Source organism: Siphateles boraxobius, unplaced genomic scaffold (genome assembly GCF_051911475.1).
Source record: "Siphateles boraxobius isolate OS27281-9 unplaced genomic scaffold, OSU_SipBor_1 6, whole genome shotgun sequence".
NCBI classification, from domain to species: Eukaryota; Metazoa; Chordata; class Actinopteri; order Cypriniformes; family Leuciscidae; genus Siphateles; species Siphateles boraxobius.
Genome location: NW_027509186.1, coordinates 20,834,526 through 20,906,614, shown reverse-complemented (window position 1 = coordinate 20,906,614; position 72,089 = coordinate 20,834,526). Strand labels below are relative to the sequence as shown.

Below are 72,089 nucleotides of genomic sequence, written 5' to 3'. Positions count from 1 at the left end.
TAATAATAATAATAATAATAATAATAAACTGTTTCAATAAGCTTGGCAGATATCCACACAAACAAAAAGTTATTTATGAAAAAAAAGTTATTTATAAAAAAACAAAAGAAAAAGTTTAGGTTCAAAACGTATTAAGTGTCAAACTGAAAACAGATTTTCTTTTTGATTTGAAATTCAGAAAAAAATAGAAAAATTGCTGGAATTGCTGGCATGTTTTTTTTTTTAGGTGAAAGCCAAATGAGCTGATCTTACATAAGATGGTGCAGATGGGTATGCAGGAAACTGGGGAGATAAAAAAGTGCATTAGTATCACTTCCTTTATACAAGACAAACAATAGGAACGCATATCTCACTGCTTGATCAAAATAACAGCACCTTAGTGAGCACTAACAACACGGAACATCGGAATTACTTAAAATAATGATATAAAATAAATAAAAACTATTAATTTTTATTATTCATTATTATCAGAATCACAAATAAGAGCACTGCAAACTCCAGATAAAATTTGACTCCAGATGATCTTTAAATGTGAACATAGCCAACTAATGGAAACACGTGAACTATTATTTGGCAGAGGTGATTTAGATTTAGATGATTACTCAGTTTATTGTCTTTCTAATATTTGTTTCGTTGAGAGTTTTCTTTCAACCTTTCATTGAGATTTCCCCCCCATAAATGTGGCCCCACAATCCAATTTTGACCGCACTTTAAGCGCATGTATGACAGGGTGAATATCGGCTACCTGAACTGGTGGAATACAATTTAAGTAATAAATCACAATTAACAAAATAACCTTACTTAAACAAAACTACTTTTTGCATTTTGAAAGATAAAACATTGCTTATTGGGAATGGGAGAATGGGAAACATTAAAAACGCTATTTTGAATAAATATAAAAAGAGGTTCAAATGTATTATGGATGGATATATAAGGCATATTTGTGTCCATTCATTATTACCAGAATCACAAATAAGAACACTGCAAACTCCAGATAAAACATGAAAATGATCTTTTAAATGCTAACATGGTCAACTAATGGAAACATGTGAATTGTGAAAGATCATTTGCAGTGGTCGTTTAAATATAATCTCTTTCTGGAGCCATAGTTTACAGATTTACCCCTCATGTTTTCTCATCAAGTTTATTGTCTTTCTATTAGTTTTTTTCAGTAGCAGTTTTCTTTCAACCTTTCATTTAGATTCTGTTGCAGGTCTTTTATTGGTTTTAGAATCCAGTAAAATGCACACAGATATAACGCCCAAAAGCAAGAAACTTTGAACTCTACTGATCACCATAAAGTTGTCACATGACATATTTCATGACCACTAACCCCACATCCTGGAGGCACAGCATACTGAGGCTGTAAATCAAGGGAAACATTGTTGTTGATAACAGGAAAAATAAAATTATTAAAAAAAAATGATTAACTGACTTTGCTGTTGTTTTAATATTTTCCTCCCACCTGAAATCCTGCATGTGGATGAACATAGCCCTGGAAAGATAATATGCAAAGTGTATTCAACAGTCAATGCAAAGCGATTATTACTTATATACAGAGCAGTAGCGCAGTTTTATCTACATTGAGACAATAAGCTGAGCTGATATGATCTTCTCTGCCTCACAGGTACAGGGTTATAGTACTCACTGGAAAAGCTGGTTGTGGAGGTAAATAGGGCTGCAAAGAAAAAAAAAAGTTTATTTGCCATATTTCTGTAACATGTAAATATGTTCTGTTTTAGTTTCATTTTCTCTCTGTTTGCCTGTTCATATTAGTTCCCTTGGTTAATCATTCACGCTCTAGTTTGTTGCCGTGTTTAATGAGTAATTATAAGATTATGTTTACCTATGTTCATGAAGTTTCCTTTGTTTGTTCCTTGTATTTAAGCCCTGAGTTTCCCTAGTTCACTTCTCTATTATTGTTGATGTATATGGTGTTGCATTTGAGTTATTCCAGTTATCTACAGCAATCTCCTGAGTGTTTATTTTGGATGAATTAAAGATTATCTTGATTTTCCATTCCTTCGTCGTGCGCGTTTTTCTCCAACACCTCATTTGAATATAAGTGGGCTTGAAAAGTATTTAAACCCTTGGCCGCGCTCACATTTTGAATATTGCTTGTGATATTGTATATTGTTTAGTTTATGAATGAATCAGCATTTTTGAATGAATCTGTTGTCACACGGATTTGTGAAAATTGTTTCATCATGCGTTTTACGTGTTCAGTCTATATGTGCATGCTGTTTCTTTACGAAGTGACGACTACTAACCAGGGATAAAACAGCATAATACAGCGTTTTTAGCTGTATTATGTATGAATTTTTAGTTTTACCTGTATGATATTACACTGTAGCCACTTGGATGGATGATTCAGCTGTCCAAAATCAAATACTTCCTAGTATGTGAAAAACAGTATGCCAAAAGTGTAGTATATCTGAATACATAGTTTTGAAAAACAGTAGGCGAAAACTTACGGCAGGATTCTGAAGTTGCATTCGATTGGGCACTTTACTATCCCATGAGGCCACAGTACAGGATTTATGAACGCCAGTGAAGAGACATAACTGACGCTGGTAGTTCACATGATATTGACAACATGGTGAATGTAATACGTCCAGATTACATTTATACTACATACATTCATACTATATAGAATACTTTTTTAAAGATCGCGAAGTAAGTTCAAATTCAAATGTAGTACCTACTCAGACAGTATGTGATTTTGGACACACCCATGGAAATTAATTCGGCATAACCCTCACAGTGCTTTATGGGTATTCTCTAGCCGTTGATCGGTTGTACGCTCATTATTGCGGTGCATTTTGGGATTGAATGAGTGCACTCGATAATGTCACCTATAGATTCAGACACCACTACAAATTGCTGTCCCCTCAAATAGTGCCCTATTTAAGTGTATCGGGATCGTTTTTGGATACAGACTTCTGTCTTCATCATTTCTTTGTCTTGTGTTAATGTTATGTTCTTTAGTGTAGTTGTGAGTTCTTTCCTTGTGTTCCTTGTGAGTTCTTGTTCCTAGTGTCTATTAAAGTTATATTATCATTCTTTATGCGTAACGCATTGTTTTTGGATTTCACTATACAAGCAACCCCTGACAAAACCATTATTTGATGCTCAAACATTTCTTGTAATTATCAGTTGAAAACAGTTGTGTTGATTTGATTACAAAGGTCAAAAGAACAGCATTTATTTGAAATGTAATAATCTTTTGTAACATTATTAATGCATCCTTGCTGTATAAAGGTACTAATTTCTTTAAAAAATAAATAATATCTGTGATGGCCTACACTTGTGGTCACTCTATTGCAAATCACAATGTTGTCAAACAGTAATTGCAAAAGTGGGCCAGAAAAGGGAAGTTAGTTCAGGGGAAGTTCAGCAGTGGCAGCATGTGTTTTTTGTTCTCACCGCAGGATTCTGGAATGCAATTGAATTCAACTCCACCATTCCCCCCACTGCGATAGTGTCCACCCGAGTAAAGGGAATACGGTGTTTATAGTCCACGAAGTGTCTCCCATTAGTAGATATCTAGAGAGAACCATCATAAAAGTCATAAAGGAAAGGAGGTGAAATGCCTCTCCAATAATTAATAATATATCATTCGGCTGATTAAAATAAAAAAAAGATGACATGAGGGCTAATGCTTTTCAGAAGTGCTTCAGAAACAGAAAATGTGAGAGTGAATGATCTTGTACCTTGTATGCGTCCTGGGCGACAAGGATCTGGAGGGTGAATGTTTGGCCTTGGGGGAAGGGAGATTCATACTTGCGTTCCTCTGAGCCCCAGTTCCTGTTTTGGTAGGTGTTTTGCACTACATACTCAGTGCTCTCATAGCGTGGGTTAAAGTGCAGAGCAACATCAGCCTCAGAATGAGAACCACACTGAAGGTTCACGTGAAATCTGCAGGACATCGAACAAAAATTAGGAATGAGAGAAATAACCGCTTTAACAAGGAAAGTGTGATTATAAATTGTTTGCAAAGACTTCATATCAGTTCTAAAATAGCTTCAAGGCTTCAAGGCACATGTGTTAAACTCTCCTCATGGAGGGCTAATGTCCTGTAGCTCCGACCAGCTCCAAAACACATGCCTGGAAGTAATCACGAAGACTTTGATTAGCTCCAGAAGTGTTTAATTATAGGGTTGGATCTAAACTCTGCAGGACAATGCTCCAGGAACTGAATTTGACAGCCCTTCTTCTTGGAAGTTTTTTTGAGCTTGCGTAACACTCTTTTATAATTTCCACACATCTTGTGAAATGTCTGTGGTTGCCTCTAAAAATGTAACTTAAATGACTATAGACCATATACTGCTGCACTATACAAAACAATAAAGAATTAAGGCAGATACAAAAGTTTTATGTATGTGAACTGACTTAAAAAATTAGTTGAAAAAAAGTTGAAAATTGCTTTACTTATTTTGATGAATGTAAAAACACATGTATTCATAACTTATTGGTCATATAATGTTTTATGGTGGGTCCTTGAAAACTACTATTAAACATCATTGCTCACCTGTTAGCCCCTGATAAAACCCGTCCACTTATGATAATACTCTTTCCGTCCTGCAAGCCTCCTTGGATAGGGCCACTGAATGGGATTCTCTGTGTGGATGTAAATAATAATAATAATAATAATAATAATAATAATAATAATAATAATAAATTCCACACGCAAGTATAGGCTCCCCTGTGTGAATATGCTCTGATGAACTATAATACTCAATAAAATGTCCAACACGTTTCATCTTTGGAAGTTTGTATCTGCTTAACGTTATTCTATTCATTAGTGTTAGAATCAATAAAGAAGAAACCACATATTCCGAAGGCCAATTTATTCCACCCATGAACTCAGCCAGCTGATTTCATTAATAATCTCTATCTCCTGGCTGAAAAACTGTGCTAATTAGCAAATCCAGATAATTGGAACAAAATACCGAGGATGACTTTTACTTTCTGAACCTGGACTTTACATTAGAAGCCACAATTGTATTAAATTAAGAAAATAAAGAACAGAAGAAAGAAACCCCACCCGTAGATTATAGTGTGACAACTTCGGCCTGCAAAGCTGAGTTTTAAGCAGCCAAAATGTTTTTGTGCATGCAAAATCAAATAGTAAAATAGATCAAAATCAAGTAGGCTAAATCCAAATAGTGTAATAACTCAAAAAAGGAGAAGGAAGTTTAAAAAGAGACAAATGCAAATTTGATTATTTTCCATAATAAAACTAACATCGTGTCACTTACCGGGTTATAAAACGGCTGTTGATTATAAAACGCCATCCTGCCAGCTCTTGCTTTCTTGCAATGTTAAGTGTGTCGTCAAGACCGACAGACAAAGAAAAAGTCTAGTCTACAGCAATGATATAGGCTAAGAACCACAGATGTCCGTTCTCTAGTGAAAAACACGTTAGGTTTCGGTTTCTCCAACCACCAGGAAACTTGGCTGATGTCTCAGTAGCGTGGTTAAGGGCACAATTCCTATTTCCTTATGATAAGTCTAACTAAATTTGATCAGTGTAAAAGTTTGTTCACATACCCAAAGTGTTATTAGAATGAAGAGGGGTATTTTACAACAGTAACGTTAGCTAAATAAGATAGATGCCTAGGAGAGGAGATGGGCATTTTGAGAGACAGGGTATTTAAAACAGATACGATGTCATGTGAAACAATAACGTGCTAAATATTTTTTTGTGTGAATAGTTTTTATTTCATGCTATTCCATCCTTTAAATGTTCTGTACCGTGATTGCGCAACATTTTCAGAAGCGTTCCCACGAGGCGGCTGATAGACCTACAGACAGGGACGTGCACAGGGGGGTTGCTCAGGTTGCCCGGGCAACTGCCCATATGCCCTTCTCGACTCAAGTTGCCCTTCCGAGAAAAAAAATAAAAAAATCGTACAATGGCTGCAGAATTTCACATAGGCCTAGATACATTTTTTATTAATTTTTTTTAAATCGCAAAGCCTCATTCACTTCCATTCGTTCACCGAAAGTGAAAGTCAGTAAGGGAAGGGCAAACTGTTTACGTGGCTGCAGCGCTGCACGCGACCGGTGCGTAAGACCCCACAAATTACTTAAGGCCCCGCCTCCATCTCGTGTCATAGCGTGTCAATTAATGTGTACAACATCCATGACAAAATGAAGCGAAACTATCCTTCTGGTCACGAAAAGAGGAAGAAGAAAAAACCCATGAGAGTGAATTGCGGGAACAACAATCAGGTAAACTTGTGTTCTCTCCTCTCTAAGTTTGATGTCAGCAAAGTTTGATGTTTTTCGGTCTTGCTAACCTAGCTGGGCAGGCAGTGCATCTCTTGCATCACTTTGTGCCTGACAAAAGTGAGAGTAAAATAAAAAAAGATATTACGTTTGTTTTTGATAAACGACAAAGTGCAACGGTGTTTGTTTACTGCAGCTCGGAAAACATAACCGCGTCGCGTGTGTTCCCTTTCGAGAGGTCTCTCCTATTGCGTAAGTAGCTTACGCTATGGGAAAACTCCTTTTCTCGAGAATATTGAAGTCTTTATGTAAAACGCATTGCAGCTGCACAGCTGACAGCAATGAACGAAGGCAGCTCGGTCATTGGCTGTGCTGCGGCAACTTGCTCGAACCAATGACGGGGCGACTCTGAATGCGCGACCAATGAGCGCGCTTCGCGCCCGCGCGCGTCAGAGCCCGCCAAGATGGGCGTGGCCAAGAGCTATATATTGGGCGCCCCGTCATGAGAGTTCTTTAGATTTAATCTCCTTCAGCGAACACCTTCTTCGCTGGATCCTCCGGATTATTGAAGCTTCGCCGTCGAAAAGCATACCAGCGGGATTTGCTACGAGGACGTCGGCACCTTCAGCCGCCTTCTAACGCGATCCTACTGAGCCATCCGGCGTACTGCTCACGCAAGTATTTACATCTGTTCGCTCTGCGACACTTGTAAAAGAGCAAATTTTCCAAGGCGTTGTTTCAAATGCCTTCCTGCGCGTCGTGCAGAGACCTTCTCCCGGACGGGGATCGTCACATCATCTGCGCCCGCTGCCTGGGCCGGGACCACGCAGAAGCTGCTTTGACCAAGGGCGGATGCCCCGAATGTGACGACCTGGGTCCCTCCGCACTGCGGGCTCGCCTCGCCGCTTTCGCCGTGAGCGAGCCCATCGCCGCCATCCCTCTGTTCGAGCCGCGCACTAAGAAAAAGCGCCGCTCACAGAGGCTTCCTGAACCTGAGCTCAGTGACGTCACGCCGAGCCAGTCTCCGCGTGCTTCACCGCCGCTCTTGCCTTCCCCACCGCCGGTTCAGTTCACCCAGCCGGACCCACACCCCTCTAGCAGAGCGGTGGGCCTTGTGACTTTCGGCGCGTCCGAGGACGACGGGGGAATGGATGACAGCTTGTCAATCGACGCTGCATCGGACGACTGGCCGGGCTCCACTCTCGACCCCGCCCCGTCGACGCTAGCTAGCGCGAGCGGGGGCTCCACCATGGATAGCGAGATTATCCGTGTTCTCTCTAAGGCCGTGGAAGACCTCGGGCTCGATTGGTCTTCTCCCGAAGAACCAACCCGGAGCCGACTGGATGAGTGGTTTCTGCAGGGGCGCCAGCAGGCCCCTCGGCAAAGGCCTTCTCCCTTCTTCCCGGAAGTTCACGACGAACTCACCAAGTCGTGGAAAGCCCCCCACTCTGCGCGCCTAAAGCCTTCTTTTTCTTCCTCGCTCTCCTCTGTGGATGGCGCGAAGGAAAGAGGCTACGAGGGAACACCGCCCCTCGAGGAGGCCGTGGCCAATCATCTCTGCCCGCCCTCCACCACCGGATGGAAAGCCAAAGCTTCCCACCCCTCGAAGCCCTGCCGCACTACTTCAGCTCTCGCCGGTCGCGCCTACGCCGCCGCCGGCCAAGCTGCATCAGCGCTTCACTCTATGGCGGTACTTCAAGTGTTCCAAGCCAAGCTTCTCCGCTCTATGGACGAGTCTGGCCCCGAACCCGAAGCCTTTAAGGACCTACGCAGCGCGACTGACATAGCCCTGCGAGCCACGAAGGCCACCGCCCAGTCTGTCGGCCGTGCCATGGCTAATTTGACTGTTCTCGAGCGCCATCTGTGGTTGACTCTGACTGAGATGAAGGACGCGGATAAGGCGCCATTTCTCGACGCGCCTATCTCCACCAGCGGGCTGTTTGGACCGGCGGTTAAGGGTTTCGCCGAACGCTTCACTGAGGCCCAGAATGCTTCACAAGCTATGCGGCATTTCCTGCCCAAGCGCTCCAGCTCATCGCAGAGCAGACAGAGGCCGCCGCAGCCGCAGCGGGCTAGAACAGCCCCCATCGCCTCTCAGCCCGCGCCTCAGGCTGACGCTCGACGCCGCTCGCGCTCTCACAACCGCAAGCCGCCTTCTGAGCGACGGGGTCCTCGGCCCAAGATTGTGCTGAACCCCGAGCCTCGAAAGCCGTCCTAGCCACAAGAATGAAAAGAGAGAGTGCGTGTCTCGCAAAAGCCGGACCACTCTCTCTGCAAAAGCTCAAGCATTACCCAGTCCCCTTACAGGCGGCTGGATATGTTCATACAGCAGTCAATGGGCCAGTCACAGAGCTCGCTCACCTGCAAACAAACGCCGTTTTTACGGCGACGCACAGAAAACACAAAAAGAGTCTTTTTCTGTCTGTGTCACTAAGGGTTCACATGTCCACAAAGTGTGCATTCCCAGATACTGTCAAAACAGTGCCAAATTCATTCCCAGCTCAAGCTGCGCACCCCATGAATGTAGATCACGTGCCTACGGTCATGTACGCACCACTACACACAAGCACTGTTCACACAGTTATAAATTCATCCCCAGTAAAAGCGGGAAACATTATAAAAGTGACGTGTGTGCCTACCACTGTTTATGCACCCCCACTTATAAACACTGTCCTTACAGTGTCAAACACAACCTCAGCCCAGGCTGCGAGTTTTACAGACACAGCTCGCGCTGCTGTAATCACACACGCGCCCATTCACTCAGCTGCTCAGCGCGCGCCCGCGCCTCTGAGAGCTATGAGCTCATGCGATTCGCTGGCCGGGTCCCTGCGTCACAGCGGCCCGCCCCTAGCCTGGATTCAGCCCATATCTGTACACGCAGCGGCATGGGAAAATATTCCAGATATGCCGAAATGGGTATTGAATACAGTAAAGCACGGATACTCGCTCCAGTTCGCTCGCAAATCACCACGTTTTACGACTGTGGTCGAGACGAAAGTGAGAAAAGAGTGCTCACATGTTCTACGCACCGAGGTGCGCAAACTAATAGAAAAGGGCGCTGTGGAAACTGTTCCCCCCTCTCTGAGCGAGGCAGGTTTTTACAGCCGCTATTTTCTCGTCCCGAAAAAGGATGGCGGTCTCCGCCCCATCCTAGATCTCAGACACCTGAACAAAGCACTAATGATTCGCTCGTTCAGAATGTTAACAACCAAGCATATCCTCGCGCAAGTACGCCCAGGAGATTGGTTTCTCTCAGTGGATCTGAAAGATGCTTACTTTCACATTCCAATAGCGCCTCATCACAGGCCGTTTCTGAGATTCGCTTTCGAGGGACAGTCGTACCAGTACACAGTACTTCCGTTCGGCCTGTCCCTGGCTCCCCGTACATTCACGAAATGTATGGATGCAGCACTTCCCCCCTAAGGCGAAGGGGAGTGCGAATACTGAATTATCTCGACGATTGGCTGATTCTAGCACAATCAGAGAGTCAGTTAATAACACACAGATCTTGGATTATCAGCCATTTAGAATGCCTGGGTCTAAGAATCAATTTTGCAAAAAGCATACTATCTCCCAGCCAGAGGATTTCTTTCCTGGGAATAGTTCTAGACTCGATGCAAATGACAGCGCGTCTCTCATCAGAGCGCGCGCTCACCATCCGGCGCCTTGCAACATCATTCAGGGCGGGCGCGCTCGCCCCCGTCAAGCGGTTTCAGAGGATGCTCGGTCTCATGGCCTCAGCATCGGCCGTACTCCAGCTAGGATTGTTGCATATGCGCCCTCTCCAACGCTGGCTCAAGAGCCGCGTCCCTACTCACGCGTGGCGTTCGGGCCACCTTTTAATCAGAGCGAACCACGGCTGTATAAAAGCCCTGACGCACTGGAAAGCCGCCGACTGGTACCAGTCAGGCGTGAGTCTGGGTGTGAACACAAGGAGAAAGATGATAACGACAGATGCCTCCAAAATAGGTTGGGGGGCCCTTTACGAGGGCAGGCCTGTCTCCGGCTTTTGGTCAAACCCGGAGAAGCGCCTACACATAAACTGTCTGGAAATGAAAGCGGTCGCTTTGGCTCTCAGAGCCCTGCACCCACAGCTGAGAAACGAACACGTCTTGGTCCGAACGGACAACATGACGGTAGTATCGTACATAAATCGCCAGGGTGGACTCAGGTCGAGCTCCATGCATTCAATGGCCAGGAGACTCATTTTATGGTCCCAGCACAACTTGCGCTCGCTGAGAGCAGCACATGTGCCAGGTGCCCTGAACCAGGGGGCGGACATGCTATCCAGAGACAAAATTCTCCCAGGAGAATGGGCTCTCAACCCGCTGACGATTCACTGGTTATGGAAAACCTTTGGCAAAGCGGAGATCGACCTCTTCGCCTCCAAGGAGAACGCGCACTGCCCTCTTTTCTTCACGAAAAGCATGGATGCGCTCGCCCAGAGCTGGCCGAGCCGTCCCTTATATGCCTTTCCCCCGATCGCGATGCTACCGCAGGTCATCAGTCGGGTCAGAGAGGAGAAAAACGCAGTGCTGCTGATAGCCCCACTCTGGAAGAACCAAACATGGTTTCCAGATCTGATGCAAATGCAATCTGCACCACGGCCGATTCCACTGAGGCCAGACCTCCTCAGTCAGGCCAACGGGATGATATTTCATCCCCGCCCCGATCTGTGGGCCCTTCATGCATGGCCCCTCAACGGGTTCCCAGGAACCTCACGAGCGGCGCACTAAAAACCATCGCTGAGGCGCGGGCACCCTCCACGAGACGCTTATATGCCCAGAAATGGAAAGTGTTCAGTGTCTGGTGTAATGCCAAGGGCCTGAACCCTGAAACATGCGAGATTACGAACGTACTCGCTTTTCTACAAGGGCTTCTGGAGGCGGGCCGCGCCCCCTCCACGCTCAAAGTATATGTGGCGGCCATCACAGCATCACACGACCCTGTAATGGAACGTCCATTGGGAAGAAACGACCTAATTATTCGTTTCCTAAGGGGAGCTAGGAGGATGAACCCTTCACGCCCCCCCTCAGTGCCGATCTGGGACCTAGCTACTGTCCTAGACGCTCTTAAAGGGCCTCCGTTCGAACCACTCCGAACCGAACCACTCCTTAAACAGCTCTCGCTCAAGACTGCCCTCTTGCTGGCACTCGCCTCGGTCAAGAGAGTGGGCGACCTGCACGCGCTTTCGACAAGCGCTGCCTGCCTAGAATTCGGACCTAACGACTGCAGGGTCGTCCTTAGACCGAAACATGGGTATATTCCTAAAGTGCTCACCACTCCCTTCAGAGCACAGGTTATCTCCCTAACTGCGCTATCGTCCCCAGCAGACGAACACGACGCTAATCTACTCTGCCCCGTTAGGGCTCTCAGAGTGTATTTGGAGCGTTCTGCCCTATTCAGACAGACAGAACAACTGTTTGTATGCTTTGGCGGCCGTACGAAAGGTTCCGCCGTTTCAAAGCAGAGAATCTCTCACTGGATAGTTGAAGCTATAGCGCTGGCTTATGAAGCTAAGGGACTTCAATGCCCCTGGGGAGTCAAAGCACACTCCACCAGGAGTGTGGCTTCTTCCTGGGCATGGTCGAGCGGGATACCGATCGAGGATATTTGCGCGGCGGCAGGCTGGGCCTCACCGTCCACATTTATCAGGTTCTACAACCTACAGGTCCCGACACTGCATTCCAATGTACTATCAGCATGATGCTAGTTGAACTACGAGTTCGTATCTAGATTATGTATGTGCTTGTGTCACACTGAGCGCCTTCTAGCCGCTCTGTATTCTTTCCCACATATAAAGCTCGCCTCTGCCGGCTAGTTGGATGATAACTTTGCTTTTTTAGCTCAGGCACCTGCCTCTGGCTATCATAAGGCGAAGTTCAGCACGCACGGCGTTTTGCATGGTGTTCCCATAGCGTAAGCTACTTACGCAATAGGAGAGACCTCTCGAAAGGGAACGACTCGGTTACTAACGTAACCTCGGTTCCCTGAGAGGAGGGAACGAGTATTGCGTAAGCCGCCGTGCTTGTGCTTGGTTAGTTCGCTTCAGTCGTTTTAACCTAAAGAACTCTCATGACGGGGCGCCCAATATATAGCTCTTGGCCACGCCCATCTTGGCGGGCTCTGACGCGCGCGGGCGCGAAGCGCGCTCATTGGTCGCGCATTCAGAGTCGCCCCGTCATTGGTTCGAGCAAGTTGCCGCAGCACAGCCAATGACCGAGCTGCCTTCGTTCATTGCTGTCAGCTGTGCAGCTGCAATGCGTTTTACATAAAGACTTCAATAGTCTCGAGAAAAGGAGTTTTCCCATAGCGTAAGCTACTTACGCAATACTCGTTCCCTCCTCTCAGGGAACCGAGGTTACGTTAGTAACCGAGTCGTTATCGTGCGTTCATATGAGCGTGCACGAAATGAAACTCGCATTTTTCAAGCAGAAATATGTGGAGACCAGACATACTGTACAATACATGCACGTGAATGATGGCACTCCCAATCAAAGTCACATTTATAAAACAAGAAACTGATTATCTAGTCTCAGTGTAGTTAAAAACTCTAAACAACTGCACTAATTATGCAAGATAGAAAGCAATGTATTGACAATTTGACATTGATTGAGTATTGATTTATAGGCTATATTGAATTTAAAATGTTGATTAGCTGGACATACTGGTCAATATGGATGCACATCCCTCGGTAAATAATAACCATAAATCAAGAATTGATTCAACATGCATAATAATAAATAAATAAAAATCATACTGATGCCGAAAATACCCAGGCTGTAGAGAGAACCAAAGTTAATCCCAAAAGCCAAAGCTGAGGGTTATAATTTATTATTTTCTTCTTATTTATGTTTACGTTAATATTCACTTGTTATGTTAACATTCTATATAAAATACTCTATTCAATAAATATTGTTTGTTTGAACCTCATTCTGTTCTATATTGTTGTACTTATTCTTTGACTGTTTTGTTTCAAGGAGGGAGGATTGTATTGGGAGCACTGAAGTGTCAGGTGTGATTGTGTGGCAATGGCAAATGGTTTACATAGCTCACGGCGTCACAGGTCAGGTAGAGGGCCCCTTTTGCTTAGGGCCCCAGGGGGAGTTCAGGATCGGCCCTGGGTTTAGCAGTCAATTCTGTTCCCTACCGGAATTCCTGTTCCCTTTACGCAATCATACCTCAACTCATGCGTAGTTGCCCGTAGCCTACCATCAGAACTGAATACGAGCAAGAAGCACAACTGAATGTACAGGAAGCCCTTTTTTCAGGTCAGAGCAACTGCCCCTCATAATTCCTGTGCACGTCCCTGCCTACAGATTAGGCTAAAACATTTTTTGTGTGTAGCCTTTCGTAAAGGTCCAAAATATATGGTTCTCTCAGAATAGTAGTCACAGCCTTTAAAAATATCATAAGCACAAACTCATTCAGCCTATATTTTCTATTTAAAATAGGCCTAATTACAGCCTTTTGTGACCTTGATAGCCTATTTAGTTTTTAGAAGCTATGCCTTTCAGTGAGAGATAAACTGTAATACAAGTCATTAGGCTTTTGTGCTGCAGAAATCATGGACATAAGTTACTCCTCCCACAATTTTTATAATAAATTTAACTTTAGTGGTGTACTTTCAGGAATTTTTTTGTTGCAAACATTTTTCCACTTACTAGAAGTTTTCTATAATTTTTGTACATTTCTGGAATAATAACCAGGGGCACGATGAATGCTGCAGCCTACAGAGGAAATGTTCAAAGCTACAGTAAAAAAAGGAGATTTCCTATTTCCTTTTCGTACAGAAAAACTTTTTCAAAACAAATTTTGGACTTTATCCGTAGCCACATGTGAATACAGATAACCTCTTAGTCCACAGATTATTTTTCTTTATTTCACTAATTTTAGGATGGTCTTCACACAAGGTGCCTCCTGTCTGATGATTGCTCCACCCTCAAATATGATTGGACATTTGATAGGTCATGTGATTTTGATCACATGACACCACAGCTTTGTCTAACGGTTAACCCATAGTTTCACCAAAGATTATAGAAGAACTTCTGTTCTTCTATACTCTTTGGTTTCACTGTCATTCATGTATTTATGGGGGACCTAAAAACACTAGACCTTAGGTGTCCCACATTAGGCAGTGTCCCACATTAGGGCAATTCACCCTATATATATATATATATATATATATATATATATATATATATATATATATATATATATATATATGGTCATACTCATGGTTTCATCTTTTGGTTGATGTCACTAATCTTGTTAAATATTATGACATGGCTTGTTTGAATTCTAATGAATGCTTCTAGGTATAACACCATTGCCATGAAAAACAGAGCGTTGCCATGGACACAGTTCTGTTCACTCTGCAGCAATACAATTCTTTTTAAATCAATAAACTCCTTTTTAAATCAATATTTTGTGTCAAATTATTGATTTATTTGGTAGGTACATTATCCCTTATCAATCAGACAATCACATGGCAGCAACTCAGTGCATTTAGACATGGTCAAGACGATCTGCTGAAGTTCAAACTGAGCCTCAGAATGGGAAGGAAAGGTGATTTAAGTGACTTTGAACATGACATGGTTGTGGGTGCCAGACGGGCTGGTCTGAGTATTTCAGAAACGGCTGATCTACTGGAATTTTCACGCACAACCATCTCTAGGGTTTACAGAGAATAGTCGGAAAAATGGAAAACACGTTGAACCTTGAAACCGATAGGCTACAGCAGAAGATCACACCAGTGCCACTCCTGTCAGCTCACAGTAAACAGGCTACAATTCACACAGGCTGTGCTGCTGGTGCAAGGGTGTGAGGGCTGTTTTCTTGGCACAGTTTGGACTTCATTTTACCAATTGAGGATAATTTAAACGCCACAGCTTACCCGAGTGTTGTTGCTGACCATGTCTATCTGTTTATGACCAGTCTTTCCATCTTCTGATGGCTACTTCCAGCAGGATAACATATGTCACAAAGCTCAAATCATCTCAAACTGGTTTCTTGAAAATGACAATGAGTTCACTAAACTCAAATGGCCTTCAGTCACCAGATCTCAATCCAATAGAGCAGCTTTGGGATGTGGTGGAACAGGAGATTCTCATCATGGATGTGCAGCCGTCAAATCAGCAGCAACTGAGTGATGCGATCACTTCAATATGGACAAAAATCTCTAATGTTTCCAGCACCTTGTTGGATCTCTGCCACGATGAATTAAAGCAGTTCAAGAGGGTCCAATCCACTACTAGCAAGTTGTACCTAATAAAGTGTCTAATATTTAATATCTATAACTGTAGATGAGTTATTCCCCCAGTGATAGATTTCCAACTTATATAATGTTAATGTATTATGCAACAGTCTCATTCTCTCTCATGAATCGGATAAATGATAAATAAATGTTTCGTTTGTTTATTATTTCTGCCAGGATAAAATTACATTGTGTTTACAGACAAGTGGCTAAAAGCTTTACAAAAATATTAATTCATAATTTCATAACATTAAAACCACAATTTCACTCTAGAAATGTACATTTTATGTCAGAGACACTTTGTATATAAAGAGCTGTACAACAGGAGTACCTTTTCAAAATATTGCGATGGAAACATATAAAATTTTGCACAAATAATATAAGAAATCTTAGCTGTACAATAAATAAAACAATAGTTCTCCATTGTCTGTTGTTATGGGAACAGTCACTGCAGTCTAAAAGAATCATCCTCTCAATGTTTATAACACCACAAATAAATCACCCAAAACTCTGCATGCACACGCTTACACACTCACTCTGACTGACACGCGCACACAAACACACGAGAGGTATTAGACATGAAAAGTTTCTGAACACCATCCTGCTGGGTCAAAATATCTTTCACACTTTAAGATATTACAAATACCTTGTCAGGACCCTTAACTTTTGAGGCTCTTTAACTGTCCTGGTAGGGCTCAGTAGGTCAGATTAGCATCCGGTAAAATATTATTCATTTAAATCTTAATTTTGACCAACAATGTGGAAAAAGGAAGTCACTTCCTAAGAAATACAGTAGACGGTTTGTGGATTGCGAAAGCATAAGGTCTTGACTACCAGAAGTGCAATGGAGATCACATTTCATTCATGTGACCGCATACAAGGGGAATTTGAAACATGGCCAGTTCTGCTAGCTCAATAAAAACAAGGGAGGACATCCTATCAGCATATTTTCCATGTAAAAAGTTGAGCTGAAATGGCTTTGCTCAGTATTAGAACAGGCAAAAGTTTAAAAGCTTAAGAGACTAAAACTACTGCTAAGGAAAAGCAAGACAAAGGTGAACAGTGTCAAGATTTGTAAAACACTCTGTTTATCAGAAGCATAGAAATCAATAAATCACACAGGAAATAAACGGAATAGAATCAGACATCTGAATCAGTTGCTTTCTTTGAATGCAGCAGCCAAGCTAATGTTAACGGCAGCCGTGGACAAATGGTCGTATTTGTACACATAGGGACAGCGAGAGCGGAGGCCCGGACTGCAGTGCTCGCGCAGACAGTGGTGATGCCATGCACTGAACAGAAGAAAGCAAAGTACAGAGGTGAAAATAAAGCGACGTGTTGGTGGTGATACAGGGAACATCGAGGAGACAGGAACAGCAGATGACAGAGATGTGATCACAGTAGTTCGGCCCATTCCGAGAATGAGAGACCCAAAAGAAAAAGGGCAGAAACAACATACAGAAACATTACTTTTTTCTTTTTTTTTCTCCATAAAAGGCTTTTCGGTTGTTTTTACTGATTAATAATAACAATATAATTACAAATATTGTCACTATTTTATTCATTATAAAAATAATGATCTGATTGTGCCCATTCCACCACAGACTAAACAATATTATTTAAATATAACAGGTGCATTACTGACCACAGGCCAGATATTTGGACATCTTCAAAGTGTAACAGGTATAATAAATGGGCACCTTCCCTCTGAACCAGAACAGTATCTGATTCTGAATTTTTATATGGTGAATAATAATTGATAAAATCAAAAGCTTCACACATATTAGCAAACCAGACCAGTCATTCATATAACAGTCAAAAACCTTTGTAGCAGAAAAACACTCGTTACACTTGTTTTTTCATCACTTATCCCGCACCATATGATATCAGGTTTGACCAAATATGACACAGCATTCATTCAGTTGATTTCATGCACAGCATCCACTCGCTACACTAAAAATCCAATAGTGTAAAATGAAGGCTCAGAATAAAAAACAAAACAAAACAATGCACAGGTCGGCTCCAAACGATCAGTTAGTTTCCATGCTCACTAAGCTACACCCTCCAAAAAAGGGGGCATGCCAGCGGTCCAGTCTAGGATACATACTCCTCAGACTTCCAGAAGTGTCCGGGGTGCGAGAGCCGGCGATTGAGCTTCGGCAGCTTCTCTAGTAAGTCTGTCAGCTGAGTGAAAGTAGGTCTGTCCTCAACTTTAAAGGACCAGCAGGCGGACAGGATCTCCTACAGTGGGAGTACAATGACCATATTATATTATGCATCATATAATCATATATATATATATATATATATATATATATATATATATATATATATATATTATATGGGCGTGCGGCCCATATAAGCCCGCGAATGCTCTGCATACCCAAGTCATTCATGGACTCTCTAATTAACATTAACACTATAAATTCCCTTGTTGGAGATGTATCCTAAAGCGTAGGCCTAGATGCTAAAATGTTGGCAATACTCTCCGTCATTTATTTATTTGCCGAACGATGGTAATTTTCTTCCAATCTGCCAGTAATGGAAGGTTACGGGTAATCCACAGCAGCTTTGGCGCGTTGTTAGTTATCGTCATCATTGTCCCGCATTCTCATTGGTTTGCTGTCATTTGGGGATTTCATGCGCAGAATCGCTCACAAAAGAGGAAAAATGTGCAGTTGCTGACAGATCTCGATCAATGAAAATAACATTGTGTTTGATATGAAGGTAATATGATGCCATAAAGAATCGCATGAAATTGTAAGATTTGTGAAAGAGTACATAAGATTGCAAGCGTAAATAAAATTTGTATGTGCAAGAGAAGATTTGTAAAGGTGTAAATCGCCTTTCAAGTGTAAGAAAAAAATATTTGCAGCATTTTACAGTTATTCGTAAGTGTAATGCATGTATTGTGAAAGTGCAGCTTCATGCTTACGCAAAATAAATATGATCTGTTTTCTTCTGACTTCCATTTTCCTGCACTTACACTTTTGGCACGTTTTATTCGCACAAATATGGGCAAGATCCAGGGGTGATTCTAGGATTTTCATTTTACAAAATGAGTGAATGATTAAAAAAAAATTAACACTTTAGGATCTAATTCTTATTAAGTTGCTTATTAACAGGCATATTACTAGGATATTGGTTGTTTATTAGTATAAACGCAGGGTTTTATAATCACTGAGGTCACAAATGTGGGCAGTTCCCCCTAACTGCCTTTGGCATTCGGGGGCTCCACTGAGAAAATTTAGATTTTTCTGATCTACATAGGTGCATTTTAAGATGTTTTGAAGGCCAAAAAATTGGACAACAATAGCTTTAAAACCATGTCAGAGGGCAGTAGATTATTTTCTCTCCTCATCTCCATCACTCTCTTTTTCTCTTGTTTTTCTCTTGCCCTGGTTCTTCCCTCCTAAAGCTGAGCTTTGACTGATATAGGCTTTTCATTTTTGTCTGTGTCAGAGAAGAAAGTAAACAGGGTCTCAGACACGTTAATTTACTGAAGGCTACCAGGAAAGGTTGGTTACTAAGTTTATCAAATTAATTCACAACATGTAAACATTAATTATTGATCTTATGCCTAATACAGGGCCGTAGGCAGGGCTTTATAATCACTGAGGTCCTAAATGTGATGTTAGGGGGTTAACATTTTTCTGATCAACATGTGCATTTCAAGACATTTGAAGGCCAAAAAGGATAAGAAATGGCTTTAAAACCATGTCAGCAGGCAGTAGATTATTTGTCAATACCTGCTCTCTCCTCCTCTCCATCACTCTTTCTTTTTCTCTAAGTATCCTTATCTTGGTCTGTCTCTTTTCCCTTCCTAAAGCTGGTCTTTTATAATTTACTGAAGGCTACAAAATTTACAAATTATATTATAATATTAATTCTCACTATGTACACATTCATATTAACCTTGTGCCTGATACGATGAAAACATCTTCGGTTAATGTTTTTGTCCCCTCCCCTCACAATGACAGTAAACTAATTATTACATTACATGAATCACGTTACATAAGCCTATTTTAAGTTAAAAATGGCAAAATTAGACTAAAGTTTATTAGTTTGCCTGATTATTTCTGTCAGTCTAACACTTATGACCTAAAACAGCTGTCAAATATGAAATGTTTAGTTTAGCTACTTACATCTTATCTCACACTTGAGCATGAACTACTGAAGGGTCGAGTCGCGATGCTAAAGTCCGCGCTCTGCAGCGTCTTTGAACATAAAGCCCGCCTACTTTGATTTGATTGGTCATCTTAAATATTCTGACATTGACGGGCAGTGTCAGATCAATGAGGCTCAGATGAACACACACACACCCTGTCCTCCGTTTCTGACGTGCGCTTGATGCGCAGCTCTGCTGCACAGCCCTGCTTCTGGCCGTTTCATGTTTTAAAGGGGACTGAAGCATTCACGAAGTTAATCACAATTTTTTAAGGGGGGCTAGGCAGAAGTTTAGGGGTGAAAAGGGCCTAGTGACTTTGTCCATGCCAAAACCCCTGCAAGCCTGTGAACAGCAATTTGCAACCGAAAACAACAGAATCAGGAACTGCAAAACAGATTGATTGCGTAAAATCAACCTTTGTGTAAAAAAATTAACTGTCGCAAATGTCTAAATGACTTGTATACAAAAAAAAATATTCCGAAATAACCCGATTTGTACAGTTGCGTCTTTCTATTAGCTGCGCTTACAGTTTTGAGTTTTGCAAGCGCCAAGAGGAGGGCGGGTCCACCTTCTTCATGTAGCCAATCAAATGAGCGTCTCGCTGACTCTCGATTTACTCTTATCTGATTGGTTCAATAAACACGCCAGTCAACAGAACACATCTTTATCTTCATAGAGTGCCGAAGTTATGACGTCACTTTGTAGGACAACTCGAAAGTTAGCGGCGCATGAGTTCCCTCGATCGAAAAGCTATGCATTTTCCCCATAGACTTTTGGAAAATCGCAAAAAATAAGATCTGTGTTCAACAAAGAGTTGTGACCCTTACACGTTTTGTCTATCAAGATAATCTTTACAAATTAATTCAAAATTTATACATTTTTAAGGCCTATAAAGTTTTAAAAAACCTCAAGCAGACACAATAAAGTTTAAAAAACCACAAGCAGCTGGTATAACTGGTGTGTTTTATGTCATAGATCAAAACGTGAAAATATTTAGAAGCTTTGTTAACCACAGACCTTATTTCAGGCGATTTAGCAAAAACCCATTAAAAAAACCCATAGACTCTAGGGCGAGGGAACCGGAGGTGCTAAAATGCTAACTCACTTCCGCGTTTTGGCCTACAAAGTGACGTCATAACTTCGGCACTCTATTTGGCTTAGCATTGATCTCGTTGCCGAAATTGTACTTTTAATGCACACATAGGCCTACATGTTAAATAAATAATTATTGCTTAATAAGCTGTGCACCATTAGGCTGACTATATGAGTTAATACTGAATTAATAATATATAACAATAATAATATATAATTTTAAATGTACTGGGGCTGGACTCACCGTAACCTCCTTGCCCAGGCTTGTACCCTTCTGGGCCAGTAACGTTCTGAGGCCTTCTCCACTTCCCAGCTGATAGATCAAAACTTCAGTTGGTTGGTTGATGATAGGCCAGTCTTTGGCCTGGAGTTCATACCAGATAGTGCTAAGACAGACATATTCACAGTCAACTGATCAACTCCATTGTTGGCATGAAATATATTGTTTTTAAAATGCATTTAAAGATCAATCAGAAAAAGCCTTGTGAGAAAAAAGTAAGCAGAAATGAAACTAACACCCAAACCAAGTATTTGCATTTTAGGCACATTAGATGAGATGCAGATCTAAAAACAAAGATGTGGCTTTTACCCAAAGGCGTAAACATCAGCAGCTTTTGAAAAGGGCAAACAATCTTCTTGGTTTCCTGGACCCATCTTTTGCACGATCTCTGGAGCTAGGTAAAAGATCCACCCCCGTGGCAGCTTCAGTTCATTTTCCCGCCTACTCACAGACACACACATGCGTTAATGAAGCTCTGAACAAAGCATATTGTATGATAAGATTATTAATTTATTATAATACTGCAGTCATGACATGAACCCTTACCTTCCCTCTTGGACCACTCCAGACATCCCAAACAGGCCAAAATCTGTGATTACTACTTTGTTTGAATCGTAAAACACATTCTTGGACTTTAAATCTTTGTGCACAATTGCCTTTGCATGAAGGTAACCCATTCCCTGTAGAATGTAAAAACACAACAACAACAACAACAACAAAAAACTGTTAAAGCAAAGACAGTATAAGTGTATAACCATTTCACTCAATATGGCGGCAATAGAAATTTAAATCCCTTCTTTCATTTTCTTTGGATAATAACATGCATTGATGAATCATTTAAAATAAAACTAAGAACATGTATTGCATGTTATGCTTCATACCTTTACAATTTCCTGAGCGATTTGTCTTATTTTATTGATGTCAAGTTTAGAGTCCCTGACAACAGAGTATAGCGTCCGTCCTTTACAGAAGCTATGGATAGATAAATAGATCAATCAAAATCCAAACACACATATGCTCTCATATTCAACATTCAAAACACATACACTAGCGTGTCTGAAAACATATTCACTGTCAAATGATCCTTCAGAAATCATTCTAAATATGCTGATTTGGTGCTCAAAGAAACTTCTTGAAAACAATTTTTACACAATATTCTTTTGGAAAACATTTTTTCAGGATTATTTGATGAATATAAAGTTCAAAACAGCAATATTTGAGACAGAAATCTTTTGTAACATATGTCTTTACAGTAACTTTTTGTCAATTTAAAGGTGGAATCAGTAGTTTTTGAAATATGCTGTTTGCAAGTTAGTCGGCCGACACAACAACAAACGTGTAGCCAATCAGCATTAGGGGCGTATGACGGTGGAGGAGAGAGAATGAGCAAGAGGGAGATTTGAAGAAAGACTGCAGAAATAGAGATGAGACACACTACAAAAGAGAAAAGCTCAGAAGAAATCACTGGAAAATAAAGGGTTATGTCTGGGAAAGAGCTTTAAGACCCGTGTTAATATTAGAAACGCTGTCCAGTGATGGAGAGAGTGAATTGGGAAGGCCTGAAAACAGACGCGGAGGTTGCTTTGATTCGGGTCCACACGTGAGCAACACTGGGTTTGATTGTCATTGTGTGTCTGGAGCTGCTGTACCTACTGTTGGCAACTAACAACCAACTCTTATTTGTAATTACTATTGTGTAGTGAACGTTTTGTTTTTTGATCTTCCTTGTCATTCGGTCATCATCTGCACTTTATTTTTCGTGAAGGATTATTCTGTTGCGCTTCTGCTATGATAATCAAACATCCTCTCTTAGATTGCATGCGTAACGGAGGCCAGTTAGGCCAGAGTCACACTGACGACTGCTGCTAGTGAATGCGGTGTTTAGCGTCATTGTTAGTCCACTCGACTCGCTTGTAGGGGGATCGGGGTTCGAGACCGACTCGAAGCAGGGCTGTTGGATTGGATTGTATGTTTTGGAGGCGGAGCAATGAAGAAGGGGTGTGTTTGTTTGGGTTGATTTCGAATATCAACATTGGCCAACAGCATATTTCAAAAACAACTTACCCCACCTTTAATTTCTTCTTCAGAAAAAAAACAAAAACAAACACTTTTGAATGTCAGTGTACATGAACAACACAACATTGGGAGAGCAGAAAGAGATGAACCTGGTGATAATGGCCAGATGGGGCGGGTTCATGCAAGCCCCCATGAACAGCACGACATTCTCGTGTCGCGTTTGCCGGTAGTTCATCACCTCCTTCTTGAACAGCTTCAGGTGCTCCTGATTGTTACCGTCAATCTCCAACAGTCGAACGGCCACCTCTCCGTGCCAGCGGCCCCTGCACACCTTCCCCCATCGGCCTTTACCGATCAGCTCTCCCAGCTCCAGCTGCTCAAACGGCACATCCCACTCCCGCAGGTCAACGCTAGTCTGGCTGGCCTTACGGCTTATGTGGTCCTTCCAGTAGCCCTTGCATTTGGGCAGGTCATCCACTTCATCATCTTCACTTTCATCGTCCGATCCCTCCTTATCCTGACCGTCATCCGCTTGCTGTCCCTCACCCTGAATAAGAAGAATAGGTTTTGAGTTTACACAATTCAAAATGCAGATGTAAGCTAAAAAGTTTAAGTACTGTCTCTTTAGAGGCCAGGGTCACTACACATACACCACTGAGCGGAAAAAAAGCATGTGACCACCAATATAAACTGGAAATTGTGCCCACAAATGCTTTCAATTCCTGATAGCTCTGTGGAAGGTGTTTCTTGCGGAACTCACCACAGCTTCCTTCTGGCCTGTTGATGTCTGCTTAACATTACCGTCCAACTGGTCTGTTTCTCTGCATGGGAGAGAAGACACGCCAGACTCAACACATTAAAACATTTAGCAGTATATAAATACTATGTATGATCTCGATCATTTACAAGGGATAGTTCACCTGAAAATATAAATTCTGTTATTTACTCACGTTTTTCTGAACCCATGTGACTTTCTAATGTGGTTCACAAATAAAGGAAAAATTGATGTCAACTGTTTTCATGTAAAACATTTGAAATAAATTATATTTGAGACCGTATTATTTTAGTAGTATCATACTATTAAATATTTTGAATGAGCTTTTATTTTTATATTTTCAGTTTGAATTTTTAGTAATTTTATGTGCTTTTGTCATTTTTATTAGCTTTTTTATATTTCTATGTAACTTTAATGTCTTTAAAGTTTTTACAGTAACATTTTTACATTGTGTTATTTCAGCTTCATTTCAATTATAGTGCTGCTACATTGGTTCTGTGTGAACTTCGTGAACTTGATTAATTCATGATGAAGGAATAACCAAAAAGTGTATTCAGTCACTGATATACACTCACCTAAAGGATTATTGGGAACCATACTAATACTGTGTTTGATCCCCTTTCGCCTTCAGAACTGCCTTAATTCTAAGTGGCATTGATTCAACAAGGTGCTGAAAGCATTCTTTAGAAATGTTGGCCCATATTGATAGGATAGCATCTTGCAGTTGATGGAGATTTGTGGGATGCACATCCAGGGCACGAAGCTCCCCTTCCACCACATCCCAAAGATGCTCTATTGGGTTGAGATCTGGTGACTGTGGGGGCCATTTAGTACAGTGAACTCATTTTCATGTTCAAAAAAACAATTTGAAATGATTCAAGCTTTGTGACATGGTGCATTATCCTGCTGGAAGTAGCCATTAGAGGATCCCTCCCATTCTGACATTCAGTTTGGAGCACAGGAGATTGTCTTGAACAGGACCACACCCCTAAATGCATTGAAGCAACTGCCATGTGATTGGTTGATTAGATAATTGCATTAATGAGAAAATGAACAGGTGTTCCTGATAATTCTTTAGGTGAGTGTAGTTCAGGAATATGGACAGAAATTAAAATGAGGAACTGTTAGAAGTTAAGTGTAACTATCTAAAGTCTCAGCATAGCACAGTATAAAATGTGTAAGTCTATAACACAAAAGATTCCTTTGTCTTGAGATAATGTACACCAACATCTGTTATTCATTAATTTAGGTCTCTGTAATCGGATGGGGGAAGGGTCCTCCTCCCTTCTTCTTCTCTCTATGTTATATGATGAGGGCCTTTCTGGACCCTAGGGCTGGGTACCGAGTTCGGTACTTTTTAGGTACCGACCGAATTGCCTCGATACTACCGAGTATCGAAACATGTCTTGTTTTTCGGTACCAAATTTTGGTACCTCAGTGGTTAATCTCCTCAACGTCAGTGAAACAATAAACATGCAGCATGATTGGCTGTGGCGGAAAAACACTAGTTTACGCGGCTGCCCAGAGACGTGCCTCATCGGATCGCACCGCGGCTGTAGTGTGTGTGTGTGTGTGTGTGTGTAAGCGTCCCAACCCAGATAGATAGAAAATATGTGGAAATGATCAAAAGTGTACCTATGTACCAGACTCGATGCCAGAAGCACGCGATGCAATATTTTCGGCAAGATAATTGCTGCCAAGACCGGCAACACGGTAAATCTGATAAGGCACTTAAAAGCGCACAGAATACACTTGGGAGTAGAAAGTTTATCCGTCTTCGACAGCAAGAACTGGAGCGCATCACAAATGAACCGAAACTCAGCGAATAGGATACTTGCCTCACAGACATGAGAAATAGTCCTATATACGGTCAAAATATGTCTACTTTTTAAACTAAACAATTAGAAATAAATAGTTTGATTACTTAATCCATATAGTCGCGCGTGCGTTCACTACTGCAGGAATGAGTCAGCATCGCAATAATCATCTTTGCAGCCAACACACTTGAACAAGTAAAACACTTGTTCATTAATAAACAATTAAAATATCTCCTTGCTATTGTTTCCCGACACATCCATAATCATTACTGTACGTTCACACCTCCGCCGACTTGAGCGACAAATAAGCTCTGGCCGCCAGGCCAAGGACGCTTGTCAAAAAGTACGGGGAAGCTTGTTGACGCTTTGGCCACTCTGGCGTAGCAGGGAGAAGAGAATAAGTGTCACAACATTAAATGTAATAAACAGAAAAAACAAGCAATATATTGAAGAAACATTTTATAATGACAGCATTTTTATAACTGTTTTGGTCACATTAGATCGGGGGAAAAAAATAATAAGCTATTATGATTATTATTTGCATTATTATTTGCATTAGTGCAATTGGTCAAATCGGTGTTACAGTGAGCAAATGAATTGTATTCCCGCTTGAAACGAGCGTTCGTAAATATTTCAAATAAAAGTTGCGCTCATTCTCAAACGTGTATCACTGGATCATGGATAATCGCGAAGTTGTTGTGTTTGGTGCTGCTGTATTGTATTTGCGGAGAAGATGTCGGACTCAGAGATTTTGGGTTCATGACACCCTCCAGGACCATTATCTATATGCAAACAACGTGATATCATAAATGATAGGAAACCCAGCAACAGTGTTGGTTAGCTTTTCCTCCATTTTCTCGGAACTAATGTTTTGGTAGGAACTAAAGTTTACATGGTATGTTTCTCTGGAATCAGCCAGCGCGGGGGACGTTTATATTCCGATTGGTTGCTGGCTTTTGTCGCTGCTTGCCGCTGAACCGCGTCAGAGCTCATTACCCTAAAGTTGAGCTACTTTTAACTTTCTGATGGACGCTGAAAACGCCCAAAACACGACGCCGATGGATTTGACGCTCCTTGCAGCTGAGAGAGGCCAGCTTCCATTGAAAATGAATGACTTCCGGTAGCTTTGGAAGCTCAAGTTGGCGGTGTGAACGTACAGTTAGGCTACTTTCGCCAGTGCTTTGTGGCAAGCTTCATGTGTGCTGAGAGAGTGAGGCATAGCTATATCCCACACCCCAGTAGCCTATATTTTATTCAATTCACATTTATTTGTATAGCATTTTTCACAATACATATCGTTTCAAAGCAGCTTTACAGAAAATGCATGAGTCTAAATTACAATTTAGAGTGATTTGTTATCAGAGGTGACTGTGTGTAATGCATTTCAATTCATTTTCATTCATTTTCATTGTTAAACAATGCATTAAGTTAAGGCAGAAACAATGAGCTAATTGAAGTAAAGAATACATGTTGTTAAATGATTAGGAAACATAGAAAAGTTTAGCATTGGTGCTTTTTTACAGATTCAAAATATAAGTGTTAAAAAGTCAACAAACTGAAAAAATTTAAGTTTTTTTTTAGGTAATGTTATATTGTTAAAACTGGTTTCATAAAATTGGTATCGAAAAAAGTATCGTTCAGGAACCGGTATTGAAATCAAGGTATCGGTATCAAAAAATTTAGTTTACGATACCCAGCCCTACTGGACCTTAGGGTCTGTTGGATAACTCGCCGGAAACTGACCAATTATAGACTTGTTATATAACGTATAGATGATATGATATGATGTAATGTATGGTTCTATTGGTTATATCTGTATTACTCCCCTTAAACTTTTCCTAAATATTCTATAACCCAGATATTAGAAGCAGAGCTTTTGTCTCCCCAGTGCTGAAGATTGTTCATTCATATGCCTGAATAAAAGACTAAGATTTGGCACTTTCGTTTGACATTTCATTTCTAACAGGAACCAAAACCAATGACACTTGCATTTAACTGGTCCGGGGTCAAAACAATTTTAGAAATACTGTAATAACAGTAATTGAGGAGTCTTGCCTTACCCAGTGTTGTAACTGCCATCTTGATGCGTGGAACTGGATACGTCTGTGAGGAAAAAAAGGGATTCTGAGTGTGTGATTTCATGGGGCGTCAGACAGGGTAATAGTAGAACTGAGTAACAGGGGCCCTCGAGAAATGGGGGGGCCCACAAAGATATATTGATATATATTGTGGTGTTGTGAGGGGCCTACCCCTTGGTACTGTGACCTGGGCCCAACATTTGGTGCTACGCCCCTGAGTGTAAGTGTACTTCAGAGTGCAGAAGTTCACCTTCAACATTATACACCAATATTGCTATTAAACGTTCAGAAATCTTTTGTAATTTTATAAATGTCTTTGCTGTCACTTTTGATCCATTTAATGTGTCCTTTTTTAATAAAAGTATTGAGCTCTTACAAAAAAACACACACACATGTCCAGTGTATGTGCCAAAGCTAAGTATTCAAGGTTAGGGATTTGAGCAATAGCAATAGTTTTGCGTGTTAAGAACTTTAATATAAATGTAAACTATACAGTAGAATAATATGCGTTTCAGATTCTCCATACATGTACACAGACACAGACAGCTGAAAATGCAAAATACTGCAAAAAGTAAAACAATTCCCATAGATAACCACTAGGAGGGAGCACATCACAGTCTAAACACTGATAGCAACACTGGCCCTGTCCCAAATGGCACACTTCACTTGCGATTTTGTGGACTTACAAAGGACACAAGACGGTAGGGTGTCCCATTTGTCAAATTAGGTTTCAGAAGGGTGAACATGAGCACCGCCCTCGTGGACAATATGCGCCTTCCATGCACACTTTTGCTGAGCCGCCAAGCAGCATGCATCACATGAAATCGGAGGAAGATCTCAAGGGCTTAGAGTTCTATTGGGGATAAGGCTTAATCTCAGTACAGTTTAAGTTCACTACAGAGTTCACTGCAGGTTAAGCTCTCAAGATTGGGAGAGCACAGTTGAGTTGTGGCGGATATTGTAAATGAAATGGTCACAGATAATAGTTTTGATGTATTTTGCCTTACTGAAACCTGGCTTAAACCAAATGATTATTTCGGTCTAAATGAGTCTACTCCACCAGGATACTGTTATAAGCATGAGCCCCGTCTGATCGGTCGTGGTGGCGGTGTTGCAACAATCTATAGAGATTTTCTAAATGTTACTCAGAAAACAGGTCACAGGTTTAATTCGTTTGAAGTACTTGTGCTAAATGTTACGTTCTTAGATGTAAGAAAGAAATCCCTATTATCTCTAGCCTTGGCTACTGTATATAGACCTCCAGGGCCCTATGCTGATTTCCTAAAAGAGTTTGCAGACTTTCTCTCAGATCTATTGGTCAATGTCGATAAAGCAATAATTGTTGGAGATTTTAACATACACGTAGATATCACAAATAATGCGTTAGGGACTGCGTTTACAGATTTATTAAACTCCTTTGGGGTCAAGCAAAACGTCAGTGGTCCCACTCATCGTCTAAATCATACACTAGATTTAATTATATCATATGGGACCAATCCAACCGATATAGATATTGTACCGCAAAGTGATGATGTCACTGATCATTACATGATAACTTGCATAATACGTACTGCTGAAATTTGTCATGTTGCGCCACGTTTTCGACCAGGCAGAACAATCCTTCCAACCACTATAGATAGATTCTCAAATAGCTTACCTGATCTATCTCAGCTGCTCAGTGAACCCAAACAAACAGATGAACTAGAGGAAATGACTAGCAGTTTGAGCACCATTTTCTCTAGTACACTAGAAATTGTTGCACCAATTAGATTAACAAAGGTTAGAGAGAAAACTAAAGCACCATGGTACAACAGTCCTACGCATGTTATCAAGAGAGAAACTCGTAACTTAGAGCGTAAATGGAAACAAACTAATTTAGTGGTCTTTAGAATCGCGTGGAAAGACAGTATGTCACGTTATAAAAAGGCTCTAAAAGCAGCCAGGGCTGAGCATCTCCACAAACTAATAGAAAATAACCAAAATAATCCAAGGTTTTTATTCAACACTGTAGCTAGACTAACAAATAAACAGACATCACCAGAGCAAAATATTCCGTTACAGTATAGTAGTAATGATTTTATGGATTTCTTCAATGAGAAAATAGAAAGCATCAGAAACAGAATTGTAAATATACAATCCTTTATGGTCTCTAATGATTCAGCCTCAATTATCATCCCTCAAGAACAACTACACCACTTTACAACTAAAGGACAGGAAGAGCTAAATAAACTTATCATTGCATCTAAACCAACATGTTTATTAGATCCAATACCCACTAAACTACTGAAAGAAGTGTTACCTGTAGTGGAAGAGCCTCTTCTCAATATTATTAACTCGTATTTATCTTTAGGTCATGTTCCAAGAATATTCAAGCTGGCAGTAATACAACCTCTCATTAAGAAACCGCAATTAGATCCAAATAACCTAGCAAATTACAGACCCATTTCAAATCTTCCATTTATGTCTAAAATACTAGAAAAAGTTGTGTCCGCTCAATTGTGCTCTTTCTTGCAAGAAAATGATATCTATGAAAAATTCCAGTCGGGATTCAGACCGCATCATAGCACAGAAACTGCGCTAGTTAAAATTACAAATGATTTACTTTTAGCTTCTGACCAAGGCTGTATCTCAATACTAGTTCTACTCGATCTTAGCGCTGCGTTCGACACTATAGATCATAAAATACGCTTGGATCTAGGGCTGCAACTAACGATTATTTTGATAATCGATTAATCGGACGATTATTTTTTAGATTAATCGATTAATCGGATAGAAATTAAATTAGATTTTTTTTTTATTATAACTAAATAAAACCGTAAATCAGGGTATTTATGTGTAAAAGTGTACTTTAAAAAGTGCAAAAGCCACACATTGAGTTTTACTAATATCAATATTTGCATTGTTTTTAATGATAATTGCTGATGGCAAGTTGACAAACATGATTATTGTTAAAAAAATGATATCCAACATATTATGTTTTAACACAATTTTTGTTAAAACAAATTTACACAGACATGTTGTTCAGATGTGAATATCTGAACTAAAAACAAACTAAAAACATCTAAAATATATAATTCATTTAATTTTATTTAAAATTAATTATATATAAGGAATATAAGGATAAAGAATATAATATATATTATATATATAATATATAAAAGAATATAATATAAGGATAAATTGATTAAATAAATATAGAAAGACTGAAAACAATTGTGTGAATGTAGAGCCGCAGTAGATCGCGTTTGAAAAACAATTAAAACTTAGTAGACAAATGCTATAAAAAGAGAACGGAATGGAGGTAACGTTACCCAGCAAGCTAACAGGCTTGAGTAAAGGACAGGAGAAATTATGCATTAGTGCACAAGCATTCGCTGAAAACCACTGAGTACAGTGACTAAAAAACAATATTTTACTGCTGCTGTTATTAACTGCCTTTGTATTTAATGCTTCACTTTGTAAACACCGTTTTAATTTAACCTATTTCTGCGGTAGCGCTATTTTAATCCATCACTTACGTTGCGAGCGAACTGATTGCACAACCTGATGCTCGAGACAAAATACAGACATCCCGGAAGTCCCGGGAGTCTCACGCATATTGATTGCGGCTCCCTGATGCCCGCGAATTAGTTCAAACTCCCGAAATCTAGAGCGCGCAAGCAAGACCGCGCATGCGAGACAGAAGAGACTGCTCCAAACCGTGTAGCGCGCGCGCTCGGCAGAGCGCCTGAGGGAGAGAGACCTTGTGTGTGTGTGCGTACCAGTAAACGCTCCCCGTGACGTAAGCAGACCAACTAATCGATAATGACATTCGTTGACAACGATTTTCATAATCGATTATAATCGATTTTATCGATTAGTTGTTGCAGCCCTACTTGGATCGACTACAAAACTACACTGGTGTTCAGGGACAGGCATTAAGCTGGTTTAGATCGTACTTATCAGACCGTTATCATTTTGTCTGTTTAAATGGGGAAAAATCAAAGATAACGTCAGTAGACTATGGAGTGCCACAAGGATCGGTGTTAGGCCCTCTGCTATTCTCAATATATATGCTGTCACTTGGTAACATTATAAGAAAACATGGAATTAATTTCCACTGTTATGCTGATGACACTCAATTATATATTTCATCACGACCAGATGAAAACACTAACTTATCTAAATTGACAGAGTGTCTCAAAGATATAAAATGCTGGATGACGTGTAATTTCCTGCTATTAAATTCAGATAAAACGGAGGTATTACTTATTGGTCCAAAAAACTACCCAAAAAACGTTGTACAATACAACTTTAATTTAGAAGGATGTCCTGTTACTTTATCTACTACAGTAAAAGAACTGGGTGTTATACTAGACGGCAACTTGTCTTTCGAAAATCATATTTCATATGTTACAAGAACAGCCTTTTTCCACCTTAGAAACATTGCTAAGCTACGTAACATGCTATCTGTTTCTGATGCAGAAAAGTTAGTTCATGCATTGATGACCTCGAGACTAGATTACTGTAATGCTTTATTAGCTGGCTGTCCTGCATCCTCAATAAACAAGCTACAGTTAGTGCAAAATGCAGCTGCTAGAGTTCTTGCTAGGTCAAGAAAATATGATCATATAACACCAATTTTATCATCTCTACACTGGTTACATATTAAGTTCCGTATCAATTACAAAGTATTATTACTGACCTATAAAGCCCTAAATGGTCTAGCTCCTGTGTATTTAATGGACCTTCTATCGCCCTACAATCCATCGCGCTCTTTAAGATCACTAAATTCGAGGCTTCAGGTCATTCCTAGGATATCTAAGTCCACTAAAGGAGGGAGGGCATTCTCGCATTTAGCTCCTAAACTCTGGAATAGCCTTCCTGATATTGTTCGAGACTCAGACTCGCTGTCCCAGTTTAAAACTAGATTAAAGACGCATCTCGTTAGCCAAGCATTCACATAATGCTTACCTTTTATACCACTGTTGAATCAGATCGAATGCATTAATATTATGAACAGCAGCTATGCTAATTATCTCCTATCTGCTCTTCTGGTGTTATCTCGGGACGCTAGTCCCGAGGTAAATAGCGTTCGTCAGCTCCAGTTTGTATCCAGCCTCTCACGGAGACTTCAGATGCCCCAACACCTGCGATGAGATGACTAAACGCCTGTGAAGAGACGACTCGACGCCTGTGAAGAGACGACTCGACGCCGGCAATATGTTATGCCCTAAATTACTACATGATTAACTAACTGTATTTTTTCTATGTACATTTCTGAAATGCACTTTCTGTAAAGCTGCTTTGAAACAACATGTATTGTGAAAAGCGCTATAGAAATAAATTTGAATTGAATTGAATTGTATTGTCTCAAAAAGTGATAACTCAACAAGGAACTCAGACATCACACCTAAAGGGTAAATAACAGAGTTCTATGATGATGATTGTTAACTCACCAGGGAAGACAAACTGCGGTCTATGCTGAAAGTAGCAGGCAGCTAATGAATGGGACAAACAGACAGATGTCCGCAAGGAAAAGAGAAAGACCCAGTTAAACAACTAGCGTGTTATGCATCAGAAAGAATTCCTTGCTAATGAAACAATATAGAAATGCTTTAGCAATGCACAGTGGGACATTAAGGGCAGATATTAGCAGGTTAGTATACATTCATCCAAGATGTTAATTCTGAGCACTGGAGGACAGACAGACAATGAAGAAGTGCCTGCTGTGCTTCGAAAAGAAAGACCTTCTTGTGTCGAATTCTAAAAGGTTTTAGACGCAGAGGGTAAATGAGATTCTGTCATTCTGTGTAAACGAGACTGACCTGGGAAGTGAAAGCGACTGTCAACGTGACCCTTAGGGGAGGGGTTGGGTGGCGGGGTGACACCCAGGGGGTTGCTCTGACTGGATGGGGCAGGTGAGGAGGGGGTGGAGGAGGTGGTGGAGGAGGGGTTACTACTGGAGTCCAGGTGACTCGGGGATGGAGGGTGGTCCTGAAGGGTAAAATGCAAATCTTAGAAAACATTCTCCAAAAACAAGGTGTAAAAATGGATGTTTAAAACAGTTATGACATATGAAATAGAAGTCGCATGCTAGTCACTAGCATGAGCAATTTAAATTGAAAAATTTAAATAAATAAATAAAAAGGTCTTTTTAAAAAATCATTACATTTATTTACTTATTACTAATTCTTATTTAAGTATTTAAAAAAATGACACTTCAACTTTAAGAGACTTATAACACCACTGAGTCAGCACATACAAGGAGTTAGCATAATGAGAATCTCAACTTCCTGGTTTGTGTGGTTTGCTACATGCCTTTTTGTTTATTGCCTTTGGTAATGTTCCGTACTGCTGCGACTCTGCCGGTCGCTCCACCTGGTTGTTGATACCTGATGGTACTGATTCTGTTCTTCTGATCTTGTTTGGAACTGAAAGAACAGGACATGACTTTAGATCATCTGCAGCACCAATCTGTCTGAATATATATTACAACTTGTTCAAAATCTTACGTTGTGCAAATGAAATCCTGCACTTAGGGGCCTCTTTGGTACATTTGTTGTGGCACTTCACCCTAAAAGAGATGGAATCAATCATTAGCAGGGAGAAAGTTAGATGTGGTTTTCCTAAACGTTTCTTGTCTTCACGTTCACGTACTTGCAATGTTTGCATTTAACACCAAACATCATGTTCTTCTTGCACACCTGGCACGTCTGAGACAACCAGGACTTAGTGGAAAACCTGAGGAGGCACAATAAGAAAGCCAATTTCAGTTGTGCTGGAAGTTGAAAGACAAACTCGTACATGAGAGTGAAAACAGGAAAAAGTTCAGTGGTCATTACCTGTGAGTGACATCCAGACCAATATCCTTCCTCATGATTAACGGAGAGCTTCCATGGGTTGCAACGTTATCTAGATGATGATAAAGAAACACGGATTGGACACAAAATTAATTAAAACTAAGTTTAGTGTTAGCATGTTGCTAAGCTATTGTTGTGATACTCAAATAAGCATATATACACTACAAATCTCAAAAGGAAGCATAGCATTACAGTCTTTGGATCAGCCTTCATGATGGAAGCACATTTGTGATTCCTTAAAATGCTGTTTAGGTACACAGCTAGTCTTTTACTAGGGCTAAATGAGAAAACTTACTTCTTAAAGCCACAGGATCACCAAGGTGACTGGGTGTATTTGGTAGGATGCTGGGGGAGCGGGCAGACAGCAGTGGTGACCGTGAGGGTGAGTCTTCCCAGCCATTTCCTCCACCGTTTATCTGCACATTCAGAAGAGGCTTGTTTTTCTTCCCACTCCTGCAGGGTGAGGGACACAAAACTACATTTAGTATCTTGGTAGTTGACATCAAAAGTAACTGTTTTGCTATTTTAAAGGCTCCTCCTACATGCATCCAAGGTCAAAAAACCCTTTAATTTTATCATAATATACACTGCAGCATCACCTCTTTTTTCACAATGACTGAAATGGTTCAATCAAGGATTCGGTCATTTTTTTAGATTAAATTCGGGCGGGTGGCGGGCGGTTTCTAGTCTCGCGGCTGTCATCAGCAGCGCCTTGTATCAGCGTATGGCGGGCGGGTGCGGTTTTGAAAATTGGTCAAAACCGTTGGTGCGGATGGATGGCGGATGGATGATGAGTTTTGTGATGCGGTTGAAATAATAGCCCATCCGCGCATCTCTACTTGATACACAGTGATACATACGGACAATAACAATGGTGCCGGTTTTACTGACTCTTCACTTCTTTATCCTTTTGAAATACATGCAAAGTGAATTGGCTTTGGCAGCACAGAAAACAGCATCTTCTCGACATGTCGACAATTCGACCCAAACTCTTCCAGGCCTCAGCTACAACTACAGTGTTTGAGAGCGGGTCAAATTAAACTTTGTTCACCGGCAGCCAGTGAAGACCATAGGCTGGCATTATGCAAATTTGTTTCAAACCTATGTAGGTTAGTGCAGGAAGTAAGGCTGGAATTACAGACAGTTCAGAATCGATTATTTCTTTTGAGAGATTGTGGAATACACCTGTTGGGTGCTTTCATCGATTACCCTTAGGGTAGTCTAAGGGTAATCCTGGCCTTGAATGACAACCTTGCCCAAGTGGCTACATTGTCCAGGGTTGGAACATTTGAACACAAAAAAATGATTTGTTACATTGCAGAAACATTTAAATGAACTATTGTGACAATTTACAATTTAACCTGAAATCATCAAAGGGCACCTATTATGAAAAATTCACTTTTACTTAATAAATAATACATAAATGTGTGTTGGCAGTGTGTGTACACAACAACCATCCTTTAATGATAAAAATCCACCCAGTGCTTTTTTTTTTAATCCCCATAAAACGTAAGCACTGTCTCAGAAAAAAAACGTTCTCAGATTCGGGGCAATGTGACATAGTTTTGCAAAAGCTACTCCCACAACTGTTGACACTGCAGTTTTAGCGTAGACCCGCCCTGAGTGAACTAAACACAGTCCAACATTGTTTCGACGCTGGAGCAGCTGTAGACAAGAATGTCTCCTTAGCGATTGAGGTGTTTTGTTATAAGATGTAAAAATGAACATAGCAGTCGTCATTTACTCTCGTTGTTACACGGGGATGGGTCTGTACCAACTTATTAATTAGCTACTAGTATTTATTCAATAGATACTAGTACCCATTTATAAGATACTGGTATTTATTCCAAATGTTACTAGTAAGATGTTTTATTTTACTGTTGAGATTTTTTATTGAACTCTACAGTGGCAGTTATGACTAGTCATAACATAAGACGCGTAAAAAAAGCAGTTGTGGCAAAATAAGAATAGTTACTACTAAAAATTACAAAAGATACTAGTGTCTAATAAATAGGTACTAGTATGTATTGAATAAGTACTAGTAGCTAATTAATAAGTACTAATATCTTATTATTAAGTACTAGTATCTAATAAGTACTAGTATCTAATAAGTACTAGTATCTAATAAGTACTAGTATCTATTGAATATGTAGTAGTAGCTAATGAATAAATACTAGTATCTAATGAATAAGTACTAGTATCTATTGAATATGTAGCAGTAGCTAATGAATAAGTACTAGTATCTATTGAATATGTAGTAGTAGCTAATGAATAAGTACTAGTATCTATTGAATATGTAGCAGTAGCTAATGAATAAGTACTAGTATCTATTGAATATGTAGCAGTAGCTAATGAATAAGTACTAGTAGCTATTGAATATGTAGCAGTAGCTAATGAATAAGTACTAGTAGCTATTGAATATGTAGTAGTATCTAATGAATAAGTACTAGTATCTATTGAATATGTAGCAGTAGCTAATGAATAAGTACTAGTATCTATTGAATATGTAGTAGTAGCTAATGAATAAGTACTAGTATCTATTGAATATGTAGCAGTAGCTAATGATTAAGTACTAGTATCTATTGAATATGTTGTAGTATCTAATGAATAAGTACTAGTATCTATTGAATATGTAGCAGTAGCTAATGAATAAGTACTAGTATCTATTGAATATGTAGCAGTAGCTAATGAATAAGTACTAGTATCTATTGAATATGTAGCAGTAGCTAATGAATAAGTACTAGTATCTATTGAATATGTTGTAGTATCTAATGAATAAGTACTAGTATCTATTGAATATGTAGTAGTATCTAATGAATAAGTACTAGTATCTATTGAATATGTAGCAGTAGCTAATGAATAAGTACTTGTATCTATTGAATATGTAGTAGTAGCTAATGAATAAGTACTAGTATCTAATGAATATGTAGTAGTAGCTAATGAATAAGTACTAGTATCTATTGAATATGTAGCAGTAGCTAATGAATAAGTACTAGTTGAATATGTAGTAGTAGCTAATGAATAAGTACTAGTATCTAATGAATATGTAGTAGTAGCTAATGAATAAGTACTAGTATCTATTTAATAGGTACTAGTATCTCATGACTTAATACTATTAATTATTGAATAAAAACTAGTATCTAATATATATGTACTAGTCACAATTGGAATACATACTAGTCAGAACTGAATAGTTGATATGTCAATGACAGATCCCCATAGAAGTCAATGGCAAAAAAAACAAACATTGTTACTGCTGTAAAAATTATCTGTTGGATATTTTGAACTAAAACATACCATACACACTCTGGGGACATATTTTACACCTTGTGAAAAGGGGTGTAATAGGTGCTCTTTAAGACTGATCTGTTTCCCAGAAAGCTTAATGACTCACTCTGTACCTCCTCCCAGCAAGAAATCTTTCTATAGAACTTTAAACAAAAACACAACTTGGCCACCACAAATATTAGAAAAATGTTGTACAAATGCAGGCGTGAAGCTTCACATGCAGGGAGTTGCGGTGGACTTCAGTTCACACACAGATTCTGAGGAGGAGCTCCAAAAGCAGACATTTATTGGCTCAGAGAGAGAGGAGAGGAGCGGGAATGATCATGCGCAGGACGCCAGCGAGTCTGAGAAGGGTTCTGACCTCGGCCTTGTGCTAATGGGAAATGGGGCTACGTAATGGGGGAGAAGGAGGGGGGGTGTTGAACTATTCCGCCCCGTCCTAAACCTGCCTGGACCTCGGCCATCAGTGATCTCAGATGACACAGGAGTCCGCTCCCACAGACCAAACACACACGGGGCAGGGCGACATTGCATGGTACACATATGAAAAGCATGAACTAAAATAATAAGAAGAAAATTTTTTCTAAGAAGGATTTCTACATTTATGCTGCAGGGCAAAATATTCCAAATTTTTGCTGAGTTAGGCAACATGTTATGTGAATCAAATGTTGTGCAACATATAACTGAAAGTCCTCTGGATTTTTTAAAGAGATATATATGCAATGTAACAAAGATTTTTGTCCTTTTGGGGAATAGAAATGGTAAATTTTTTAGAATTTATCCAGGCAACTTGAAAACGTCAAAAGTCCAATATAGAACCATAAAAATATCATAAAAGTGGTCCATATGACTTTATGTTAAGATATGTTTCAAGCTTTCTAAACTCTATTAAGATAGCTTCATGCAAACCATCATTTAAAGTTGTTATTCACTGGCAATTTGGACAGACCTCACCAATTCAATTAATGAGTCACAGCCCAGTGAATGTAATTTATAAATCTCGTTCTGTTCCTTTATGGATTTATCATATGGCTTTAGAAGACTAGGAATAATGTGCACAAATCATGCGTATATGATATTTGATGGTGCTTTTGCATCATTTTCTAAGATCGAAAGCTCCAGTGCCCAAGTGCATGAAAAAGGGCAACCAGCACTGAGGAAACGAAGTCAGACAGGTTTTAGCAACATGAGGGTGACCAAACAACAATGACAGAATATTCCTTATGTGTGGAATGGAGCCTGTAAATTCAGTTACATCAACATTAAAAGTTAACTCGTCAGCATATATTTCTGTGTAGTTTCATGTTACTGTTAGCCCTGTGACTAATTTTATGGTTTGAAGAGGCTTTTATGCTTTAGACTTATCTTTAAATAGTCACACCCTTCAGATGAACATATTCCATTCCCATCACCTCCTCAGTGCATTACTTCAGGACTGTACAATGAGATAAGTGTTTCTGACATCACTATAGAATGACATTATAGAATTAGGCTGAATCAGAAAGGGGAAAAAAATCAATAGATGATGCAGGCTAATGTCCAAATGGATGCATTTTTGTTACAGACAGCAGTGAAAGTGCCATCAAATGTATGTAAATGGATCTACACTACCATCCAAAAGTTTGCAGCCAGCAAGATTTTTCTTGAATCGCTTTTATTCAGCAAGGATGCATTCATTTGATCAAAAGTGACAGTAGAGACATTTTATAAGGTTTAAAAAGATTTCTATTTTATTTTTCTAACTTTAAATTAATCAAATAATCCTGAAAAAATTGACTTTATGGTTTCTTTTCATTTTTTAAAAATAAATTACATTTACAATATATTAAAACAAAAAAAATAATGAATTTGAATTGTAATATTTCACAATATAACTGTTTTTACTGTATTTTTGATCAAATAAATACACCGTTAGTGATCATAAGGGCCGTTACATAGTCAACGCGAGCAACACGATCAAGCAACGAGAGCGACGCGCTCCCTTTCATAGTCTAAACTGTGGACGCAAGCATCACGGGCGATGCGTAACATGCAATACACCCTGAACCTCACGCAACAGGGGGAAGTAGAGTCGGGTGATATTCAGATCAAAATGACACCTGAAGAAGAGTGCATATTGCTGATTTTACACTTTCTTTTACTGTCTATGGTTTTACATCGGCGGCAACAAAGGCAGCGCAGAGATAGGCGGTGGTATGTTCCATGGTATGTTCGCCCTTTAAACCGAAGAAGAGATCAGTATGGAGTTTGTGTCTCTGGTGCTTCCCATGGGAAGCCTGGACGAGGAGAGACATTTTATTTGAGTGTAATTGCGTTGAACTGTCATATAAATGCGGATGTATACATAAGCTCGCATAATTTTCCTCTTCGCCTGCCTTTTTATTCAAACCACCTTCTGTAAACATAATATCCTTGAATTAATGTACAATACTTTCAATGTCGCCCCCACCGACAACGCATAGTATTGTGTGCATTGGTGCGTCGCGTATCAAAAACTAGGGGTGCTTCTCATTTCTTATTTGTGCATCCTTGTTTCCTTTCCTCGCTTCCCTTCCTAGCGTCTCAGCTCCACCCCCTGTAGGTTGTGAGGGAAGGACGCAAGGAATGAAAATGAGGACTGAGGAATCGAATGAAAGCTTTTTTTATACATTGGAATACTTGATCACTCGAGCGTCACTTCATAGCGTCATCAGCAGCGCTCAAAGAATCTGCCCTTATGTTGTTGAAGTTTGTTTATTTAAGAAATTCATAATGAATAATAATAAATCAAGATACCCTGTTGAAATATGTGAGATGTGTGGTTTATATAAACTGCAGGGGTAAAGTATAAATTAAAATTATTGTGACCGATGTGAAGGGGGAGGAGAATTTATATGTGCGCCACGTTTAGTCGATAAAACACTTCCGCATAGGATACACCTGTGTATCCTCGCTCATGACTCCTCAGGAAGCTCCTCACTCCTCGATCCTCGACTCCTCGCGGTGCAATTAGAGAATTGAGATGTCCTTCAAGATGGCTGTGCTTGATTGGTTTCCGGGTCATAGGATGGAGGACAGAGGAGAGAGGAAACGAGGAGGGATATTGAGAAGCACCCTTACACGACACATTTGGCTACGCGTCCACCCATAATGGCGGCCAAAACGTAGTGATGCGTAGCCTTTCAGACATGTATGCGTACCGATGCGTTGACTATGTAACGGCCCTAAGAGACTTCTTTCAAAAAAGTTTACAGACCCCAAAACTTTGAATAGTAGTGTATTTGAAAAATGCATTGTGATTGGTCTTTTTTTGCATGCGTTTAATCATTTATAGCCATACACATAGTGATTGTGTGATTTCTGTGTGTAGCTGACTGACAACAGGAAAGCAGGTCTATTACACAGAACCAGTGCCAGCACTTGGATTTCCTTATGCAATTTCTAGTTTGCAAATCCTTAGCTGTCATACTTAATACTTTACCACTTATTTATCCAAATTTTGAGAAGAGATCCTCATGCCATGGAGCAGTACATTGATAAATTGGGGTGGTGATGGCGCAGTGGATAAGACACATGCCTTTGGTGTGAGAGAACCGGGTTCGAATCCACTGCAAGACACCAATGTGTCCCTGAGCAAGACACTTAACCCCTAGTTGCTCCAGAGGCGTGCGACCCCTGACATATAGCAATTGTAAGTCGCTTTGGATAAAAGCGTCAGCTAAATGAATAAATGTAAATGTAAAAATGTAAATTGGTCATCATATATATACTAATTGTGAATACACAATCCAGGTGGATGCTGTACAGTGGTTGAGGAGATTCCCCCTTTTATGTAAAGCGCTTTGAGTGCCAAGAAAAGCGCTATATGAATGTAATGAATTACTATTATTATTAAATGAAATATCTTTCAGTGTTGAACTTACTTGTTGGGTGTAGGGTCATCTATCCGGTTGGCCAGCTGGCTCTGGCTCTTGCTGCGTGTGAGGTTGATGCTGGGAAGGAGGTTTAGCAGCTTGCGGGAGGGGGTTGGTGGAGTTCGTGGGGGCCTCAGGTTGCCGGACTTTTTGGTTGGTGGGGTGGCTGGAGGGGTGGACAGCAGCCGGGAGGTGCTGTGGTTCAGCTGCGGGGAGGACGAGAAGGGGTCCGTCAGCACATCACAGCGAGTGTGGACAATTGTAGGGAAGTCCGTTGAGGGTAGGGCAGACACGGAGACGCAGGAACGAGGGGCAGGCAAAGCAGAAGAAGGGGGCCATATGATTGGGTTGGGATTGTAAGACTGAGGTGCACGCATAGAACAAGACAGCGGGTCAGCAGAGGTACTGTCACGTTGAGTGGGTTCTGTTATCCACGGGATGCCCTCTTTCTTGAGAAGTCCTCCTGTTAAAACACAAAAGCAAGAGACTTTAGGACTATTCAGTAACAGGTGGATGATCAATGCAGGGCTCCAGACCTTGACTAAAAGTAGTATTTTAGTATTATTTATAAACAATAATAGTATTTATTAATAATTTGAATCAGCTTTTATTTTTTATATTTTGAGATTCAATTTAAGTTAAAATTTTAGTAATTGTGTTATGTGCTTTTGTCATTATTATTACTAAACATTTAGCTTTCATTTAAATGTAATATATTTTTATTTCAGTTTTTAGTCATTTTAGTTAGTACTTCAATTTAAGTTTTTCCATGTAATATTTATATGATATTTTACTTCAGCTTTATTTCAATTGACAAAGAAATAAATAAATATTTGATTTTAGTTAATAATAACAACACTCATAAATGTAAAGTTTTGCTTCCAATCTTGCTGCCATTGGCGAAAGTACGAAAATTTGTGTTCTTCCATATGAGATTTTGTCAAATATCATCTCAACATAAGTATCATCATCTATTTGAATATATTTTAAAAAGTAATTTATTCCTGTGATGCAAAGCTGAATTTTCAGCATCATAACTCCAGTCTTCAGCGTCACGTGATCCGTCGCAAATCATTCTATTATACTGATTTGCTGCTCAAGAAACATTCCTTATTATTGTCAATTTTAAAAACAGTTGTAGTGCTGCTTCATTTTTTTTTTGAAAGCAGTGATATTTTTTTGTCAGGATACTTTGATGAATATAAAGTTTAATTATTAATGTCAATGTCACAAAAAACTAATTTACCCTGACCCTAAACCTTTGAACAGTAGTGGCACAAAAACAACCAACCAATTTGGAGCAAATGTACACTTAATATAGCTAGAATTAAAGTCAGGTAAAAAGCCTAGAGCAGGGGCCACATGAAGAGTGGAAAGAGGAAGGAGTCAGCAGTGACCTGTGTCAGTAGCGCTCTTGAGACAGGAGAGGGCAGCGGTGATGCGGGAACACTCCTCAGTGCTAGAGCCCAGTCTTTTCATGGTGTCTTCCACCTGGGCACTGGACATTTGCAGCAGAGCATCCAGGGACAGCTTCGCAGGGACTGCCTGGAAGACAGAATAAAACGATAATCATTGCATATAGTCAGAAATGGACACAGAAAATGAACTACACATTCTTCTTGTAAACTGATATTTATTCAGTAAACAGCACCAGATATTACTTCTTGACTCAATATTGTCTTTATTGACCAGATTTCTGTGGCAACTGATGTGGCTCTAGTAAACAGACAGAATGGAGTCTATATAGTAATTAGAGAAAGATTAGGTGATAAAGCCACCTACAATCGCCTCGCTGCCACTAAGACTGCTGGCATCTCATGGCACCACACTAAGCCAATGTCCAGATACCCTGCACAGTCCAGTTTTCTCTCACTGTCCACCATCTCTGTTACATTCCTCCACCCTACAACATTCCTGCGCTCTTTGGCGTCTCCCTGCCGTATTTCAATTCTCACCCAAAACACACACACACGCTTACTCAAACGCATGACTGAGAAGCTGCCCAGCAACAGTTGTCGCTGTGGTCAGTGTGGTCTCCTTGGTAAATTAATAGATAACAGGACGTATGAGACTAGAAAAATATGGATTTCTCAAATTTAATTGATACTCTTTTTAAAGAGCTGAAATCGATTCTTAATTTTAGTTGATGAATAAAAGAAGCTTCGTAGCATACCTCCCCTCCCATCCAATAAAATGTGTTACTACCTCTGATATGAAATCAAAACTCAGCTTTCAATTTGTCAATTTTATTTTACAAAATTCAAGCAATAAATAAAGATACAGAAATCCACATCATGTCTCATGTAACCGCTCAACCCCTGAAAGATGTTAATAAAACAGCTTGTAAAGAATGTCACCTAATATTACATTTACCTTAGAAAAGCCATTAAAAACTTATTGGTCAGCTAGAAAAGTTAGCCCTAGAGAGGAGCATTTTGCTAAATGTATGCACTATATTGCAAATTCATTGTATTTTCACTTAACCTGTTCTTCAATATTTAATATATTTTTGAATAAATCAGTCATGTTTTTTTATGACAGCCATGTTAATATTCAAAAAAATAGAATTGAGTAGAAACATGAATATTTCATTAAAAATGTAATATATCGTTGTTATTATAAAAACGTTTTGCAATTTAAATGCAAGTAGCCTAAAAATACAGTGCCTTGAGAAAGTATTCAAATGCCTTAATTTTTTCCCATTTTATGTTGCTGCCTTCTTCAACTACTTTAAATTAGTTTTTTTTCCCCACATTAATCTACACACCATACATTATGACAAACAAAAACAGTTGTGTGATAACTTTGCAAATTTATTCAAAATAAAAAAATGAAATAAAGCATTGCATAAGTATTCATTCCCTTTTCTGGGTCTGGGACACTTGAAATTTAGCTCAGGAGCAATCCAAATTCACTTGTGGATGTCACTACACTTCGAGTTGAGTTAACCTGGGGCAAATTCAATTGAATGGGTATGATTTGGAAAGGCACACACCTCTCAATAAAAGTTCTGACAGCTGAAAATGCATATCAGAGCAAAAAACAAGACATGATGTCAAAGGAACTGCCTATAGAGCTCAGATACAAGATTGTGTTAAGACACAGACCTGGGGAAGACTACAAAAAAATGATTCTGCATTGAAGGTTCACAGAAGCATGTAGCCTCCATAATCCTTAATGGAAGATGTTTGGAAAAAACAGGACTCTTCTTAGAGCAGGCCTTGTAGCCAAACTGAGCAATCGATAAAGAAGGGCCTAGGTTAGAGTGATAGCCAAGAAGCTGATGGTCACTTTGATTACGCTCCATATGGAGATAACTTGGAGAAACTTACAGAAGGACAAACATCACTGGATCACTCAACCGATCTGGGCTAAGAAATTATAGTCTAAAGATCCAGCTTTCACTCCAAGATGCGTATTAATATGCTCCTTCCCTAAAAAGAGCTTAGTTATCATAGAGACTATTCCTCCCGATCTCAGTAATGGTTAAATATTACCACTGGAGTGATACTATATCATTTATAGCGTGGGAGTGGCAATCAAGAACCATCCTGTGTTAAAAAGGATGCATGAATATGACTATCAGGGATTTCAAACAATTGTATCACCTGAACATTTGGGTGTTCCCATCTGAAAGAATATCAAAAATGTGGGAATGGAAGGCTATCACATTCATTGTTATCCTCAATTTACATTTAAGACAAAGCTTCATGTATATGATAAGCTGGAATACGAATGTAATACAGTATAAAATGTTTGAGCAGAGAGATTATTCGGGATTCATTATTGGACTCTGTTGAACCCAAGGTACTTTGTGTACACTTTGTCACTGCTATGCAGCAATAAACTTCTTCATTGAAATATTTAACATCCACATAGTTTTTTCTTACAACTGCTATACAAAAATTTTTTTAAAAAAATTAGAATTGAGCACAGTAAGGCTTGCAGCGTGAATGTAGTCTCGGAGATCGCACTGCGCACACAGAAACATTCAGGAGCACAGAAACTTATCAATACTGCACAGCGACTTTGTAGTAGCTTCACTACTGAATTGCTAAATTATATTTCTTAGCGACAAGGTGGTGACATCACTGGTATTGAAGTAATTAAACTCACAGCAAACTTGTTCATTGAGAGATCCTGAAGAGACAGGTAATCTCTCATCTCTCTTTCTCTCTCTCTCTCTCTCTCCCTCTATAGTTAATTCAAATAAATGCTATAATTCATTAATTCAAATAAATGTAATACTATGCACTACTTTATCTCTGAGTCTGATTCAAAGCTGGCAGAATGCTAGATCTAATGAGCTGTAACTGACAAAAATAACTGTCATTTTTTACCCTTTCGGTCAAATATTGCGCTGCAAACATCAGTAACAACTTTAAGTTGACAATTCCATGGTATAACCGGGATAATCAACAACTAGCTGTGCATTAAAACGAGTCGGGTGGTTCTTTGCCTCCATGTCGTGCATTAAAATCGTTTAATGCACAGCTGGCCGTGGATTATCCCTTACATAAACTATACTAAAAATAAATACACCAATTATATATTGATAAATATATATATTGTTTTTTAAAATACAAACATTTTCTAAATATGTAGAGTTAAAAATAATAACAATTAAATGTAAAATAAAAGTGGTATTTCCTCCTTTACACATATAATTGTGTTTGTATTACAGCACAACATAAACAAGTGAAACTGCCTTCTAAATGGCATGCAGGGCACTCTGGGGAATGGGAATCTTCCAGCATCCTTATGGAGACTTCCTTTCTGAACAACAGCCAGAGATCAGAATTAAGAGCACAGATCTCTTCTCAACAAATACTATCCACACATTTACCTTACAGCTGGAAGAACAAGAGACCAATATTAACTAAAGCGGAGCCTAAATCAAACCAATAAGTCTAATCTTTCCCTAAACATAAATAAAAATGAATCTAATGGACATATTATTGTTTATTTCTCTATTCTCACCACCGGAACATCTACATAATGAGAGTGTAAAATCTTGGTTGATCTATACGACTTGTATACATCTGAGTTAATAAGTACGTGAATTACTGTGTTAAAAACAGACAAGCCGGGGCAGAGAGCAGGTGAAATGACACATACCGATACCGAGGGGATGTCTGAACATGCCTTTTACCTGAGTTTATGAGCTGACGTAACACAGGGAGTGATGCTTAAACATAAAAGCAAGACGCAGCATTTTATGCGAGTTTCCGTCCAAACAAACACACACAAACTCCAACCCAACACAATTCAAATCATCCAGGTAAGCTCCCCTAACAAATAATTATTCCAAATTAGCTGTTGACAGTGATGGTTACTGCTGGTCTATTTGTAGAGTGAAACTACAATCAATCAGAAAAAGTGCCAAAATGTGTCCTCACAAACAAAATAAATGGATAAAAATCCCCAAGTCTCCCACAAAAAGCCCTTCCAGTGGAATTTCAACTTGATAAGTATCTCAAACAAATAGCAAATGAGGAACTTCCTCACAAGCTTGTGAGTTTGCAAGCCTCTTGACATAAGCCTGATGTGTTCAAACATAAAGTTACATCTCGCCATTGCTAATTTCGTTTGCAGACTTTCTATGACCACAGAGGCTCTTGATACTCCACTTGCATGCAGGCAGGAAACCGACAAACATCAAAAACAAAACACAGTCATAAAATGATACTCCAAAACATGAAGTAGTCAAGAATACTATACCACGAGAGATTCTCCACTTAAGTTGTCCTTTCCTAAATCTCATATCACAGAAACACCAAATCAAAGTCTCTCCTCAGAAGTCAGTCACGCTGTGAGAGCTGCTCCCTTCCACCCCAAACTTCCCCTCCTACTTGCCCCGTCCCTCCTCCCTTTCCCCAACGTCCCTCCCCTCTATCCTTCCTGTGAACATGCCTGGGAAGTTTCTCCACAGCTCTGGACACTCCTCCTAAAAACACATGTTCACCAACTGAGCCGTTCAGTTTCCTGTGTGCAGATTCTGGGTTGCAGTGGTCAACTAGTCGGCTCAGGGGCACTATGCAGCTAACTAACTAATTTATTTATTTATTTGGAAGGGGTATAGTGGTAGTCCAGAAAAAATACAACCAAAAACAATTTTTGACAACTTTTGTGTATGACAAATTTGTATTATTTTTTCTCCATGTAGTATTAATAAATAAATGCAACTAAATATGACAGGTTTGACATATCGTTTTCCATGGGGTAAAAGTGGTCAATTGAGCCACAGTGCCATACTTTAAAAATCAAAAGACAAATTTCTCCCAGAAATAAAATAGTCCTGAAGAAAACCTACGACCAAAGATATGAAAGACACAAATACAACTTGTATGACAAATTTGTATATTTTTTAATCAATCAATCAATCAATCAATCACGTTTCTAATATAAATAGGACTAAATAAAATTTCAACTAAACTTGATAGCCATGCAACCATCCATGCAATTTTAGCTTTGAAATTTAGTTTTCCACAGGAAAAGGTGGTCATTTCTGCCACAATGGCACAACTTAATTATCAAAAGATCCATTTCTACCAGAAATAAAAAAAAAAAGATACTGAAGACAACACCATACGCATGAAAAAAATCACTTATTAACAACTTTTATGTGACAATAACATAGCAAATAAATTGCAAAATAAACTGCAAATAAACTTGATAGCCAGAGTACCATGGACTTTCAGTTTTGACATTTTGTTTTCCACAGGCAAAAGTGGAAAACTAATTATCAAAAGATACATTTCTCTTTTAAAAAATAATAAATTTAATAAAATAAAATGCCATGCTGTGAATAGTTTTGCATTTCTAAAATGCCACTTCAGGTTCAGAATAGTTCAAATGTTCAAGACTCTGCATTCTGATCCATTCTTTTTTCTCATGAGTAAAGGCCCCCTTAGAAACGCTTCTGACTAGGGTAAGGTGGACTTGAAACCAGCCTAATTATACAAAGTTTATCTGACTAGTTGTTCAGGGAACCCACTGACTAGTTGATTTTAAAAAATATGCACTTTTGAGCTTCCTTATTGTCATCACCACAACCGCTAACTGAGCCGACATCACAGATTCCACATATTCTACAAAAAGAACCATTTATGAAGCTATTAACTGAGCAGGATGTCTTTGTGACTGTGTGAAACTGAGATTAATGAGGGTTATGCTGGCCTAAGTCATTCTTTAGACCTGTCACCATACATTTTGTGCATGAGTGATCATCCTGGGCCAAAAGAGAGGCCACATTAGAGGAACAAAGAAGAGCAAGAAAGGGGGTACAGCACAGGAAACAGAGGTTTGGGTGAGATTGCTTTTGTCACAGACTCTTTTTTCTTTCTATCTCTTTCTCTTTATCTCTGCCTTAAGGAAGGCCTGTAGTGGATCCACAGGATGTGACCCACAGAAAAGAAATATGACTCAGACAACCACTCCTGCCTGTGCCCTTTAGACTTACTCCATAACACACGTTGGCATGTTTTGGAGTGCCTAAATTCAAATGCTCCAAAACTTGGTTGATTTAATATAAGCATTATATTCGAAACTCATACTCAGTCACCACTACACAATATAGCAACAAGAAATATATAAACACAAATTTGAATGGTGCATCATGGTTGTTGCTCCACTCGCTCACTGTTATTGTGAAATGGGAAATCCCATCAGACTGGCAGCTGGGAACATCAAGGAATGAGTCACAATATACAAAATAAAGTGTAGTTACGTCAACTCTCAGTTATTGCTCATTGACTCTCGCACACAAATGTGTATTAATCTGTGTTATTTTAGTATTACTATTATAGTTTTTATTAATATTTTGAATTATCTTTTTCAAAAGCTTTTATTTGTATGTTTATTTATTTTTTATTCTTTTGTAACTTTGTTTTGTGCTTTTGTTAATTTGTTTCGTCTTTTTTAAATATTACTATTTCGATTTTATTTTATGACAGTTTATTTTTATCATTTATTTCCAGTGGTTAATTTTAGTGCTGCATCTAATATTTATATTAATAATTAAACTATTTCAGCTTTATATCAATTAACAAAAATATTAATATTCAATTAATAAAAATATTAATTTTCACTTGATGATAATAACCCTGGATATGATCAGATGGTTACATATGCCCCTAAAGTATTTGGACACTTGGCTTGAATTCTTAATGTTATTGCCTTACATAACAAATGTTTAAACCAAAGTAGTGTTTATTTTAAAGAAATACAGCATAAGCATTATTTCAAGCAAAAAGCAAAACCTGAGTGACCTCATACAAACACTAAAAAGCACCGTATAAATAATTAGTTAAACAAGAAGAGTGACATTAGTTATAAAAAAAGTGCTAGTAGCATTAGCTTACAGCTGCTATACTTGTGTGCTTTAATGCCTAATACTTGTAGGTCAACTGTAATTTCATATAGAGCATGATATCAGATGAAGCAGGTTGTGACATCATGACGTCAGTATGACTAAACATGCTCAGATATAAAGTATATGATAACAGTTTTTATGTAACAACACATATGATCAGTCACAGTATGATGGCCCCCTAGATAGTTCTCCATTTCTAGTAACTGCAATGTAAACAAATACTCACAAAGCAGTAATAATATCAAGGGTGTTTCCTAGCAGTTCTGTATAGTTGCACCAGGAACCACAAGCCACACATATGCAAAATATCTCCAATGAAACCCCTGAACTGTCTAATCATGCAAATACAACCAAATTGGGCGAAGTCCCATCTTGATGACCACACACTCTCAGAAAAAAGGTCACTGTCCCTGGGGAGGTATACCCTTTCAAAATGTACATCTTTGGTGACTAAAGAGTGCAAATTAGTTCCTCAAAGGTACATATTTTTACCTTTTTAAAGGGTACCATCCCGCGGGAACCACTTTTGTACCATTTTCTTTCTGAGAGTGCAGGAGGAATAGCATTCCTCTGTTCTTCCTGAGAAAGTTCTATCCCTTTCAATTACACTGGGGCAACTGGATTCCCTGCTGTCCTCTCCGAGAGGGGCAGGCTGCCTATGGGTGTCCTGCCACATGCATGCATTCCTGCCCTGTGAATCACACTCTAGCAGCCTGGTGCGAAACGGTAAAGAACAAACTTATTGAGTTAGGGCAGTGATTAGGGCAACTTAACTCAAAATTGGGTCTCAGACTATAGGAATAAAATAAAATAAAAGATAACATACTGTATGCAACTGTAATTATATTCAAAGTAAATACAAATATTTTCCAGACTACATTAAATGTGTTTTCTTGATAAAAGAATAAACAGTTTATGCGGACCACAATATGTTTGGTGCGGTAAATTAGTGCTAATATAATCTTATTTTTCTTAAATCATTAAAATTATCAATATAATAATACAATTATTAATATCAATACATTTTAATTTAATTTAAAGACATTTTAGTTTACTTTTGTACAATACACAATTTTGGTATCATTGGGTCAACACTTGGAAATCCTAAAGTGAAACCAGGCAAACAGACAGAAATTGACTGTTTACAACATTAAGGCAAGTATTTTGGGACATCTAAGAGAGAGGAAAACTGGAAGAGACAATCAAAAACACAAGAAAATAAACATGCTGTCCTACCGCAGTGACCGAAGTGAAGCAGTCAGCTAATCACGGGCATGCCGCAAAGTGACCTCTCTCGTCCCTACTAGGATAATCTTGTATAGTCTTGTATACGCTGTTTATTGCCCTGTTTGAATGTTTCCTTGTCTATTGAAGACAAATAAGTCTACGAATTTGCCAGGCAGTCATGAATGCAGTGCTGTTCTGGTCAGCTTTGTGTATGACAGTATGGGGGCGAGGGGGGAGGGAGGTTTGGTTGGCAGAGAGAGAGACCCCGTTTGGAGTCTAAAAACAGACCTACGGGAGAGTTTAACACAGTGGCTGACACTGCACATTCTGAGCTTTGGAGTGGGATCAGGTGCGTGGATCCACCAAGGGCTGGAACGCCACAGAGACCACAGCGAGCGAGCAAAACATCTTTTCTCTCTTGTCCAAACCATCCAGTAACAGACATTCTTTAAGTAGAAGATACAGTTTAAGAAGCCGGTTTTAAAGAAGAGATTATATTGTACTTTCATGCTTTACAAATTGCTGTATAGTAAAATAAACAGAAACAAACTTCCTGTTTTAAATATTGCTGTATAATAAAGTAAAAAGAAACATAAATTAGGTACAAGAGGTCATGCTTTACAGAAGTGCCTTATGTGGCGTTTAATAAAATGATTAGTCGATATTTTATTTATTTATTCTACATTCTTAAAGTGTGTAAAAACAGTCACTTATTGTCATGATACAACCAGACAGAGGTAGATCCAAACGCAGCATGAGTTTATTAGAGGGTAGTCAGACAGGCAAGGGTCACAGACAGCAAACACAGCATAGGAGACAAGGCAATACTCAGGATCAGAAACCAGGCGAGAAGGCAGAGGAAGACAGCAGACGAGACGGAATCCGTTAAACAGGCAATAGGTCCAAAGGCAGGCAGCAAACAATCGAGGAACAGGTTCAGCAAGGGTCGAATACGCAGACAGGAACAGACTAGACTAGGATAACAGGACAAGATAATACTAGGAAACGCTCGGAGATGTACACAACAGTGAAACAAGACTTCACCATGGGTAATAGTGTGAGTGGGGTTTTAATGTGTGTGGAGCTGCGTGTGGAACTCGATGCAGGTGTGAGAGTGATCAATGGAGTCAGGTGTGTGAGTAATCAGTCCAGGGTGTGTGCGAGAACAGTTCAGGGTGTGTGTGTGTGAACAGTCCAGGGAAAGGCAGAGCAGAAGTGGAGCGCCCTCTCGTGGAACTCGAGGGCAATGCAGATGATAATCATCACATAACACCCCAATTTAAGGAGCGGCTTCCAGACGCTCCAAAGACGATCCAGGCGATGGGTAGAGCGAAGGCGATCCTGGGGGAGGGACGGAGGGCCAGGCCCGTGCAGGGGAACGGGACCAGGACATAGCCACGGCGGGCCTGGGCCGCAGAGTGTGGGCGGACCCGACTGGGCCGGTGGCCAGGTTGGAGCAGGATGTGATGGCGCCCAGGGCGGAGCAGGATGTGATGGCGGCCAGGGCGGAGCAGGATGTGATGGCGGCCAGGGCGGAGCAGGCAAGATGGCGGCCAGGGGCGGAGCAGGACGTGATGGCGGGCCTGGTGATGAAACAATACTTGGGAGGACCTACGGGGACATAGGCAAGAACAGGAACCGGTTCAGGAACTAACATGGGCTCAGGATCTAACAATGGCTCTGGACGTGACAATGGCTCAGGAAGTGCATGATTGGTGGACGAGCGACGAATAGTCTCTTGTGCAGTGGGCAGGACCAGAACTACTGGCTTGACAGGACTGGCGTGAGGAGTAGGCTCGTCAGAACTGGCCTGAGGTGCTGGTTCGTCAAGGCTAAAGTGGAGCCCAGGCTCGTGGAGGCTGACGTGAAGCTCAGGTTCGTCGAGGCTGACGTGAAGCTCTGGTTCGTCAAGGCTGAAGTGAAGCTCAGGTTCGTCAGGGCTGACATGGAGCGCAGGCTCGGCAGAAAGGAACCCTGGAATGGCGACCTTTATGGACTTCCGCGTTGAGATCAGTGGAGGATCAGCCATGCTGGAAACCATTCCTGGGTAGCAATAGATCGATCCGATGGCAGCTTTGATGGTATGTGTGACGTGAGGATTCTCCAGCTCGTTAAGCGTGACATGACTAGACCCTGGTTCGGTGAATGCTGCGCCGTCGTGGAGCTCCTTCTCCATCTTACCCACAGCGAGAGCAGAATCACTCAGTAGAAGGGCCATGTAAATATACTGCATTAAAGTACCGTGGGGATCATGAATGGGCATCAGTGACCGGAGGGGTTCAGATAACCCTCCGCGGAAAAATACCATTAAACATTCGGTACTCATTATCGTGAAACGTGCCAGTTCAACAAACTCTTTGACATACCACTCAATCGATCAATCCTCTTGACGAAGTCGCATAATCTCAGCTCCCGTATCCGTGTTCGGTATCGCTGCGAAAGCAAACTTGCTGTCGCATTTTACCAGGAGAGCTTGGTGTGGAACTGGGATTGGCTCATGGCTGACAACTGTGGAGACAGGTTGAGTCTGCGATGGTCACGGTGTGGAAACCTGAAGACCGCGAACCATCTTGGCCAACCTCTCCAATGACGAGGTGAGTTGATCCAGCTGATCCCGGTGTACAGCGATCAGATGCGCATTGGCTGACTGGGAGGCATACAAGGCTGACATGCTGCTGGATCTGGTTTTGGCGAAGTCTTCTGTCATGATACAACCAGACACAGGTAGATCCAAACGCAGCGTGAGTTTATTAGAGGGTAGTCAGACAGGCAAGGGTCACAGACAGCAAACACAGCATAGGAGACAAGGCAATACTCAGGATCAGAAACCAGGCGAGAAGACAGAGGAAGACGGCAGACGAGACTGAATCCATTAAACAGGCAATTGGTCCAAAAGCAGGCAGCAAACAATCGAGGAACAGGTTCAGCATGGGTTGAATACGCAGACAGGAACAGACTAGACTAGGATAACAGGACAAGATAATACTAGGAAACGCTCTGAGATGTACACAACAGTGAAACAAGACTTCGCCATGGGTAATAGTGTGAGTGGGGTTTTAATGTGTGTGGAGCTGCGTGTGGAACTCGATGCAGGTGTGAGAGTGATCAATGGAGTCAGGTGTGTGAGTAATCAGTCCAGGGTGTGTGCGAGAACAGTTCAGGGTGTGTGTGTGTGAACAGTCCAGGGAAAGGCAGAGCAGAAGTTGAGCAACCTCTCGTGGAACTCGAGGGCAATCAAGACGATAATACCATACCATACCATACCATACCAACTTTATTAGTAAAGCACATTTAAAAACAACCGAGGTTGACCAAAGTGCTGGACATTAACATAATTTCAGGCACAGTTGTAAGGTGTGATAATCATCACACTTATACTGTATATGTAAACTAAAACCCTTAAATAAAAAAATAAAAACCCACAAACCAAAACTAAACCCAAAACAAAAAAACCCAAAATGGTTCATTTGCCGAATATAGGTCGTGAGGCAGGGAAATATGGTCAACTTTAAAATTCCCCAAGGCAATAAAGGAACTAAGAAACAAATGCATTGAGTACAAACACACATATTGCTACCTCTATGAGTTCTGTCCGGAGGTTGATGATGTGGAGCCAGTCTGTGAGGTGTGGGTAAGAGTCCAGCACCAGCGGTCGCTCACTCTCTGGAACACTCTGCTTCCACTCTAACTGTTTACTGATGTACTTCACCAGCTTCACCTGCAGATGGCAATCACACACAGACCGCTGTAACAACTGATTTCAGACTCACTGATGTAATATATCTGTTTGCTGTTTAAAATGACACCATCTGTCCTCTAATTAGTTTTTATTCATTAAAACACAAAGAAATGAACTTTTCTTATTTACTTCATATGAAACTCTGTGGATTGAAATCCTTGGAGAAAAAACTGGATGACATCAGACATTAAAAAAATGTCATGCCAAATTTCATGTTTCACAGCACTTCAGAGAAAAAGAGCTGTTTCAAAGTGAGTAATCAGATGCCACAGAAGATTGAAAAAAGTACGTCAATGAGGGACAAGCATGTGATAATTAAGCATAAGCATTTTTCTCTAAACCTTCGTGTCCGTATGCGAGCGTTGAACGCAGAATGCAAAGTGAGAACAGCAAAGGAAATCCCCATGTGACTTCATTGTAAACGGGTGGGCGATGAAAGTGTTGTGTGTGCGTGGTGTCAGTTAAACAACCAACTACAGTGCACAAAAAACACTGTACACAAGCACGCCAAGTTTTCTTGTTCAGTTCAAATACCAGCCAGTGCTTCCTTTGGTCAATATCTTACCATCACTAGACTGGGTTCAGAACAACAAGCAAATAATGTTCAAGGCTTACAGGATAAAGAAAGACGCTTCAGACAGTGCCCTCACTTTGTTGCCGTAACACTGTCAGTACTGTCTATAAATAGACACTGGTTATCATGGCAAGAGAGTCTGGACTCTTTCTCACAGGGGTGTCTGTTCTGCCACTATGGCAACCCTTGCTGAAACGCACTTGGCTCCCATGTGACATCATGGAGCAGCAAGACACTGCGGTCCGCAGGTTAACAGAAACCACCTCACACCTGCCTCGCAGACAACCACAGCTGCAACTGTGCTCATAAAGAAGAGCTCGTTTCACTGACTAAAAAGATTGCTTGAAAATAAAAAGGTTACTTTAGGTAAAATTTGTTAAAAGACTTGGTCCCATAGGATGTTTGCTGCTTCTTATTTATTATTCACTTCATTGACTACAAACTGCATGAACTGAAACAATAATGGTATTCCCCTTGTTTACATATATAGATGTATAAATAGCTGTAGATAAAGATTTAAACAAAGCTGTAGAGCTAAAGCTGTAAATATAGATATAACGAAAGATATAGATACAGCTAAAGCTGTAATAGATAGAATTATAAATTACAGGTATATCTGTAGATATGGGTATAGCTGTAGAATATATATATATATATATATATATATATATATATACACACACATTTTTTAAAGAATACTAATAATATTATTTAGCAAGGATGCATTATATTGACCAAATGTGTGCTCTTTTTAACTTTCTGTTCATCAAAGAATTCTGAAAAGATTTAAACGCTGATATTAATAAGAATGTTATGAATGTTTTTAAGCAGAAAATCAGCATATTAGAATGATTTCTGAAGGATCATGTGACACTGAAGACGGGTAATGATGCTGAAAATACAGCTTTGATCACAGGAATCAATTATACTTTCATATATATTCACATAGAAAACCGATATCTTCAAACTATAATATTTAAGTTAGTGTTTTTACAGTATTTCTGATCAAAAAAATCGAGACTTGGCGAGCATGAGACTCAAAAAATAAAACTTTAAAAATATTAATAATGGTAGTATGTACAAATATATGATAAACCGTTAAAAAAGTCATTACACAATGTGCATATTAACCAAATTAAATTAGTCACATAAATATTTGCTCAGAAAGGCTCATAATGAAGATAATTGTAAGACATTATACTATATAGCAAATGAAAACCATAAAGTATATACATTACAAAAAGTGGTATTCTTTCAAAATATTTTTTTTTAATTGTGTCAATTTCTTATAAGTTTCCACTTCACATTTCCACTAGATTAATTAATCTCCCATTAATTTTCAATGCGACCATTTTTGACCATGAACAATACAAGTGTGACAGTGTGACTAGTTTTTCCAGGACCATTTAACCTTTTTGCGGTGTGTGTGTGTTCACATAGCAACTGCCAAAACCTTTACCAAGCAAAATAAATAAATAAATAAAGTAAAATTGTGCGGTCAAAAATGACCGAACAGCACTAGAGGGTTAAAGATGCAGTATGTTATATTGACAGCTAGCGGTTGAAATGGGCACTGCAGTCCAAATTCAAAATATTGGAGAGTCGTTTCCCCCGTCCTCCTCGGACTCAACGCTCACGCGGGTTACCTGGTTGAGGACATGGAACGGGAAGGGGTGCAACTGAAAATGGATAGCATAAGTTGATCATCTTTTGTACAGTATACATTTGCAATGTTTTTATTGCAGAGATTCGTTTGCTGGCTTTAATGGCTGCAATACGCTGTGTTTTCCAGCAACTGGCAGCCAGGGGTGTCGAAATACATTTGGGTAATTTGGCAGTGTGGGCGGGATCACACAGACCAAAATAAAAACAGACATTCAGACACGGAACGAGCATTTCAACAGCATTGCTTTTTGAGAGAAGCAAGTATTTGAACTTAGCATATTTTCTAAATCTCTGCAAACATAGCATGGTACTTTTATGCTTTAGTACAGTAAAAAAAAAAAAACTACATACAGCACCTTTAATGTCTTAAATTGAACATGCTACCTACTAGATACCCACATATTTTTTCAGATGTTTCCGATTTACCTGACCTTCAACATCATACATAAAGCAAATAGTCAAAACAGTCTTTTTTTTGTTGCAATTTTAGAGAGCAATAAGGCAGACTGTGTCGTCAAGCAGGGAAAGAAGAAGTACTAGCCATTAATGAGAACTGCAAGAGTGTGAGAAAAAGTCAAACCGTTTCTAGATTTCATACATTAACATTTTTATCAAAACTTACGATCTATCTAAAGATCACCATAGAGAAATACACTCTGTAGTCTAGGTCACTGAGACAAATCAGCCTGCACCTGTAGCCCAGCAACCAGCCACCTGTGCAGATGATGAGCTCTTTCCATTCGCATCTCTATATAAGGTCACAGCACTCTGGAAGAACGCAGCTGCAGTATTGGAGCGCCTTACTGGCTGTTAATTCCACAGAGACACGACAGCAGTGGATGGCTTTATGTATGAGCGTATTATCACCTCACCCTTGCAAAACCGCCAAGATAGCATGTAGCACAGTCTTCAAAAAAGGAGCAGTGTATCATTAAAGTTTCAAGAGGTCTATAGCATTCTGAGAAGGTGCGCTTTCTTAAGGCACTGTGTGAGAATGCCCCCAAGCTGATTTGATGCATCGGTCGGCCATGAGCGAACCTCAAACACAACAGGGTGTTAGCTTCCACCAGACACAGCCTGGCACAATGTGCAGGAGTACGCCTGTATTCAATGACGCCTGTATCTCTCCTCTCATCTGCCGTCTCCATTACACCTCTCAAGGGGAGGCTGGCGTATGGGGCAGGGGGGACCTGCTTAACTAAAGTGTCTGCGTGAGACCTGAGAGGATAAGTTGAGAATCTTTTGTGACATTCAAAAACAGCCGTCCTCACAAGAGAGGGTCGTAGATGCAAAGCAAGAGGTAAGAGACACAATCCACATGGTGACGATGGTGTCTGTTACGAAAGATATTAAAGAGTATGTTGGAAATCAAGAGTTTAGCAAGTGATTTCATCATTATGGTTCCTGGCAAAACGGTGCAACAGTCATTTCAGGAAGTGGAGTGTTTCTGGCATGAGTGTGCATGGAGAAAGACACGACATTAGATGACGTAATTTCCGAATCTTTTGTGTCGGCATGCACTCATTACTGCGAATTCACTTCATTTCATCAAATTTGACAAGCTTTGCATAAAGAAGTGCGACGGTTGTACCAGATGATAAGGTAACTGTAGTAGACCGTGGTGGAGTGATGTGGATCCTGTTACACACTGCCACCAATACAAGCAAACCCACTCCTTTGGTTTCTGACGATAACATAAAGGCATATGGGATAAATGAATGCTACGTCTAAACAATCCTGCTAGCTCCAAAATCATGATAGGTCTATTAATCACTTTAGTAGCGCACATGGGCAACCACAATGTGGCAATAGCTAAAAAAAAAAAGGTTCGTCTCAATGATGACAGAATTCAAAATCAAAAGAATAAAAACAGAATGTTTAATAGAAAAGAACATGCCTGTAAATAAAAGGCAAGTGCAAGCAAACATAAAAAATGAATACAAATGGAGGCATTAGACAATAAAGTGCAAGGGTGTGTGAAACGTCATAAGACACGAGAAAAGAGAAAGGGGGAAAAAGCTGTTGAAAAACCGCATGGGGATTTCCTGATGTGAACAAACTTTAGCCGGTTGAGAGGTCTATGCTTCACCACACCTAATGGGCCTCGCAGCGATGTGTTAACTTTCCATCCATAGAAACAAAGAGCAAATGAGCCTCAAAAAGCCTTTGATGAGCACTCACGCAAAATATTTGCATTTCAGAAATCAAAACTAAGACGCTAGGGAGTTGTGACTCTTAAAAATGTGTTTTTCCCAGATCTCTTCAGTCAATTATAGGGTCTATTAAATGAATGAGCATCATCTGGGAAAATCACTCAAGTACGATTAGTACTAGCCTGGCGCAGAAACAGGTTTTATGAGCTCACATCCAACAATGTGGCAATCCCTCTTCCCATCCACTGCAAATTTAATGATTCTGCGATAAGCCACAGGCCTGTACTCAAGGGAATTGGCCTAAAATGGTTCCTGCAGATGGTAATTTAAAAGGAAATCAGGTAGTTAAAATATATTTGTGTCACGAGTCAGCATACTTTACAGGTTAAACAATTTTGCAGTTTGTTAAATCAGGGGTGTCCAAAGCAACAGCCCGCAGCTTCTCAATTAAAATATATTAGATGTGGCTCGCCATGGATAATTTCCAAATCAAGCCGTTGCAAAGTCAACACAAGGTGACAGCACTAGATTTTAGGCCAGGTGTAGCAGTAAACCATGAGTGACAACTTGACAATTTGAAAACTGATTAGTGCTGTTATTTCAGAAACATACATAATGTTAAGAAACATTAAATGCGTCAAAAGCCGAACGAAACAGCGCTACTCGTTTGAACAGCGCAGCACATGGATAGACCATTTATTAGCTCTGCCCAAAATACAGCGCAACGCGTGCTCAGAACAAGTGCATTTACTTGCTGACCGGCGGTCTCGTTCACTAAACCGAGATCCAGCGAGAAGCACGGCGTTCTCAGAATATTTGTTACAAACCACAAATATATTGGTATTTCAAACAAGTTTAGCCAGATGAAACGGTGCTAACATTCTCAATAACAGTGACATGGAAAACAGTAGAAACATTGTGGGACAACAATCCAGTTATAATACTTTTCAATCCACAAACCAACCAGCAACATTTACCATGGATTTGCTGTAGTAACACTAACTGTAACCATGGTCTTGTAGCAGAAATGTGGGAATATTCATATCGCATTTTATTATAGTATTAATGTGGACATGTAGTAATGAAATATAGCCCAAACTACAACATTTTTGGTTATAAGCAAGCAGTTTTGTGCACTTTGTATTAATACTTAATGTGTTTTGACTAAACATCATAAAGCTGTTCTAGATACCATAGAAACCATATTGCTTTTTACCATGGGAGTGAGGGAGAGTGGTTTTACCTGGGATTATTATGATCTAAATGTATGATATTATGGAAGACCAAAAGTAATTTTCATAAAAGTAGATTTCTAACTTAGTAAGAATATTTAAATTTTACCCAATATGAAAATTAGATTGTTAATTTTTTTACAGATGTTACAGCTAACTCAAGCTACTAGTGTCAACTCAAGCTACTGTCAAATATATAAAAACGAAGGCACCCAGGTGTGTCCACAACATCGAATGGACACCCCTGTGTTAAATGAACAAAAGAACAAAGTTACATCATTCCAAACCTGTTCCAAACTTACTTTCTTTTTTGTAACACAAAAGACATTTGTTCATTTGGACCCTATTGACCTTCATTACAGCTATAAAAAAAGACAGAGTCATACAGGTTTATAACAACGTAGCACTGAGTTAATGTTGTCAGGAGTTTCATTTTTGGGTGAATTATTCCTTTTAATATGTTCTGATGAGTAGTGTATTTCTTTTAAAACACAGATGACACATTATACTGTACATGTCCCACAGCAGACATCTCCCACCTTGTCTTCAGATGGGGGAGACCCCTTCATTAAAAGTGACGTCATTGCAGCATGCAGGGGCAGCACCAGCACCAAATACCCAGCAACACGAAGAACAAATCATTAGAATATGATTTCGTAGACCACACATTTTTTTAACCACCCTACTACTTAAATCCTGGTGGATAATTAGATAAAATCGGTTAGTCTAGTGACATCATTACCAGACCTAAAGTTCTCAAGACTACAGATCTTGGACCGTCGTAATTTTTAAATTGTTCCTAAACCTCTCAAAACAGACATGCTGATGTTTGGTGAGCTGTCGGTAGATGCTAACATTTTGATACTTCGCCTGTTAAAACAGCTATTTATGTCCACAAGAAATCCCAAAAAACAACTTGACAGTTTATTCGCCAGCACACAACAAGCAGAAAATGTGACTTCAATGCACAGCACTTCCTGACCAATAAAAAAAACCCCTTGCATTTACACATTTTAAACCAATCCATGATTTGCTTCTGAGAACAAACAGTCTTGCAGACTGACAGACTCTGGCCACAGAGTGGTTGTGGCCAGATCTGTATGGAGCGTGGAGAACATGTAGTGATAGCCAGATGGCGTTACTGAAAGACAAAGAAGTGACTTTAACACAAATTTTATTTAAGGGCCTTACACTTCTCTCAATCAATGTGAAGAAAAAATGTGCAAGATTAAGTGGTAGATTTTCACACTTGTTTACAGACTGACAGACATTACGTTCTAAACCTAAACTGCATGAAACAGATGACAGTTCTGTGCAAAACTAGTTTCAAATGGCCCATAACTCACATGCTAGAATGAGACACATAATACAACAGGAAATATAAGCATATCTGTGGAGACAAATAGAGAGAGAGAAACTCAATTTAAATACATGGAACGCCCAAAATTTTTTGCATGCAGCATACATGATACTGAATTATGATGCTGACTATTAATGCCACTGGAATTTTAAATAAGTCATAAGGGGTCTTCACGATTTGCAGAGACAAAGTCGTGCAATTTCAATGAATGTTGGCAACTAGCACTGGAAGATCCACCAGGGGAGATCTGTTTCCTGATACAATTGAATACTGCAGTCAAGCAGACGTACCTACCGGTACAATGACTTCGACACCCCCAGACCTCCAAATCGCTGTTAATGACTTGACGCTGCCTGACTTCTTTACAAGGAGAGAATGTTTACAAGGGAGAATGTCCAAGACAGAGACGTAACACTCATTGGTTGTTTAGGTTAATGTGTGACACATGGTTGTAGGACATCTGCTAGTGTCCAGGTCGGCATCTGTTCTCCCTACTAGTTCAAACAAGAACCTATAAGGATTTTCTATTGTTCCACCATCAAGACAGGTAAAAGATGTCAAAATGCAAACTGCTTGTCTTCTCCAATATCAATAAACACACAGTCTAGTTTATTCTGAGTGCTTGATGTAACCCTACTCCTAATGCAATTCAGCCTGTCACTCGCAGGCTTATTGTTCAAGCGGGGAGAGGGAAGAATGCATTGCCTGGACTTTCCACTACTTTTGTTCTTCGGCCCTTTGATGGATGCCCTCGGTCTACACCAAAGTGCTTAGTGGAGTTGCGGCATTACAGGGTTGTATAGTACAGAGTCAGACCCACTATCGCAAACCATCCCTTGGATTGGGGAATCTTGCTCACTAATCACATGCATGTGAAGTGAGCATGCTTGCTAAATATAGAAACAGCCAAAATAGCACAAACACATAGCAATCTTTCCAATGACCAGAGAAGACAAACAACTAACCAGAGATTCTCAGCTGCCAGAGAGACAGCCATTTCGTCCACAGGAATTTAGTGAGATTTACTGACAGGAATCTAAACGATAATTGCCATTTAGCACCATCTCTCTGTGTTTTGCTTTGAGTATCGGGAAAACAGATCGCCACGGTTATCAAAGTGTGTCCAGAGGGAAAACAAAGCTCTGCCTGTCCAACTGTTTTGGTCACAATGATGGGGAAATTTTTAAAAAGGCTATGGAAATTAAAGGTATAATTAACCCAAAAATGAGAATTAGCCCATGAAGTCATCCTAGGTGTATATGACATTCTTCTTTCAGACGAATACAATGGCCCTCATTTATCATTCTTGCATAGAAACGGGCGTATATGTTGGCGTAAGATTATGCTTACACTCCTCTCACCGCCTGATTTATGAAGCTGTGCGTACCTTTGAAATCCAGGTGTACGCAATACCTGCCCTTGATAAATGCCGCGGCTGAAAACGATCGTCATTAGAATAACACGCACCTGTATATTCAAGTCTCCGCTTCCCCCACGCCCTCATTTTACGCCATGGACACACGGAAGACGGCAAAGAGGAGACACTTCTCTGGAGATCGAGACCATCACCATCATGAAAAATTATTATTAAATCAAACAACAATATTGTTGATGATAAATTCAAAGTTAATTGTATTTTTTTTCAAAACGCTATAAATCCATCCATTTTTTGTCTAAAAAAACAAAAACAAAAACAACAAGAAGAGAACATGCAACATATAATCAGGGACTCATACTATAAATTAATATAAATTAAATAAGTGCAACTGCATGAAATTAATAAAAGCCAAACAAAATAAATAGTAAAATAAATTAAATAGCCTAGTAAAAATAAAATAAATATTTCCAATGTCACGTTCCAATTTTATCCACCACATAAAACAAATAATTTAAAAATAACACACAAATACAGTCCTTAAATACAACAATGTTAAAAATACATTCAAATCATTTAGTAACACATTTAGGCTAATAGTAAATCGTGCCGAACTTGAAAAAAGTAATGATAACAATATTCATGCCTACTATTAGGCTACGTGTTGTAGCCATTAACTAAGTGCATTTAGTTTCATATTTGTTAAAAAATAATAATGTTATTTTTTCCCCATCTATGTTGATTATGAAAAGTGAACACAGGCTAAGATAGGATGCGCAATATATCGGGAGATATGCTCAGACATGATTTTGGCCACTTAATTAAGTTTTGTTTTGTAGAAAGCCTTTCTTTAAAGTGAATTTCGTTTTGTATAAATTATATCTTAATTTTAATATTTTTTTCATCAACCAATTGCCTGGATTTAATAAATAAGAAGCAAATAGCAGACAATATAATCATGAGTCATGACATGGAGGCGCGAGCGCGGTCCCTTGCATTGCACGTGAACTGGAGCGCATCTCATTACAAATTAACCGAAACTCAGTATATGCATCACAGACATGAGAAATATATCTATAAAGAAAGCTTGAAATGTCTTTAAACGAAACAATTATAAACGAAAAGAAATAGGCTACTCTCTCTATAGGCGTGTTCACTACGGAGATGGTGATCATCAATTTCATCTTTGCAGACACAGCACTAGTTTATTAATAGAAATAAAATACAAATTTATTTTTAAAAATGGCGTTTATCGCGTTTTGGAAAAGAGCTCCTCATATCTTTTAGTTTGTCAGTGCGTTTTGTGGTGTTAGGAATTGTTTTTCAGTGCATTTCCGCACTAACTCAAAACGTGCCTACATGTACACCACCTCCTGACCTGGCGTAGGATTTGAGCGTGCCGTACGCCAACGTCCATATTGATAAATATCAAAGTCACCGTGGTTTTGGGTGTACGCCAGGTGTACGCTGGGAATTTGGTGTACGCACTTTTGATAAATGAGGGCCAATCTGATTTATATTAAAAAATGGCCTGGCTCTTCCAAGATTTATAATGGCAGTGAATGGCTGTTTATGTTTTGCTGAATGGAGAGGTAGGGGCAAAAATATCATAACACAAATTTTTTCCCAGGAAAATTACAAACGATTAGGGCTGCAACTAACGATTATTTTGATAATCGATTAATCGGACGATTATTTTTTCGATTAATCGGATAGAAATTAAATTAGATTTTTTTTTTTTATTATAACTAAATAAAACCGTAAATCAGGGTATTTATGTGTAAAAGTGTACTTTAAAAAGTGCAAAAGCCACACATTGAGTTTTACTAATATCAATATTTGCATTGTTTTTAATGATAATTGCTGATGGCAAGTTGACAAACATGATTATTGTTAAAAAAATGATATCCAACATATTATGTTTTAACACAATTTTTGTTAAAACAAATTTACACAGACATGTTGTTCAGATGTGAATATCTGAACTAAAAACAAACTAAAAACATCTAAAATATATAATTCCTTTAATTTTATTTAAAATTAATTATATATAAGGAATATAAGGATAAAGAATATAATATATATTATATATATAATATATAAAAGAATATAATATAAGGATAAATTGATTAAATAAATATAGAAAGACTGAAAACAATTGTGTGAATGTAGAGCCGCAGTAGATCGCGTTTGAAAAACAATTAAAACTTAGTAGACAAATGCTATAAAAAGAGAACGGAATGGAGGTAACGTTACCCAGCAAGCTAACAGGCTTGAGTAAAGGACAGGAGAAATTATGCATTAGTGCACAAGCATTCGCTGAAAACCACTGAGTACAGTGACTAAAAAACAATATTTTACTGCTGCTGTTATTAACTGCCTTTATATTTAGTGCTTCGCTTTGTAAAGACCGTTTTAATTTAACCTATTTCTGCGGTAGCGCTATTTTAATCCATCACTTACGTTGCGAGCGAACTGATTGCGCAACCTGATGCTCGAGAAAAAATACAGACATCCCAAGATCCCGGAAGTCCCGGGAGTCTCCCGCATATTGATTGCGGCTCCCTGATGCCTGCGAATTAGTTCAAACTCCCGAAATCTAGAGTGCGCAAGCAAGAGCGCGCATGCGAGACAGAAGAGACTGCTCCAAACCGTGTAGCGCGCGCGCTCGGCAGAGCGCCTGAGGGAGAGAGACCTTGCGTGTGTGTGCGTACCAGTAAACGCTCCCCGTGACGTAAGCAGACCAACTAATCGATAATGACATTCGTTGACAACGATTTTCATAATCGATTATAATCGATTTTATCGATTAGTTGTTGCAGCCCTACAAACGATTCAAGATTTTTTTCACTGTGACTGAGCAGTACAGCAAAACTAATTAGCCTATTTGAAAAATGTAGTCTTACAAGGTAACAAAATATGAAAGAAAAAAGAATGACAGACCATTTAGGCCAAAGTAGGGTGAGCGAAGATGAACATTTTTATTTCATTATGTTATCTCTGTTATTAAAAATAAGAAAAAAGATGCACATTATAATTACAATATAATACAAAAATGAAACAAAGAGTGCTTTATTTTTTCCCAGTAGGTGTATTTAACAGTACCATTCATTTAATTGAATTTGAATAAATAAATATAAAAATAAAACACTACATAGACTTCACTGTGTAAATTATATACACACTGATTCTTATTAAATCAACTGAAGTTATTCAGTGAAGAGCAGGAAGTGATTTTCTCTTTGTCTTTTGTTGCTTGAGTAACATTAATGACAAGTTGCAGCTGGTTAATGCTGTCACGTTAATACCTCATAAATGGATCTAATACAGACACATATCCAGTTTTCTCCTAACTGTTTACATTCACTTAAGACATAACCGACTGTGTTTATGTAAACCCTGTGTGTATTTGACAGTTTAAGCACAATAATACGCAAAAGATAACTTAGTTTAGTACTCATGAGTTGTTTGACAGACTTTGTGTTCTCGCGCTTCGGCAAGTCTTTAAAAAGCATGCAAATTATAAACTTGATTGTGAATGTCTGCAATGTCACGCAAGGGTAATCTCTGCTTTATCATGCGATGTAAATGTACGCCACGTTGTACAGCATGTTTGGATGGAGGCGTCAGAACTGCAACTGATAGAATGCACTGTGAATGTGGCACGATACTATGATATTTCTTCAAGAGAGATTGTGAAAACATTTAAATCGATCACAATCAAAAATTATGTTACCACACACCCCTATGTTGAGGTCCACTGTGTGACAGAACGACTGCTTCTCCTGAAATCAGAAGTGCCCAATCTTGCTCCTGGAGTGTTACCTTCTTGCAGAGTTTAGCTCCTGAACACCGGAACCAGCTACTCTAGGTCTTTAGCATTAGGTGTGTTGGAGAAAGTAAAAGTCCATTGTTGAGGTCCATCATCCTGCAGAGCTGACCTCCAACCATGGACAGGTGTACTCAGCAAAAAGGTGGCTCTCCAGGAGTAGGACTGGATTGACACTTTGTGAGAGGGATGTGCTTGCTCCCTCTGGCCACATTTTGGTTACCTCTGGAGATCAGCATCTTCACTGGGTATGCAAATTGTATCCTTGCATGTCCAGGAAGTGAGCCGATAGGGAATCCCGTGCCACCACCTGGATACTGCAGAGACTCAGATTACCATGTCACTAACTTTGAGCCGGCCCTTGAGATGTCAAGCCACACTTCAAGGCCTGACGCCATACTGTGTCAGTCTTCTCTCAGCCCTCCACAACTGCCCACTGAAAGCTTTTAATACTGCTGGCAGATCTGGATACAGAGTGCACACTGGCCCTACGTCTCCACAGGTATCAAAAGAGTCATGGCCACCTGCTGTTTCTTGACTTCAAAGTTAACCTTTCTCAACACCGGTGTCACCAGGGTTGTGTACACACCGTGCGGACCCAAAGATCCAAACATAAAAGCAATTACATTAGCTGATGACATCAACAAGATGGCATAAAAAAAAGTCTGATGAAAAGAAAACAATCAAGGGGGGAAGATCTGCTTTGATACAAACACTCTTCCAAACATCTTCCTTTGTGTTCAAGCAGAACAAAGAAATTTATAAAGGTTTGGAACAACTTGAGGGAGAGAAAATGATGAAAGAATTTTGATTTTGGGGTCAACTATCCCTTTAAGCTAGTGAAAACTCACCAGCTTCTACAGGCGTGTCATAGACAGTACCTGAGTTACCTGCTGGATCACTGTCTGGTATGTTAACTGCTCTTTTTTAGACAAAAAAAAAAAGACACTGCCTTGGGTAGTGAAAATAGCTCAGTTTATTACTGGAAGCACACTTTCAGCAAACAAGGACTGAACGGGAAAGACCACAGCATCATTATGGGTCCACTCTCTTTAGTTTCATACCCCTACCATCTGGCTTGAGGAGGCTTGAGGAGTCCAAAACCTCTAGACGATTAACTTTTTCTTCCCACAAGTTTTCAGACTATCCAATGACTGACAATCAACAAATGGACTGTCCACCCCCACCCAATGCAGAAATGCAACCCAAACTCCTGACTCTGCTTGTTATTGTTCTACCTCAGCTCAATCCTTGCCACATTAGAGTCATTTTATGAGCACTAGAATCTATCTACGTTTACATCTGGTAACACAAGTCCATCTGACACTGTCTGCACTGTTTAACACTATATTTTACTTTATATATAGCCCTCTAGGTACTTATTGCTTACTATTTATTGTATATTACTTGTAATTACAGTTTACCGTGTGGCCTTGGTCACCAACACACATTATCATACTATGTTATATAATTGTTGATGTGGTTTCAAACAACATGTATTGCATTCTCTTTCTTGCACTTGGCTTATAATAATGAAAAAGTGATAAAAAAAAAAACCTTGACATGACCTGACTTGAACGAGTGCTATTTCTGAATTTAATCATGAGAAAAACTTGAAGCGCCTCCCTAAGACTACACAGCCAGTAGATAAGTATCTCCAAAACAAGCACCAAAACCCACCACAAAGTAACAATTACCTGTGTCTGTGAGAACTAGCATCATAAAATCTTCAAAGTTAGATGGTTTATTTAATAAAGCCTCAAGCCCAACTTGATTATGTAAAAGATTGAGTCTGCAAGCATGAATATCTAGGAGGGAACATGTTTTGTGCTTGACCTTACTAAGTAGATAAGTTTGTATTCGAGGAAAAGCCACTTGTTATGGTGTTTCAAAAAAATGCAACCATGACTAAAAGTGACACTGTTCCACAGGTTCAACCAACTTTGGATTTCAGTTCACTTTTGTGGGAGGGGTTAACCACTGTTACAAAATACCTGCATATGGTTAAAAATAGCACTAACACTCCTCTGATATATGCACTTCTTGTTTGCGGAGCTAAACTCAGATAACAGGCTGTTTGACATGATGGAACATATTTTAGATCAGCTTGAGGACTTCGACTACTTCTAGATCTACTCATTTACAATAGACTATTGCAAAATTATTCCATTGCAGTGATTATCATGAGGATGAGTATGACAATTTTTCAATATGAACGCATTTACAACATCATTATTGAAAAAACGCTTCAAAAAGTTCATAGAGAGATCATAGTACAACTAATCCATTTGAATTTATCGGTTTAGTCCAAATTTTCTGAAGAGACAATACCTATGATGAACAGATTGAATTTAGGCTTTTATTCACATATATAAACAATCATCAGCTCACACATCAGTTGTGGTAAACAGACGCTCAAGCATGCTCACTTGACGTGCGAGAACCAGTGAGGTTAATTTTTGTGTTACGCAGCACACTTGAGCTTCCGCAAGAACCAATGAGGTTTGTTCTCGCACGTCAAGCAGGTTCGGATGAGCTTCTGTTTATGTCCGCTGATCAATGTTTAAATGTGAATAAGCGCCTAAATTAAAGCAGTTTATCATAAAGTGATTGACACGCTTCAGAAAATTTGGACTAAACCGCTCAATTCATATGGATTAGTTTTATGATCTCTTTGGGAACTTTTTGAAGTGTCAAAGTGTAGTTGCGTAGCTGTCAATGTTGAGTACAAAAAAGCTCTCCGCTTTCATGAAAAAGATCTTCATTTCTGTTCCGAAGATGAACGAAAGTCTTAAAGGGATAGTTCACCCAAAAATGAAAATTCTGTCAGTATTTACTCACCCTCGTGTCGTTCCAAACCCGTAAGACCTTCGTTCATCTTCGGAACACGAAGGAAGATATTTTTGATGATATCTGAGAGCTTTATGTCCCTCCATTGACAGCAACGTCATTGCAACTTTCAAGGGTCAGAAAGGTGGTAAAAACATCGTTAAAATAGTCCATTTAGCTACAGTGGTTCAACCTTAATATTATGAAGCGACGAGAATACTTTTTGTCTGCACCCCCCCCCCCAACCCAACCCCAACCCCAACCCCCCCAAATAACAAGTTAATTCAACAATCTCTTCTCTTCCGTGTCATTCTCTTATTTTAGTTTTTTTTTTTTGCGCACAAAAAGTATTCTCATCACTTCATAACATTAAGGTTGAATTACTGTAGTCAAATGGACTATTTTAACAATGTTTTTACCACCTTTCTGGGCCTTGACTGTTGCAGTGACATTGCTGTCAATGGAGGGACAGAAAGCTCTCAGATTTTATCAACGGGTTTGGAACGACATGAGGGAGAGTAAATAATGACAGAATTTTCATTTTTTGGTTGAACTATCCCTTTAAATGCAAGTAAAGCACTGCCTTAAAGCACCATATCATATAAACATTAAAATTTTCATGACACATCTGGTCATGTGATCACAATATAATGGAGTGAATCGCTCCATGTTATTACTCAAAAGTGCTGTTCATTTCTTCAAGTGCAAAACGTTTCTACTTCACAATCCACAACATTACACAATTAACACTATCTCAAGAACCAGGAAACAATGTGAGCCAAGAGGGGGTTTCCGTGAGCCAAGCATTTATAACCATAGTGTCAATGAAGATTAATAGAATTGTCAATTAATAGACAAGAAAAAGGAATGATGATTGATGATGGTTTGTACCTACAAAGCAAACATTATTATTAGGACATATCAAACACTATCATTCGCAGTCTGAATCACACTAATGTCATGGTACAAACATGTAAAGTAATAACCTGCAACCTGGCATGAACACTGTTGGATGCAGTGATGCACCGAAGCTTGATATTGCAGACACATAGGCAAAAACGGAATCCTACGTTACCTCAAAAGCGCGTATCTCGTGTTGGGTCAGGTCGTTAGATGCGGCGCACTTGGTCCGGAGCCCCTTCAGACTAGAGATGGAGATCTCGATCAAGTTCTGGATGAGCTTGCACTGGTGAAGCGCGTCCATCCCCGCGTTACTGCCATCGCTCCCGTCCAAATGCTCCTCATCACTTGCGACCATGTTTCCACCTTTGCTAGAGACAGTATCCATTCCTCGGCATTGGCACGGGTTTAGGGGCATGAGCGCGAACTACAGCAAACACTAGTCCAAAGACATGTTTGTGAACGCATGTAGCCTACACTAAACGGAGGAGACAATCTTACTCCAAATTAGTTATGTAGCCTACTAGTTCAGAGAGCAAGCATACTCCTCAAACATACTCGTGGTCTGGTTTGACATCAAGACGCCTTGTCAGCTTGTTCCGCCTCAAACGTTGTATGTATATCCCGAGAAGCGCTCGCATAAGTTTCACCCTCAGTCAGCTGTTTGATGTAGCGTTTCGTGCTTGGCAGTGTGGGAAATGAAGTTTTGTTTACACGCGCATCGGACCGTTTGAGATCACTTACGTAGCCTAATAGATGGGGTTTTTTTTTTACATAGTCGATAGTTGTTGCTAAGTAGCCTATGTTATTGCGATACGCTGTACAGCGACATTGTTTATCATTTATAAATAAATTATTATTATTATTAAAAAGTTGGGCTGAATAATAGGCTACATAGTAAGACGACATCACCTTCCTGTCAATTTAGTTGTGCAGATCTGGGTTTTTAAGTGAATTTAAGCATCACATGCACATTATTGATTATGGTTAACCAGTCATGTTTTTATGGTTTTTAGATAAATGTTTAATGAAAGAATTATAAAGGAGTAGGCCTAGCCTATCCATAAATAATTATACAAAAGGCCAATGCAAT

General features: G+C 39.6%; 2 protein-coding genes across 8 annotated transcripts in view; both read right to left on the bottom strand.

The window, feature by feature from the left end:
- The window catches only part of LOC143716047 (galectin-9-like), a 7,015-nt gene extending 1,320 nt beyond the window's left edge, over positions 1 to 5,695 (bottom strand). The window contains exons 1-8 of the mRNA XM_077208163.1: positions 5,262 to 5,695; positions 4,532 to 4,620; positions 3,714 to 3,918; positions 3,427 to 3,546; positions 1,649 to 1,678; positions 1,466 to 1,495; positions 1,334 to 1,363; positions 253 to 282 (exon numbers count right to left, since the gene is read on the bottom strand). Of these exons, the coding sequence (XP_077064278.1) occupies positions 253 to 282; positions 1,334 to 1,363; positions 1,466 to 1,495; positions 1,649 to 1,678; positions 3,427 to 3,546; positions 3,714 to 3,918; positions 4,532 to 4,620; positions 5,262 to 5,297 (570 nt within the window). The 5' untranslated portion in view covers positions 5,298 to 5,695. The remainder of the gene's footprint in view (positions 1 to 252; positions 283 to 1,333; positions 1,364 to 1,465; positions 1,496 to 1,648; positions 1,679 to 3,426; positions 3,547 to 3,713; positions 3,919 to 4,531; positions 4,621 to 5,261) is intronic.
- A 9,940-nt stretch (positions 5,696 to 15,635) lies between these two features.
- Positions 15,636 to 71,693, bottom strand: ksr1b (kinase suppressor of ras 1b). Of its 7 annotated transcripts, XM_077208131.1 has the most exons (20): positions 71,172 to 71,693; positions 54,918 to 55,058; positions 43,137 to 43,284; positions 41,749 to 42,202; positions 34,854 to 35,011; positions 34,541 to 34,610; positions 34,356 to 34,439; positions 34,211 to 34,272; positions 34,017 to 34,129; positions 33,524 to 33,692; positions 27,699 to 27,741; positions 23,997 to 24,020; positions 23,807 to 23,867; positions 23,196 to 23,593; positions 21,912 to 22,002; positions 21,577 to 21,710; positions 21,340 to 21,471; positions 20,995 to 21,136; positions 17,598 to 17,731; positions 15,636 to 16,782 (listed from the first exon to the last, which is right to left on the bottom strand). In XM_077208131.1, the coding sequence occupies exons 1-20, from the start codon at positions 71,412 to 71,414 to the stop codon at positions 16,644 to 16,646; spliced, it is 2,940 nt and encodes a 979-aa protein (XP_077064246.1). In that variant the 5' UTR covers positions 71,415 to 71,693; the 3' UTR covers positions 15,636 to 16,643. The 7 variants fall into 7 exon arrangements, with proteins under 7 accessions (XP_077064246.1, XP_077064247.1, XP_077064249.1 ...); XM_077208132.1 differs by lacking the exon at positions 23,997 to 24,020; XM_077208134.1 differs by lacking the exons at positions 54,918 to 55,058; positions 71,172 to 71,693 and adding an exon at positions 47,461 to 47,633.
- Between the last annotated feature and the right edge of the window lie 396 nt (positions 71,694 to 72,089).

What these genes read in the sequence shown, in the direction of transcription:
- ksr1b (XM_077208131.1), bottom strand. Translation starts at nt 71,414, where the DNA reads ATGCCCCTAAACCCGTGCCAATGCCGAGGAATGGATACTGTCTCTAGC. An exon ending in CAAAGGCAATAAACAAAAAG is followed by an intron (nt 33,693 to 34,016) that starts GCATGTAGCAAA and finishes TTTACCCTTCAG; the next exon opens with GACCACCCTCCATCCCCGAG. An exon ending in TCGCTCAGGAAATTGTAAAG is followed by an intron (nt 21,711 to 21,911) that starts GTATGAAGCATA and finishes TACATTCTACAG; the next exon opens with GGAATGGGTTACCTTCATGC.